Raw genomic sequence first — 71,150 nt, forward strand, 5'->3', positions numbered from 1 at the left:
CTGTGTGCAAAGCATTGGGAGATCCCTTAATTGTTTTAGTCTATTAACTTGGTAGGGCTCAGAATATCAGTGGTGCAGGAAGTGGCCCGTGGGAGCAGGGGACTATGGGAGCAAAGCCCCATGGGGCTGGGAGAGGTGCTAGTCAGCCTGGGCCCTCTAGACACTGATCTCAGGATCAATGGGCTTCAAGTTCGGTATATTAAAAGAGTTCCCAGTGCTTACTGACCTTGATTCTTAGGCCTGGCAACAGAGGGGTAATGGGGACTGAAGGGAATACTTTCCCACTCAACCTCTGAGTCACCCCATTCTCCCCCATCTCACCCTCACTGCCCCCTTACCTTGGAAAGCAACCTGATTTGTGGTGGGGAAAGGGACTGAGAGATTAAATACCTGTTCTCCCTCCCTGTTGGATTGTGAGGCGTGGGTGGGATGAAGACTCTATCCTACCAGACTATCTTGTGTCTATCTCATTGCTTAAAACAGTGTTTAGCATGAGGTAAATATCACCATAATCATTATTATTATCATTACCGGCAAGGACTCTGGTCCCCCACATGTCTTGTACTAACCTGCCTTCAAGCTTGGACCATAGCCAACTCCTCCATGCCCTTCACTAAGCATCATGGCTTAGTGGATAAAGCATGGCCGTGGGAGTCAGAAGGTCATAGGTTTTAATCCTGACTCCACCACATGTCTGATGTGTGACCTTGGGAAAGTCACTTCACTTCTCTGGACCTAAATTACCTCATCTGTAAAATGAGATTGAGGCTGTGAGCTCCAAGTGGGACAGGGACTGTGTCCATCCTGACTAACTTGAATCTACCCCAGTTCTTAGAACAGTGCTTGGCACATAGTAAGCACATAACAAGTACCAAAATTATTACAATTATTCCCTGAAACCCTCCTTTCCACCAAGTTCAGCCTTCACAGAGAGAACACACCAGGTTAATCGATCCATCAATCGTATTTATTTAAAACTGTGTGCAGAGTACTGTACTAAGCTTTTGGGAGAGTAAAATAGAACAGAGGTGGTAGACACATTCCCTCCCCACATTGAGCTTACAGTCTAGCAAGGAGAGACTAAAGGGAGAGGCCGAAATAGTAGATGGGCTAGGGCACAGGGTGAAGGGGTGAGATACTGAGCAACAGTATCTTGGGAGTAGGCAGGAGTAGGAAGTGGGCAGGAGTAGGGAGCCAAGAGGCATGGTTGGCTTGGTGATGGAGGGGGTCCAGGGAATGTTGATCCAGAAAGTAGCCTGCCCATTTGATGTCCTTCCCCTCTTCTACATGTTGGCTGGGATGCTGAAGGCAGAGGATCCTCCAGGCACTTCTATCACCACCAGAAGCCCCTCTGCCAGCCTCCACAGCCAAGGCACACTCTTCTTTCTCACCCAGCCTCATGAGGAGGAATACTCTGCCCTGTCTTCCCTCTCAGCCTTTCCCACTGAACCTTCCTCAACCTTCCCCATCTTCCCTCATGGGAAGCTATGTGCCCTTGACCTAAACAACTCCAGACCTTAGAACCTCTTCTCCAGTCTCTCTAGATGCTTACAGAGGAAGCAGCAGGCGTGAGGCAAGATAGAAGGAAGAGCACAGGCCTGGGAGTCAGAAGGCCTGAGTTCCAATTCCAGCTCTGCCATTTGTATGCTGTGTGACCTTGGGCAAGTCACTTAGCTTCACTACTCTTCGGTTTCCTTATCTGAGAAACTGCATGACTTAGTGAATACATCATGGGCCTGGGAGACAAAAGGTCATGGCTTCTAATCCCAACTCCAACCCTTGTCTTTTGTGTGACCTTGGGCAAGTTACTTCACTTCTCTGGGCCTCAGTTACCTCATCTGGAAAATGGGGATTAAGACTATGAGCCCCACATGGAACAGGTACTGTGTCCAACCTGATTTGCTTGTATCTACCCCAGTGCTTAGTATAGTTCCTGGCACATAGTAAGCACTTAACAAATATCACAATTATTATTAAAATAGGGATTTCAAAAACATACCCATTCTCCCTCTTTCATAGACTATGAGCTCCATGGTGGTCAAGGACTGTGTCAAATCTGATTAACTTGTATCTACCCCAGTACTTAGAACAATGCTTGACCTGTAGTAAGCACTTAACAAATACCATAATAAATGAGTTATTAAGCCATCCCATGCAGGAAGCCACCCTAGAGTTTGGAGCTGCAGGAAAGTCCATGGTATTTATTGAATGTCTACTGAATGCAAAGCAATCAATCATATTTGTTGAATTCTTGCTGTGTAAAAAGCACTATGCTAAACGCTTGGGAGAGTACAATATAACAGAATTAAGACATACGTTCCCTGCCCACAATAAGCTAACAGTCTAGAGGGGGATACAGACATTAATATAAATAATCATAGATATGTACATAAGTGCTATGGGGCTTAGGGAGGGGTGAATAAAGGGTGTAGATTCAAGCACGAAGGTGACGCAGAAGGGAGTGGGAGAGAGGAAAATAAGCCTCAGTCAGGGAAGCCCCCTGGGAGGACTTGTGCCTTCAGTAACGCTTTGAAGGTGGAGAGAGTGACTGTAAAATATGAAGGAGTAGGGTGTTCCAGGCCAGAGGCAGAACGAGGGAAGAGGAGGACCCCCCTATCAAGATACAGTGAGGAGGTTGACGTTAGAGGAGCAAAGTGTCCGGGCTGGGTTAGAATAGGAAATCAGCAAGGTAAGATAGGAGAAGGCTGGTGACTGAATGTTTTAAAGCCTTCGGTAAGGAGTTTCTGTCTGAAGCAAAGGTGTACTAAATGCTTGAGAAAGGACACCAGAAATAAAGTATGCAAGCTTATGGCCCAAGGATTAAAAACGGCAGCAAGTAGATTAATCTGACCCTGTTGGAGGGAAGAGGGGAGGTCAAAGGCCACAGGGTATTGGTTCTCTCAGCACAAATATGGAAGGATTTTATTCAGACTCTTAGAGCAATTTTTCTTTTGACTTAGAATCATAGCATACAGGAGAGAGACAAAATGTGTGGCTCAGTGGAAAGAGCATGGGTTTGGGAGTCAGAGATCACAGGTTCTAATCCCGGCTCTGCCACTAGTCAGCTGTGTGACCTTGGCAAAGTCACTTAACTTCTCTGTGCCTCAGTTACCTCATCTGTCAAATGGGGATTCAAAATGTGAGCCCCACGTGGGACAAACTGATCACCTTGTATCCCCCAGCGCTTAGAACAGTGCTTTGCACATAGTAAGCGCTTAACAAATACCACAATTTATTTATTTATTTATAAAATGGGGCCCGGGACTCAATTTCCATCCTGAGGCAGCAATAAGAGAAATGGAGATGATTCTGTCCCTCCCCTGGGGGGCCTGATAGCTCATTCCCAGAGGAGAGGTTGGGGAGAGGTTGAGAGGGGGCTAGAGTCCCTGGAAGTAGCCCTGGAGAGACAGAAATCGCACCATTTCCTCTTTCCCTGCAACTGGCAAGACTTGTAAGCCCATTGTAAGCAGGGAATGTGTCTATGAACTCTGCTATTTTATATTCTCCCAAGCTCTTAGGAGAGTGCTGTGAACACAGTAAGTGCTCAATAAATACGATTGATATTGATTGATTGATGCTGAAATTGAAGCGCAGGCGTTCCTTTGCTCGCACCACTCTATAGTACCAGGCTTGGGGCTGGCATTCTGGGCATGGCCACAGCTGGGGTGAGACAGAGGTGCCAGGCTACATCATCGATGGCTGGCCAGGTTGCAACAATAGGAAAAAAAATACAACCTTTTGGTCACTCAGTGAAGGTAGGGAGGGTAGATATTTGCTCAATTATGTTGCCTGGGGATGCTGATCTTAGAAATGACCCTACAAACTTCCAGAAACAACATTGTTTCTAAACCCTAAATCATAAAGCCCCTGGCTTTAAAGGATGCAGAAGTTGTCAAGGTTTAAGGACAGAGTCAGAAAGAAAGAGAGACAGAGAGCTACCTTTCATACTTGAAAAGAATCTACCAAGGTAAAATTCAGTGTGTGTGTGTGTGTGTGTGTGTGTGTGAGACTCTGAAAAGGCTAATGTGGAATCTAACTGCATTGTGTACACACAAATACTCTCTCTTATGCTGAAATATATGTTGCTTGCAGTTCTCAGCGTTTAACTTTAGCCTCCTTGTCTCACAAACTTCACGAACTTTTAGCTTCCAAAGAGCCACTCCTTTCTCAGTTTCAGTGAACCATGCTGATCTATGACAAGTGATTCCCAGTTTCCAGCTGGGATAAATTATTGTATGAGGCTTTGTTTTATTGTATCCTTAAAATGTTCTTCTATCTTCCTTTCAGTTTCCCAACTTCAGCTTTCCGCACCGCAGCTGTTTGGGTATTCTGCTGTGATCCAGTCTCCTCACAGAGCCCACCCAGTGCCTTGAGTTGCAGTGAGCAGAGCTTCAGACCTAGGAGACTGACTCTGTCTGAAGATTTTGTCGTTGGAGTCAAAGTTGTTTGCTAGGGAAGTTTTCTAACAAACACACACTGGTAATTCTGGTTTCTGCCTCATTTGGGAAGAATGAGGAAAACCATTGATTTTGCAACATGATATAGAAACTTGATACATCCATGGGGCACAACGGTGTTCCTCTATTGATCCAAATTCTGGATAGGCAGGAAGGGAAAGGGATGTGGAAGCCACTGTCGGTATCTCTCTCTACACAGCTAGCCATAATAATGGTAATGGTATTTGTTAAGTGCTTGTTATGTGTCAAGCACTGTTCTAAGCACTGGGGTAGGTATGAGCTAATCAGGCTGGACAGGTCCCTGTCCCACATGGGGCCCATGGTCTTAATCCCCATTTTACAGATTAGGAAATTGAGGCACAGAGAAGTGAAGTGACTTTTCCAAGATCACACAGCCAGCTAATTGACAGAGCTGGGATTAGAACCCAAGGCCTTCTGACTCCCAGGCCCACTAATAATGTTGGTATTTGTTAAGCACTTACTATGTGCAGAGCACTGTTCTAAGCGCTGGGGTAAACACAGGGGAATCAGGTTGTCCCACGTGGGGCTTACAGTCTTAATCCCCATTTTACAGATGAGGGAACTGAGGCACAGAGAAGTTAAGTGACTTGCCCACAGTCACACAGCTGACAAGTGGCAGAGCCGGGATTCGAACTCATGAGCCCTGACTCCAAAGCCCGTGCTCTTTCCACTGCGCCATGCTGCTTCCCATGCTTCTTTCTGGCCATGAAGGGCTAGAGAGTTGAGGTAAGGTTTGCCTAGAGCTTGGGCCAGGGGAGTTGATCCATGTTAGATATCCTTTCCTGCTCTCCGCTGCTCTACCTCCGGCTCTCAGTATGGGCTGAGGATGAGGATGAAGGAGAGAGCAAACTTATACCATTTCCCTGGTCCATAGGTCAATGTCTTGGCCTTGCCTCTCCCTCCCTTTAACCCCACTCCTCCTCTCCCCTTCTCCTGCTCTACTGTCCCTCATGAGCCGAATCTGTGCACTGGGGAACTCTATAGAGAATAATGGTTGTGGTACTTGTTAAGCACTTACTCTGTGCTAAGCACTGTGCTAAACAGTGGAATAGATACAAGATAAGCGGTTAGGACAGCCCCATCTCAGATGGGGATCACAGCCTGAGTAAGAGAGAGAATAAGTATTTAGTTCCCCTTTTACAGATGAGGAAACAGTCACAGAGAAGTAACATGACTTACCTAAAGGCCACACAGCAGGCTCATGGCAGGGCTGGAATGAGAAGCCAGGCCCTCTGATTTCCAGGCCCATACTCTTTCCACCAGCCCATGGTGCTTCGGTGATCTGTCAGTGATCAATTCAGAAGGATCTGGGTTCTAATCCTGGCTCTGCCACTTGTCTGCTGTGTGGCCTTGGACAATTTACTTAACTTCTCTGGGCCTCAGTTACCTCACCCATAAAATGGGGATTAAGAATGTGAGCCCTATGTGGGACAGGGACTGTGTCGAACATGATTAACTTGTATCTACCCCAGCTCTTAGAACAGTGCTTGGTACATAGTAAAGACTTGGGTACCATAATTATTATTATTACTATTATTATGCAATTAATCATTTACTGTGATAGTTCCATACTGATATGAGCATTAATGTTTTAAAATGTTCTTGAGATTATTAAGGGCAGAGAGTAGAGGAGAGAGACAGAGGCCAGAGAAAGAACAGCACTGCATACAGTAAACAGTCAATAAATAAGAGAGAAAAAAAGAAGAGGGAAGCAGCAGTGGCTGTTGGAAGGCTACCAGACCAGCTGCGATGTGCGCTGTGAACTGGAGGTGGAGATAAAGCCGGTTACCCAGGAAAGATAAGATGCAAGATGACAACCCTTCTTTGGGGTGAAGAGTGGGAGTGGAATTGGGATCTTTAAGGAGTTTTCATCCACAGATTATTTCATCCTGAATTCCCAAAGCTTTGTCGGAGAACAAACGCTTTCCCTTCAGCCCCTGGGCTGCCTTAGCTCACGCTGAAAATAACACAGGGAATTGCTGCCTCTCGATCTATGTCCAGTGGAATTTAGGAAATGTAAAATTGTTACATAATTAGAACAAACACAAATAGGGAGAGGTCAAGTTGCGGATGTTTGCTAAGTAAAATTAAGATAAACAGTTTAAATTGAATTTATATTTTAAAACTTGAATAATTGATCCCATGTCATTCTCTGCAAAGGAATGTTCTGGACTTAACTGATTTGTCCTGGAAATGCAGAGGAGGAGATATGGTCCCATTTAGCAAAAGTATCATTATCGTGATATTCTTTTGCCCCCACAGAAACCATGTTTTTCCCTGGGAACGCAGCCGGGGGAAGAACACAGGAACCCGTAACTAAAAGGCGGTGATGGTGACGATGATGATGACAAGAATGACTACTATGTAGTCTCCCATCAAGGTCAACAGACCAGCCTTGGTCTTGGAACTTTCTGAGAACCTACACAAGGGAATTAATTACAGTGCAAGTGGTGTGCACAGCACAAGTCATCAAACTCTCATTTAAGAAGAATGACTTTTACATTTGTTAAGCACTTACTAGGTGCTCAGCACTAAGCTAAGCTTGGGGTAGATACAAGTTAATCACGTTGGACTCAGACCCTGGCCCGCATGGAGCTCATAGTCTAAGCAGGAGGGAGAACAACTATCTAATCCCCATTTTACAGATGAGGAAACCAAGTTACCGAGAAGCTGTGACTTGCCCAAGGTCACACAGCAGGCAAGTGGCAGGGCCAGGATTAGAACCTAGTGGAAAGAGCATGGGTCTGTGAGTCAGAAGTCCCGGGTTCCAATTCTCGCTCCCTCATTTGTGTGATCTGTGACCTTGGGCAAGTCACTTCACTTCCCTTTGCTTCAGTTACCTCATCTGTAAAATGGGAATTAAGACTGTGAGCTTCATGTGGTACATGGACTATGTCCAATCTGATTATCTTGTAGCTACCCTAGCACTTACTTCTGTGCCTGATACGTAGTAAGTGCTTAACAAATAACATTTAAAAAATTATTTGCAAGAAATCATTTTAGTTCCTAGTTGGTCTCAATGAAGAATGGGATTAAATGGGCTCTGCACACTCAGGTCTCTAGACTGTTAACTTGTTATGGATAGGGAACATGTCTGCTAATTTGGTTGTACTGTACTCTCCCAAGAAAACACTCGATACAAACCATTCAGGGGTTGGATTTTATCTGTGACCTCAGAGTGTGGACAGGAGTGATTTACAGGACTTGGAGGCAGGAGATGCAGGTCTAACCCCAGCTTTGAGACTTCCCAGCTCTGTGACTTGGAGCAGGGTCCTGAAGCTCTCTGAGTCTCATTTCCCTCATCTGATAAATGAGATAGTCATTCATTCAATCATATTTATTGAGCATTTACTGGTGCAAAGCACTGTACTAAACACTTAAGAGAGTTCAATATAACAATAAACAGATACATTTCCTGTCCAGAGTGAACTTACTGAAACCTGCTCTCCCGCTTTCTTGATTGTGAACCCCATGTAGGAAAGGGACTGTATCTGGTCTGATTATCTATATCTACCCCACCTCTTAGCACAGTGCTTTGAAAGTACCACTTAATAAATGCTACTAAATTCTCTGGTGGTCTCCTGTACCCCATTGAAAGGACATAAGGGCCAGGCATGTCCAGGTCATTTCAGAGCTGGGCAGGGGCGGTATCTGGAAAGGCTAGGACGGAGCTGATTTACCTTACTGACTCTTTGTGTCACTAGATTCGCCTCACTTCCTGATCCTTCCACTCCACAAATCACCCTTTCCTCCTTCCTCCTGGAATGTGGAGACCTATTTCCCACCCTGGGCCTCTTCCTTGCTGGAAGCCCAGGTGATGACACAGTTGTAGCGGGAATGTTCACCTCAGGTCTCCTTGGCTGCCTCAGCATCACAGGAGGCAGCAGGATGGGGAAGGAGTGGGGAGGGGCCAGATGACAAGGCCCCCCTGGGCCTTTGGCCCTCAAGTATCCAGAGCATGGGACCTGAGAGGGGAAGCATTAGATCGGTCTTTCTCAACTGGTAATGATGTTGGATGGGAAGAGGGACAAATGGATCAAATAATTTCCCATAGTCCATTGCTTCATAAGCTTCTCATTCCCTATGCCCAGGCCTGACCAGAGCGGCAGGCCTTTCTGGGGAGCCCCCTAGAGTCCTGGCAGATACGCCAAGTCCACTCTCCTTGACATCAGGGCTAGGCACAGAGCAACTCCAGCCCATGTTGCTAAGAGACCCCGCCCACTAATCCATTCAACTTACCTTCTCCACTTGTTGTCTCCTTGCTTAACTGCTCTCCTCAGAAATCCAGATCTTGTTTCTCTCCTCCAATCTCAGTCTCCCCATACATTCACCCAAGAGAGCTCCAGGAGTCATGGAGGGCCATGATCTATTTTGAAGGAGCAAGACAGAGGCCAGGACCTCCTCACAGGGCTGTGGCAGTCTTACCTTGGGGCCCCTGGGGATATTGGCTCAGGCAGAACTCTTGAGACTTTGGTGGTTGGATCATCTGAACACCCTCTGGAAGTCTCTTTCTTCATTCCTTCATCCACCCCTCTGCCTCCATTATCCTGGATGGAAACTCCAGCCCTTTTGTCACTGATCTTGGCTTGTCATGGCTGACTTGATTCTTTCGCTCCCTCCAAACTGTCCGCCATCAACGCCTACAGTAGCTGGCTCCTCGCATTGCCAATGCCACAGCAGCTCCCCTGGCGAGGACCTGCTGGTCTAGGCTGTGGTTCCTTGTGCTGTAAACGTGTCTTCCCTAGATGATCCTTGAGTGCACATCACCAGGGCGTAAGGCACAACACGACCGGCAGGGAGAGTGAGTGTGTGTGGTGTTGCATGACCTGCTTTCATGATAATTCACCCCACCATGCAGATTCTCCATCCCAAAGTCTTTGTGAGCTGACCTAGGCTCTGGTCCGTCACTGGCCAACAGAGACACCACCTTAACCAAAAGCAACACCAACAAAAGCAAAGGCACTGGACTCTGAGAGGAATGTGAGATTTCCCAAGAACAAAGAATTAGTCCAGGGCCTCTCTCTAGAACCCAGGCCACCCTACTTCCCAGGACTGGCTTACCACCCGCAGCCGCACCGGACTGGCATCTCCCTCGGTAACACGAAGAAATGAGAGGAAGGCCTCCCATCTCTGACCCCTTTCCTATGGATCGTAACAGAACGCCAGCCTTGTCCACCTGGGTTCTCATGGAAGGACTACCCTCCCCCCAGATCCAAGCAACTTCCGTCCCCCGAGGAGGAGCCAGGGGAAACGGCGAGAACATAGTGTCCTCTAGCACCATAACCAAAATAGTCATTCATTTTCCTGGCAGGCTGGCTTTAAGCAACTCCAGTGTGAGTAAACATGGGAGCAGAGGTGGCAGGCAGCCTGGATTGCTCTCCACATGAGCCCAGGTGCTGGTTCGTCCACCCAAAGCTGATGTGATCAGTCAGGGAGAGGTTCTGAGGGCTGGGGGTGGAGGAGTAAGAATTCCCGGGATTGATGGGGAAGGAAAGGCTCAGCAAGGGACCACTGCAGACTGATCATCAGGATGTATGGGCGCCCATCATTCATTCGATATTTATTGAGCATTTACTGTGTGCAGAGCACTGTACTAAGTGATTGGGACAGGACAGTACAGTACAACAATAAACAGACACGTTCCCTGCCCACAATGAGCTTACAGTCTGGAGGAGGAGACAGACATTAATATAAATGAATAAATTACAGATATGTATATTAGTGCTGTGGGGCCGGACGGTGGGGGATAAGTATAGAGAGGAACTCAGGGTGATGCAGAAGGAAGTGGAAGAAAAGGGAAAGAGGGCTTAGTTAGGGAAGGCCTCTTGGAAAAGATGTACCTTCAGTAAGGCTTTGAAGAGGGGAGAGGTATGACGAGGGAGGGTGACCCAAGCCAGAGGCAGGACGTGGGTGAGGTCTGCGGTCAGATAGATGAGACTGAGGCACAGTGAGAAGGTTAGCATTAGAGGAGCGAAGTGTGCGGTCTGGGCTGTAGTAAGAAAGTAGTGAGGTAAGGTAGGAAGGGGCAAGGTGATTAAGAGTTTTAAAGCCAATTGTAAGGAGTTTCGGTTTTATGCAGAGGTAGATGGACCACCACTGGAGGTTTTTGAGGAGTGGGGAAACACGGACTGAAGGTTTTTTGTAGAAAAAATAATCCAGGCAGAAGAGTGAAGTATGGACTGGAGTGCAGAGAAACAGCAGGCAGGGAGGTTTTACAGTAAACAAGGCTGGATAGGATAAGTGCTTGGATTAACATGATAGCAGTTTAAATGGAGAGGAAAGGAAGGACTTTAGCAATGTTGTGAAGGCTGAACTGACAGAATTTAGTGATAGATTGAATATATGGGTTGAATGAAAGAGAAGAGTCAGGAATAAAGCCAAAGCTTATGAGTCAGGAATGATCGTGGTGTTGTCTACAGTGATGGGAAAGTCAGGAAAAGGGCAGAGTTTAGGTGGGAAGATACGGCATTCTGTTTTGGACATGTTAAGTTTGAGGTAATGGCAGGACACCCAAGTAGAAATGTTTGAAAGGGAAGAGGATGTGTGAAACTGCAGAGAGGAGGAGAGATCAGGGCTGGAGATGTGGGTTTAGGAATCATCTGTATAGAGGTGGAAGTTGAAGCCAACTGAGAGAACAAATTCTCCAAGGGAGTGGATGCAGATAGAGAATAGACGGGGACTCAGAACTGAATCTTGTGGAAGCCCCATAGTTAGGGGGTGGGAGGCAGAGGAGCCCCCGAAAGAGTCTGAGAATGAACAGCCAGAGAGATAGGAGGAAAACCAAGATAGGACATTGTCAGTCAAGGCAAGGTTGGATAATGTTTCCAGGAGAAGGAGATACTCGAGTGCCAAAGGCAGACTCAGAAGTTGAGAGGTCAAGGAGGATTAGGATGGAGTAAAGACCATTGGATTTGGCAAGAAGGAGATCATTAGTGACTTTGATAGGGCTGTTTCTGTGTAGTGAAAGGGTTGGAAGCCAGACTAGAGGAGAAGAACTTGAGGCAGCAGGTGTAGAAAACTCACTCATGGAGTTTGGAGAGGAATGGTAACAGGGAGTTGGGGCTATAGCTGGAGGGAGGCATGGGGTCAAGGAAAGGGATTTTTTTACGATAGGGAAAAGATGGGCATGTTTGAAAGCAGTGGAAAAAAGCCATTGGAGAGCAAACAGTAGAAGATGGATGTCAGGGAGGGAAGAAGAATGGGGGCAAAGGTTTTGATAAGGTGCAAAGGAATGAGGTCGGTTGCACGGGTGGAAGGAGTGGATTTTGAGAGGTCAGGAGATCTCTTGAGATACTGCTGGGAAAGATGGGAGAGTTGAAGAAGGGGCAGGAGGAGGGAGTGACTGGGGAGAAGAGGAGTAGATTTTAGGAAGATCACACCTGACAGTTTCAATTTTCTCAGTAAAGTAAGTGGCCAGGTCACTAGGGGCAAGAAATGGAGAAGATGAGCGGACGGGGGGTTTGAGAAGGGAGTTAAACATCTGGAACAACCGGCAAGGGCAATGGCTTGGGTGCCAATAAGGATGGAGAAATAATTTTGCTGGGCAGAGAGGAGGGCAGAGTTCAATCACACAAGGATAAACTTGAAGTGGATGAGGTTGGCCTGATATCTATCTATTTTAGCAGCCCCAAGACTGTGAGAGCTGCTGGGATGGGCCCAGAGATCAGTTGGAAAGCTATCATTCGCCCAGGGCAGTCTCCTCTGCCACCAAATCCCCATTCCACAGACTTTTCCGGTCCTCGGGTAGAGAGGATCGGGGCTGGGGAGAGGGAAAGGCCGACAAGGAAGGCTATAGGCCAGCCAGTCATCTGACATTGTACTGGACAGTCTGTTTTTCATCTGGCTTGAAGGGGTAAAGGGTGGATCACGAGACGGTACAGAGGGGAGGCAGAGAAAGTACTAGATCCAGGGAAAGATATTTTGAAACAGATTGGGTTTTATTATCAAGAGACCACTGAACATTGTTGAGATTCCAGATCTTGGGATATACCTGCAGTAGCAACTGAGGGAGGAGCTCCCAGAGCTGGGAAGACGCCTGGGGAGCCGTGGGAGCAGGAGGGAGTGATCAATAAACACAGAAGCTGTTGCTGTTCATATAACTTGTACATATCTGTAATTTATTTTCATTGTCTGTCTCTCCCTCTAAACTGTAAGCTCACTGTGGGCAGGGAATGTGCCTGTTTACTGTAATTTTGTTCTCTCCCAAACACTTCATACAGTGCTCTGCACATAGTAAGCACAGAATAAATACAATTGACTGAATGAACGAATACTTTGGTTGAGACTTCTGACACTGAATTCTACAGCTCAGACGTGACCCCAGGCCTTACTCGGTCTGGGTGGAGGAAAGGCAGGGGGTCTGAAAGAATTGGAAGCAGCATGGGCTCATGGCTAGAGGTGGGGCTGGGAGGTAGAAAGACCTGGGTTCTAATCCCAGCTCTGCCACTTGTCTATGTGACCTTAGACAACAAGTCACTTAATTTCTCTGGGCCCAGTTACCTGATCTGTAAAATGGGAATTAAGACAGTTCACCCCAGGTGGGACACGGACTGAGTCCAACCTGAATCCTACCTCAACGCCTAGTACAGTGCCTGGCACATAGTAAGTGATTAACAAATACTATAAGAAAAATAACTGGGAGGGGTCGGGAACCCCAAAGAAGTGATCCAGGTTCAGAGTAGTTTGGGCCAAATCAAGCAGATTACCAAGATGTCAGCAGTCATGTCACCTCATCGCATCCTGCTGAGTGCTGGTGTAGTATGTGAGTGATGTCATCTGGTCTCAGGGTCCGGTTTCCTGGAGTGCCATCACTGGCTACCCAAGGAAGCTGGGAAGGGAGGAGCAAGAACAAAACCACCAGGGCACACTGAAGGTGTGGCCAATGGGAGGTCAGTGTGGGGCAGTGGATCTGCCAGGCACCAGCACACCTTGAGTTGCATTCAGTCAAAAAATCAAGGTTTAGTGGCTTAGTGGAAGAAGCACAGAAGTAGGAGCCAGAAGCCTAGTTCTGGTCTCAGCTCTGCCTCTGGCCTGCTGGGTGACATTGGCTAGCTAAATCACTTGAGCTCTCTGGGCCGCAATGTCCACCTCTGAAAAATCGGGGTAAGATAGATTGTGAACCCCATGTGCAGCAGGGCCTCTGGTGGATATGGTGATCTTGTAACTACCTCGGGACTTAGTAAGTACCTAATAAATGGAATTATTTGAATGCATACTGTGTACTGGGTATTGGACTAAGCACTTGGGTAAATACAATAGAGATAGAGTACATGTTCCCTGCCCACAATGGGCTTCCAGTTTAATGGGGGAGAAAGACACAACATAGTTGATAGATAGAAGGAAGGAGTGCTTAATTAGCACTCTAATACTCACCCAACTCCCATCCCCACAACTAAATGTCTTTCTCCCCTACTAAATTGTTAACTCCTTGAGGGCAGGGAACTTGTCTACCACTTCTTTTCTACTCTCCCCAATGCTTAGTACAGTGCTCTGCACAAAGTAAGCACTCAATAAACACTACTGATTGATTATTTCATAGTAGAATGGGTAAATCGAGAGGTTCTAGAGTGCTAGGGAAGGTTGTGAATGCTTAAATGCCAAAGTGTGTAAAAGTGCTGAGATGATAGATTAGAGGATGTGATCTGTTGGAGAGAAAAATCAGTCAAGCAAAGTCTCCTGGAAGAGGTGGGATTTCAGGATAAGCATTATCCTGTACCCTAAGCACTTGATATTCACCCTACTCTCAGCCCTACATCACTTATGTACGTAGCTGCAAATGATGTATTTATTTTAATGGCACTCTCCCCCTTTAGACTGTAAACTCATTGTGGGCAGAGAAGGTCTGCTAACTCTGTTTTATTGTACCCACTCAACTGCTTGGAACAAGCTCTGCATACAGTAAGTGCTCAATAAATACCATTGAATGAATGATAGATTGACTGTAGTCTTCAGAAATTGTGACATCCCACTGTCCTCTCTCAGTCCAGGTCCTGCAGGAAGAAGCTCTTCTTAATGATGTACAGATTTCTGACTGGTGTGTAAGTACCAGGATTATTTTTTCTCCCTTCCTTAAGAAGCTGGGCTTTTTTCCAGTCTTCTGTACTCTGTGTGTTCTTAGGAATGATAGCTTGGTGGATCTGTGATACCTCTGACCAGTGACTGAAGCACTCCAAGGTTCAGAACATCAGGGCTTGGAGATTCTAGTTTGTTTAAGTAATTCATCACAAATTAATTCCTGGGCCAGGTTGGCTCTCTGCCCTCCCAACTCATGGCTTGTCTGGTCTATTTTTCAGATCACAGCTGACCTTTTGTTGTGCAGACGGCTTAAAGGAAGCCAGCCCTGATGCTCACTTGGAAGCAAGTTGAGAAGCTCTTGACTAGATGGAACCTATGGGCCCAGCTCTGTCTTTTATTTATGTCTGGGAAGAGCCATCTTTTTGTTTCCTTCAGTGAGGTCTTCAAGAATACAGAAATTAACCTAAATTTCCTGGAAAGTCATGTTTTCCTAACAATTTTATTGTTATTGCTATATCCCTCCTGGAATAATTCTCTGTTGAGGAATGCCATGGCCAGCGGCAGCGGAAGCTTGCCATTTTGCAGGGGGACTGATGTTTCACAGTGATACACAAGACTGCTCCTTGGGGCAGGAAAAGCAACATTAGCCCAGAAGAGAATCCATTGTTCTCTGATAGCGAGACGGACACCAGAACTTCCTAAATATTTTCTCCTCAGATCACTGGACCCCTTTCAATGTTAGTTCTAAAGGAAGGGAAGTGTTCCATGGCAGGAGAGTGGAGGGATTCTGGGCCAGATTAATGTAAGGGTTCATGAGATTGGAATCTAGGGGCCCCAGGCTAATGGGGCCCTAAAACTCCAGTTCATTCATTCATTCAATAGTATTTATTGAGCGCTTACTATGTGCAGAGCACTGTACTAAGCGCTTGAAATGAACAAGTTGGCAACAGATAGAGGCAGTCCCTGCCGTTTGACGGGCTTACAGTCTAATCGGGGGAGACAGACAGACAAGAACAATGGCAATAAATAGAGTCAATGGATAGAACATCTCGTAAAAACAATGGCAACTAAATAGAATCAAGGCAATGTACATTTCATTAACAAAATTAACAAAATAAATAGGGTAATGAAAATATATACAGTTGAGCAGACAAGTACAGTGCTGAGGGGATGGGAAGGGAGAGGGGGAGGAGCAGAGGGAAATGGGGGGAAAAGAGGGTTAAGCTGTGGAGAGGTGAAGGGGGGGGTGATAGAGGGAGTAGAGGGAGAAAGGGAGCTCAGTCTGGGAAGGCCTTTTGGAGGAGGTGAGTTTTAAGTAGGGTTTTGAAGAGGGGAAGAGAATTAGTTTGGCGGAGGTGAGGAGGGAGGGCGTTCCAGGACCGCGGGAGGATGTGGCCCAGGGTGTGTGTTGTTCCTAGCCCCACTGAAGACCACCCTCAATTGTGCAAATAATAATGATGGTATTTGTTAAGTGCTTCCTATGTGCCGGGCACTGTACTAAGCACCAGGGTGGATACAAGCAATTCAAGTTGGATACAGTCCCTATCCCATGTGGAGCTCACAGACTCAATCCCCATTTTTCAGATGAGGTAACTGAGGCCCAGAGGAATGAAGTGACTTGCCCAAGATCACACAGACAAGAGGCAGAGCCAGGATTAGAACCCGGGTTTTCTGACTCACAGGCCCGTGCTCTATCCATGCTACACCACGCTTTTCCTTCTTTAGTGGAATTCCGTCCCTCCCCGTCCCTGCAGCCTGGGAGCTGCAGCCCTGGCCACCCCTTGCTCAGGGAAACAGAGGCTCAGTTTTAGTCATTAAGGTAAGGGAAAGAAGTCCCAATCCCACAGGGAGAGGAGTGGGGACTGAGAATCAACCCTTCGCCTCTCCTCCCCCGACTTCACAAAAGTCCTTGACTAGGAGAGAACCAACCATGCTAACGGTCCCATTAGCACTTGCTAATTAATAGGCCCAGGAGAACCTACAATTATTGATGGGAGTTACCCCAGAAGTATACTCGGAGACTCTTGTAGTGGTGAGTCCCAGGAGGGGCTGGGAGAGTGACATGGGGAGCCAGCGTAGGGATGGGACAGGCTCATCAGTTGGTAAATAGCTCAGAGCTCCATGCTCCAGATAATCCCTGTGCATAAGCGTGTACACACAGATACACCTCACTTCTCTCCATCTACACCACAGCCTGCACACTTCAATCCTCTAATGCTAACATTCTCAATGTGCCTCTATCTCGCCCGTTTCAGCGTTGACCCCCTAGCCCACATCCTGCCTCTGGCCTGGAATGCCCTCCCTCCTCAAATCTGACAATGATTCTCCACCCTTATTGAAGGCACACCTCCTCCAAGAGGCCTTCCCAGACTAAGCCCCACTTTTCCTCATCTCCCATTCCCTTCTGCGTCTTACTGACTTGCTCCCTTTGCTCTTCCCCACCTCAGCCCCACAGCATTTATGTACATATCTGCAATTTTATTTATTTATATTGATGTCTGTCTCTCCCACTCTAGACTGTAAGCTAGTTGTGGGCAGGGAATGTCATTGTTTATCATTATTTTGTACTTTACCAAGTGCTTAGCGTAGTGCTCTGTAAGTGCTCAATAAATATAATTGAAAGAATGATCACACACACATTCACTTCTGGGCCTGTCAACAAACAGCCTCCAGTTCTTAAATGAAGGTGTGCAAGTGTGTGTTTGTGAGTGAGTGTGAGATTTCCCCAGGTTGGAGGGTGGAGAGCTCAGTTATAAGCTACATTTCCCAGAAGAAACTTCCTGCACTCCCTTCCACACCTCCCAAAGCCCCCCAAGTTTCCACAGATCAAAAGAAAATCTGTGGAACATGGAGAAGACTGCAACTCATGCCCTCATAATAATAATATAATTATTATGGTATTTGTTAACCACTTACTATGTGCCAAGCACTGTTCTAAGTGTTGGGGTAGATACAAGGTAATCAGGTTGTCCCTCATGGGACTCAATCTTAATCGCCATTTTACAGATGAGGTGACGGAGGCACAGAGAAGTGAAGTGACTGGCCCAAAATCACATAGCTGACAAGTGGCGGAGCCAGGATTAGAACTCATGACCTCTGTCTCCCAAGCCTGTGCTCTTTCCACTAAGCCACACTGCTTCTCATGCAAATCCAACTTCCAACTCTACCCCACTCTCCACTCACCCACCTCCACCCCTTGCTCATGCTGATCCCCCAGCCTGGAATTCCCTTGTCCTCCAAATCCACCAGACTTCAGCTCTCATCTTCAAAGCTCTCCTAAAATTCCACCTCCTCCTCCAGAAAGCCTAACCAGATGAACTCCCACTTTTCAGTTTTGGTGTTTAAGTGCTTCCTACGTGACCAAGCCCTGGAAAAAATATGAGAATCAAATGAGACATAGTTCCTCTCCTACATCTCTCTCATCCCACTTTACAGATGAAGAAACTAAGGCACGGAAAAGTTAAATGACTGTACCAAGGCCTCAAGGGAGGAAAGTGGCAGAACCGGAATTAGAACCCTGGTCTTCTGAGTCCTCTGCTCATTCCAGTTGTCCATGCTGCTTTTCTGAGTTGTAGCACACAGCACCCTGTTGTATCGAACCAACAGCAACCTTAAGCACTTATGTGAGACTTGAGCACTTAGAGAAGCAGCGTAGCTCAGTGGAAAGAGCACAGGCTTGGGAGTCAGAGGTCATGGGTTCTAATCCCGGCTCCGCCACTTGTCACTTGTGTGACTTTGGCAAGTCACTTATCTTCTCTGTGCCTCACTTACCTCATCTGTAAAATGGGGATTAAAACTGTGAGCCTCATGTAGGACATGTAGGACAACCTGATTACCTCGTATCCCCCCAGTGCTTAGAACGGTGCTTGGCACATAGTAAGCACTTAACAAATACCATCATTATTATTATGTATTTATACCCATCCTCGGCATTTATATGCATATTTATATTCAATTGTATATCATTTATTCTGTTCTTATCCTTGTATACTTGCACTACTGTCCTATTTATGATTTATTCTTCCCACTGTTCCTTCCTTGTATCCCATTAGAACCTAAGTTCCATGTGGACAGGGAATGTGTCTTATTTCTGCTGTGTGTTGTAGTCAATAGTAACAGTGTGTCACTACTGTAAGCTCTTAGTGGACAAGGAATGTGTCTATTAGCTCTGTTGTATGTTCCTTTAGTACAGACCTCTGCACATAAGTACTCAATAAATGCCACTTATTGGTTGGTTAATTGATACTTTCATTTTTACAACTACTATTATGACTATCACAAAACCACCTCCTCTATCACCACACAAGTTCACTCAATCCAGGGCCTCAGAGTAAGAAAATCCATTTAATTCTAGACCAGGGCAAGAGTTTTCCAAAACCCCTGCCTCCCAGACTATCCTACCCAAAGGAACACGGCTCTATGTGTCACCCAAGAGGATGAAAGGGGGTGAGGGTGAATGCTGTAGATTCCCTCTGGTATTTTGGAACCACAGAAATAGCAGATGTTTTTGGACCAAAATGGAATAATAATAATTGTGGGATTTTTTTATTAAGCACTTACTAAGACATAGGTAGACACAGGATAATCAGGTCCCACAGAATAAGCAGGAGGGAGAACAGGTATTGAATCATTTCAACCCACATATTCAAACTGTCACTAAATCCTGTCACAAAAAAATAACTAAAATTTGCCCTCTCCTCTCCATCCAAACTATCATGTTATTCCAAGCACTTATCCTACTTATCCTGCCTTGAGTACTGTGTCAGCCTCCTTGCTGACCTCCCTGCCTCCTGTCTCTTCCCACTCCAACCCATACTTCACTCTGCTGCCCAGATCATTTTTTGGTCAAAACATTCGGTCCGTATTTCCCCACTCCTCAAGAACCCCCAGTGATTGCCCATCCCACTCCCCATCAAACACAAACTCCTCCCCACTGGCTTTAGAACAGTTAATCCTTCCTACCTCACCTCATTGCTCTCCATCTACAATACAGCCCATACACTCGGCTCCTCTAATGCCAATAACAGCAACTGATTTACTGTACCTTGATCTCATCTATCTCACCGATGACCTCTCACCCAAGTCCTGCCTCTGCCCTGGAACTTCTTCCCATTTCATATCCAACAGACAATTATTCTCCCCACTTTCAAAGCCTTACTAAGGCATATATCCTCCTTCTCGATTAAGTCCTTATTTCCTCTTCTCCCACTCCCTTCTGTGCCACCCTTGCACTTGAGTTTGCTCACTTTTGTGTCACAAGCTCCCAGCCCCAATACCAACCAGGACCAGAGGAGCTTCCTTGACATGTAATAGAAGTCAAACCAAACCTCTGAGCACCAGGGAACTGTGATATGTTTTTTACTTAGTTTTACCAACATGAAAGCAAGTGACACATACACCCACATACTCCACTAAGGGTCCCATACCAGTCTGGAGTCAAAGGAGCCCATTCGGCAAATGTTCCTTTCTGCTTCCAAGTGCTGATCTCAGCACCCTTCCTCCTTGCTTGTCTGCATACTTCTGCTGCTTTCTCTGTTCATGCCTCCAGCTGCCCCTCATTATTCAAAACCACTGACTGCCTTTCATCTGTCTTAGGCATCCCAACTGGGGCTCTAGATGATAGTCATTGATTGGCCCAGGCCTGTTACTGGGTAGAACAGGGAGAGAAAGCCCTGCCTCCCTCCATGATCCTCCCCGACAGGCCCACAATCACCTGTCTCCAATAAAGCCCATCAGTGCCTTTGCCAGTCTCTTCCTTGTTGTTGATTGTGGGATAGCAAACAGTCATCAATAGGCAGCTTATTGTGGACTCACTATATTATTCACCCTTCCCTCACCCCCACTGGACTTATGCATGTGTCAATAATTTGCTTATTTATATTATTGTCTGTCTCCCCCTCTAGACTTTAAGCTCACTGTGGGCAAGGATCATGTATTCCACTCTATTATACTGTTATATAGTCCTCTCCCAAGCACCTAGTACTGTGCTCTGCACATAGTAAGCACTCAATAAATATGATTGATTGACTCCCCATTTTAAAGATGAGGGAACAAAGGAACGGAGAAGTTAAGTGGCTCACTCAAGATCACCCAGCAAATAAGTGACAGAGTTGGGATGAGAACCCAGGTCCTCTAACACTAAGGCCCATGTTCTTTCCACTAGACCATGCTGCTTCCCGCTGGTAGAATTAGAAGAAAGTGATGGGTCAACAAAGGAATTTGAAAGCTTAGAGTATCTTCTTCCCTTCCCTTTTGTAGTTGTGGATGAGGGAAATGGAGGCAGAGGGATTAAAGCAAATCCCCCAAGGACTATTCTAGGGGAAAAGTTAGAGGTAATAGATGGTCCCTCCATAACCAAGAGGATGGTTATTCCAGAAGGCAACCATCAGTCATATGGTTCTTTCAAGGGTTCAGTTGTCACTTCTCTGCAAACAGTAAGTGCTCAATAAATACCAGTGATTGATTGATTCACTGACTGCTGGGGACAGACCTGGACTGGATGGGCGATGGATCTGACTCACTCTGGCTCTGGACAAGGTTGGATAATATGCCAACTTTATTTGTTGCTGAATTATAATTCCCAAGCATTTAGTACAGTGCTCTGCACACAGTAAGTGTTCAATAAATACGATTGAATGAATCCTTGTTTCTGTTGGTTCTAATTTTGCTGAGATTTGAATCAACCACATATTTCATTAAAATCCACCCCTCCGGGTGCTGCTTGAAGATTGGGAACATCTAGGGGGTGCAGGTAGCCAGAGCCAAACCCCAGAACCCCCAACATCTTCATAAGCAGCACTAATAAAAATAATGATAATAATAGTAATAATTGTGGTATTTGTTAAGTGCTCACTATGTGCCAGGCACTATATTAAGCACTGGGATCGATACAAGATAAACAGGTTGGACACAGTTCCTAGCCCACAAAGGGCTTACAGTCTTAACCTGCATTTTAGAAAACTGAGGCACAGAGAAGGTAAGTGACTTTCCCAAGGTCACAAAGCAGACGAGCGACAGAGTAGAATTAGAAGCCAGGTCCTCTGATTCTCACCTTTGTGCTCTTTCCACTAGGCCATGCAGACCTACACCAACTCCTGTTCTAGTCTTGCCAAAATATCTTCCCTTCATTGCATGGGTGGATGGTGGTGAAATCTTTGGAGCTTGAACATTAGAACCAAGAGCTTGCCAGAGAACAGGCCCAGCCCTGAAGAATGAACTTTCATTGCCAACCCAGCGTGTAAATCTTTGTCTCCCAGAGATCCTGGGCCTTCTCTGTGATCTCCATCCCTTTAGGTAATCCCCACCCAGAAGACGTCATGAATTAAAGCCCAAGATCCTGTTATGAGGACCGTATGTGGCTGAAACATATGGAGTCATAATATCTCGTAACCCAGTGATCCTGTCCCTGGAGCTAGTATGAGTTTGTTAACATGTGTTTCTGCTATCCATGTCTTGAAATATGGTCATAAAAATATATTATGCACAATGTATGGTTAATTGAAAGATACAGGGGGTATATTAAAAAATAAGCCTGTTTATATGACCTAGGCTGAAATGCATTTGAAATAGAGTGGTCCAAAGCAGTGGTTTTCGCAGCGTGCCATTTTTCTGTCTTTTTTCTCTCCACTCTCCATCTTTTTTCCTGTGTCACCTGCTGCATGCGGTTTGGATGGGGAAGGGGGAAATTTCCCTCCAAGTCATTGTCAAATCAGATAATCTTGAGAGGTCATAGAGGCTAGTCTCCAGCCTCCAGTCAGAACTATACCCTTGCACGTAGGTTAATAATAATGATAATTGTGGTATTTAAAGTCCTTACTATTTGCCAAGTACTACATTAAACCCTGAGGTAGACTCAAAACAATCAGACAGTCCCTGTTCCCCAAGGGGTTAACTGTCTAAGGGGAAAGGGGAAGAGGCATTTAAGCCTCTTATGGAAATTGAGCCTCGTGGAAATTGAGGCATCGAGAAGTTCAGTGCCTTGCTCGAGCGACAGACCTGGGATCAGAACCCAGGTCCCCAGTGTACCCGAAGAACCAGCATGCCCCAGTGGAAAGAGCACAAGCTTGGAAGTCAGAAGTCGTGGGTTCTAATCCCAGCTCTGCCACATTTCTGCTGTGTGACCTTGGGCGAGTCACTTCACTTCTCTGTGCCTCAGTGTCCTCATCTGTAAAATGGATGTCAAGATTGTGAGCCCCATGAGGGACATGGACTGTGTCCAACTTGATTACCTCATATCTACCCCAGTGCTTAGAATAGTGCTTGGCACATAGTAAGTGCTTAACAAATACCACAGTTATTATTATTATTATTATCCCTGGCTCCCAATTCTGTGCTTTTTCCACTAGGCCATGCTGCTTCTCATCAGTGTTATAAACAATAATTATATCTGATCTACCATCAGGTGTGGGATGATGCCTGCTTAAATGGGGAGTCTAATCCCTGCTCCTTTCTGTGTTCTTGGGATAGCGAGGGCTCCAAGCTTGACTGCCATGTCCAAATTGATTAGCACGTTTTGATAATATATTATGTTATATGTATAATATTTATATATTATATAATATATTGTATATTACATATTAAAATAATATATGATCTCCCCACTTGTAGACTATCTCCCCCCATCTAGACTGTACTTTCCAAGTGCTTAGTAAAGTGCTCTGCACACAGTAAGCACTCAATAAATACAACTGACTGAATGAATAATAATAATAATTGTGGTATTTAAGTACTTACTATGTGCTAGGCACTGTACTAAGCGTTGGGGTGGATGCGAGCAAATTGGGTTGTACACAGTCCCTGTCCCACATGGGGCTCACAGTCTCAATCTCCATTCTCCAGATGAGGTAGCTGAGTCCCAGGGAAGTGAAGTGACTTGCCCAAAGCCACACAGCAGATAAGTGGTGGAGACAGGATTAGAACCCCTGACCTTCTGATTCCCAGGCCCATGCTCTATCCACTGTGCCATGCTGCTTCTACCCCAGCTTTTAGTTCACTGTTTGGCACATAGTAAGTGTTTAACAAACATCACAGTGAATGAGGGGCAGGAGCAGAGGGACAGGGTGACAGTGGCTGCACTAAAGTCCAGAAATGGTGGGTTGGGATGACAATGACAGTCCAGGCTCCAGCACACAGGGGAAGGGGACACCCTTACGTCATGTCATTTGGAGCCTGATTTCTCCAACTGTCCTGTTCCCTTTCCCATTTCAAAAATGAGAACCAGCTTAGCCTAGTGAATAGAGCCTGGGCCTGGGAGTCAGAAAAATCTGGGTTCTAATTCTGGCCTTGCCACTTGTCTGCTGTGTGACCTTGGACAAGACACTTCACTTCTCTGTGCCTCAGTTCCCTTATCTGTAAAATGGGGATTGAGACTCTGAGCCTCATGTGGGACAGGGACTGCGTCCAACCTGCTTAGCTTGTATCTACACCAGCGCTTAGTATGGTGCCTGGCACATAGAAAGCACTTAACACATACCATTAAAAAAAACAGTGCTACATCACAGCAGCAGCAGCAGGGAGCTAAACCACTGGATCCCCTCCATCTATCATAGATGCCCGAGGGAAGGTGACTTGACCAGATACCCCCACCAGGACCCAGAAGTTCTTGTGGCCTTTTTGGATGAGCTTGGGCAAGTCACTTAATTTCTCTGTGCCTCAGTTTCCTCATCAGTATAATGGGACTAAAGTACCTGTTTGCCCTCCCTCTTAGTCTGTGAGCTCCATATGGGATAGGGACTGTGTCTGACTCAATTACCTTGTATCTGTGCTTAATTCAGTTCATGGCCTATTGAGTAAGCATTTTTTAAAATCCCATTATTATAGAGACCATTGGATTTTGTGAGGAGGCTGTCTTCGGTGACCTTGGAGGCAGCAGTCTCAGTGGAGTGAAGAGATTGGAAATGGGGCAAGGAGGGAATGGGAGGAGAGGAAGTGGAGGCAGCAGGTGTACAAAAAACGATTTGATGAGTTTGGACAAGAAGGGAAGGAGAGAGATGGGTCAATAGCTAGAAAGGGATGTGGGGCCCAGAGAAGATTGTTTTAGGACCAGGAAGATGAGCATATGTTTGAAGGCAGAAGGAAAAGAGCTATCGGAGGGTATTGGTTGAAGATGGCAGTCAGGGAGGGAAGAGGAGTGGGTACAAGTGTTCTGAGAAGATGACTTCTCAGTTGGGGCCTGAGCCCTGGTAGAAGGAGAAGATTTTAAAAGCAGGCAAGAGATCACACTTGGAGAAATGGCTGAGAGAATGAGGTAGTGGTAGGTGGGGTCAAAAGATTTTGAGGAGTTCATGTCTGATGGTTTTGATGTTTGCCAACAAAGTAGTTTCCCAGATTATCAGGGGTTAAGAGAGAGGGGGAAGTAACGGTGAAGGGGGCTTCAGGACGGAGTTTAAGTTCTGGACTAATTGGTAGGGGTGAAGGGCATGGAGATCAGTGGAGGAGAAGCTGCCAAGCGGAAGAGACCAGCATTGAAACAAGCAAGGATGATTTTGAAGAGGCCCAAGACTGTTCATGGGCTCCTACCAACAGTGCTCCTTGGCATAGGTACTGGAGCAGAGCCCATGTTCTGTGGAAGTAATCCTGGGCAAGGGCTTGGCAGTGCGTGACTGGCAGAGGGACGGGAGGCAAGGGAGTCAAGGTCAGCAGAGAGGGTGGGGAGGTCTGGTAGGGAGTCCAAGTGGAGCTCGATATTCTGGGACAAGTGGAGGAGGATCTAGAGAGCAGAATGTCTGTGGAAGCAGAGAATAATGGACGGTGGGAGAGAAGGGAGGTGAGGAGGGTGTGGGATTTCAGCATTGGTGAAGTTAGAGACTGTACGACGATGAGTGATCCTAAGCAGTGTGGCTTTATGAATAGAACACGGGCCTGGGAGTCAGAAAGACCTGGGTTCTAATCCTGGCTCTGCCGCATGTCTGCTGTCAAGTCACTTCACTTCTCTGGGCCTCAGTTCTCTCATGTGAAAAAGGGGAATTAAAAGTGTGAGCCTATTGTGGGACAGGGGGACTGCTCCAACCTGATTAACTCTATCTACCTGGAAGCTTAAAAAGAGTGCTTGGCACAAAAGAAGTGCTTAAGAAGTAGCATCATTTTATTTACTTTTTAATCTTAGAAAAGCAAAAAGGCCAAGGGTTATCAACAACATCTCTTGGTTCCATTGCCTGGGGGAAGAGTCTGGGATTTCTACTGATTTGGTTTAATCTTTAACCCACAGCCTCCTTGGATGTCTATGGTGCTTTCATTCCCTGACCATCTTCGCAAAAGATTGGACCATTGGTGGTCAGCCAGGTTCTGGTCAAGGCCAAGGTCTGCTCCCTTGGAGAAGGGGAAGGGACAGTGTACCTTGGAGCCAGAGTTTTGGCATGGCCCCTCTCCCCCCTCCATCCAGTGTCCCAGCCCACATCCCTCCCCCCGTAAGGAATGGGAATGCGGAGAAACAGAGCATGCCCCTTGGAAAGACCCTGTGATCGCTGTGCATGTTCCAAGCCTGGAAGTCTAAACAATAACCACTCACTGTGGTACTCAAGTGCATACTGTGTGCTAAGCACTGGGGTAATAATAGTAATAATGTTGGTATTTGTTAAGCACTTACTATGTGCAGAGCACTGTCCTAAGCGCTGGGGGAGATACAGGGTGATCAGGTTGTCCCACGTGAGGTTCACAGTCTTAATCCCCATTTTACAGATGAGGTCACTGAGGCACAGTGCTGACAAGTGGCAGAGCCGGGATTCAAACCCATGACCTCTGGCTCCCAAGGCCAGGCTCTTTCCACTGAGCCACGCTGCTTCATGCAAGATAATCAGGGTCCTCTTGGGACTTACAGTCTAGGAGGGAGAACAGGTATTCATTCATTCATTCATTCACTAATGCATTTTATTGTATTTATTGAGCACTTACTGTGTGCAGAACACTGTAGTAAGCGCTTGGGAGAGTACAATACAACAAACAGTCACATTCACTGCCTACAGCGAGCTTACCTTCTATAAGTATTGAATCCTCATTTTACAGTTGAGGAACCTGAGGCACTGAGCAGTTAAGTGACTTTTCCAAAGTCACACAGCAGTTATCAATCGTGATTATAGAGCTCTTTGTCTTTCCAATAGCATCTCTCCTCACCTTGCCACCCTGTCCTCTCTTCCCACTCTAGACGATCAGGTCTCCGCTCTCAACTCCACCCTCTCTACTCATCTCGACTCTCTCGTCCCCCTTTCCCTCCGCCGCTCTCGCTCCACTAACCCACAGCCCTGGATCACCTCCTCCGTCCGCCTCCTACGCTCCTATGCTCGAGCTGCTGAGCGCTGCTGGCGAAGGTCCAAGCACCGAGCCGACCTCACACACTTCAAATTTATCCTTTCCTGCCTTAACTCTGCCCTCTCCTCCGCCAGGCAAAGCTTCTTCTCCTCCCTCATCGACACCCATGCCCGTCACCCCCGCCGATTGTTCCGGACCTTTAACTCTCTCCTTAGGCCCCCTGTTCCTCCCCCTCCCCCATCTTTCACCCCCAATGATCTGGCCACCTATTTCCTCACGAAAATCAACACAATCAGGTCTGAGCTCCCCAAAGTCACCCCTCCGCCTCTCCCCTCCCCCGCACCAACCCCCTCCCCTACTTTCCCATACTTCCCTGCAGTATCCTCAGAGGAGATCTCCTCCCTCCTCGCAAGTGCCACCCCCTCCACCTGCGCCTCGCACCCCATTCCCTCTCACCTTCTTAAAACCATCTCCCCTGCCCTCCTACCTTCCTTAACTTCTATTTTTAACCACTCAATCTCCAAGGGCTCCTTCCCCTCTGCCTTCAAACATGCCCACGTCTCCCCCATCCTAAAAAAAGCTGCTCTTGACCCCACTTCCCCCTCCAGTTATCGTCCTATCTCCCTACTACCCTTCCTTTCCAAAATCCTGGAACGAGTCGTCTACAATCAATGCTTAGAATTCCTTAACTCCCATTCTCTCCTAGACCCCCTCCAATCTGGCTTCCATCCCCTCCACTCTACCGAGACTGCTCTCTCTAAGGTAACCCGTGACCTCCTTCTTGCCAAATCCAATGGCTCCTACTCCATTCTAATCCTTCTTGACCTCTCTGCTGCCTTTGACACTGTCGACCATCCCCTCCTCCTCCATACCTTATCTCACCTTGGCTTCACGGACTCTGTCCTCTCCTGGTTCTCCTCTTACCTCTCTGGCCGGTCATTCTCGGTCTCCTTCGCTGGAGCCTCCTCCCCCTCCCATCCTTTAACTGTTGGAGTTCCTCAAGGGTCAGTCCTTGGCCCTCTTCTGTTCTCCATTTACACTCACTCCCTCGGTGGACTCATTCGCTCTCACGGCTATGACTACCATCTCTACGCAGATGACACGCAGATCTACATCTCCGCCCCTGTCCTCTCCCCCTCCCTTCAGGCTCGCATCTCCTCCTGCCTCCGGGACGTCTCCACCTGGATGTCGGCCCGCCACCTAAAACTCAACGTGAGCAAGACTGAGCTCCTCATCTTCCCTCCCAAACCCGGTCCTCTCCCAGACTTCTCTATCACCGTGGATGGCACGACCATCCTTCCCGTCTCTCAGGCCCGCAATCTCGGTGTCATCCTTGACTCGTCTCTCTCGTTCACCCCACACATCCTATCCGTTACCGAGACCTGCCGGTTTCACCTCTACAATATCGCCAAGATCCGCCCTTTCCTCTCCACCCAAACGGCTACCTTACTGTTACGGGCTCTCGTTATATCCCAGCTAGACTACTGTGTCAGCCTTCTCTCTGACCTCCCTTCCTCCTCTCTTGCCCTGCTCCGGTCTATTCTTCACTCCGCTGCCCGGCTCATCTTCCTGCAGAAACGATCTGGGCATGTCACTCCCCTTCTTAAACAACTCCAGTGGTTGCCTATCGACCTCCGCTCCAAACAAAAACTCCTCACTCTAGGCTTCGAGGCTCTCCATCACCTTGCCCCTTCCTACCTCTCCTCCCTTCTCTCTTTCTACCGCCCACCCCGCACGCTCCACTCCTCTGCCGCCCACCTCCTCACCGTCCCTCAGTCTCGCTTATCCCGCCGTCGACCCCTGGGCCACGTCCTCCCGCGGTCCCGGAACGCCCTCCCTCCTCACCTCTGCCAAACTGATTCTCTTTCCCTCTTCAAAACCCTACTTAAAACTCACCTCCTCCAAGAGGCGTTCCCAGACTGAGCTCCTCTTCTCCCTCTACTCCCTCTGCCATCCCCCCTTTACCTCTCCGCAGCTTAACCCTCTTTTTCCCCTTTTCCCTCTGCTCCTCCACCTCTCCCTTCCCATCCCCACAGCACTGTACTCGTCCGCTCAACTGTATATATTTTCGTTACCCTATTTATTTTGTTAATGAATTGTACATCGCCTTGATTCTATTTAGTTGCCATTGTTTTTACGAGATGTTCTTCCCCTTGACTCTGTTTATTGCCATTGTTCTTGTCTGTCCGTATCCCCCGATTAGACTGTAAGCCCATCAAACGGCAGGGACTGTCTCTATCTGTTGCCAACTTGTTCATCCCAAGCGCTTAGTACAGTGCTCTGCACATAGTAAGCACTCAATAAATACTATTGAATGAGCTCTTACTATGCGTAGAGCACTGTACTAAGCACTGGGAGAGATCAGCAATATTACAGACACATTCCCTGACCACAACGGGCTGAAAGTCTAGAGGATGAACTTATGTGGTGGAGCCAGGATTTGAACCCGGGTCCTCCGATATCCAGGCCAATGCCTTTTTCCTTTAGTCTACACTGCTTCCCTTCTAAATGCGACTGGGGCCATTAGGATCTGTGTTTGGTGATCTTTTTGAAGCATAAACTGCCAGAAGCCAGCCATCAGTGAAAGTCATTTCCCCCAGCCCACTGGGGGCTCTCCCCCATTGCAGTTCTGGGCAGACCATGGAGCACCAGCGCCTAGTATGGCTTGTTTATTATTAACTGTGGTATTTATTAGGGGCTTATTCAAGCATTGTACTAAAGAATGGGGTCTTGCCTTATGCTGTCGAGTTGTCTCCGACTCACAGACTCCATGGACACATCTCTCCTGGAACCCCCCACCTCCATCTGCAATCATTGTGGTAATATATCCATAGAGTTTTCTTGATAAAATAATGGAAGTGGTTTACCACTGCCTTCTTCTGCATAGTAAACCTGAGTCTCTGCCCTCAATTCTCTCCCATGTTGCTGCTGCCCAGCATAGGTGAGTTTTGACTTGAAGCAGATGGCCTGCCTTCCACTCTCTAGCCACTGACCAAGCTAGGACTGGAATGGGTAGGCCTCTGCTTGACTCTCCCTCCTGAAGCTGAGACTGATAAAGTACTGGAAACTCTTCAGGACCGATCCTGAGAGAGTGAGGACTGAGGTAGATACAAGTGAATAAGGTCAAAGACAATCCCTGTCCAGATGGGGTCTCCAGTCCAAATAGGAGGGATAGCAGGCATCGAATCCCCATTTTAGTGATGAGGAAACTGAGGCATGGGGAAGTGAAGTCAAAGTGACTTGCTCAAAGTCACACAGCAGGCAGGAAAAGCAAGGATTAGAACGCAGGTCCTCTGACTCCAGGGCCCATGCTTTTTTACTTCTGGAGAGAAATCAGTCAATCACTAGTATTTATTGAGGGCTTACAGCAGAACAATGTAGTAGTAACAATAGTGGCATTTTTTAGGCACTCACTATACTACAACTATTATTATTATTGTTATGTGTCAAACACCATTCTAAGCACAGGGGAAGATACCAAATAATCACTTCCTGTCCCACTTGGGGCTCACAATCAAAATAGGAAGGAGAACAAGTATTGAATCCCCGTTTTACAGATGAGGTAACCAAGGCACAGAGAAGTTAAATGATTTGCCCAAAGTCACACAGCAGGCACATGGCAGAGTCGAGATTAGCACTCAGGTCTTCTGACGCTCAGAGCCATGCTTTTTCCACTAGGCCATGCTTTTCCTCAAGCTGTACTAAGCTTTTGATAGCACACAATAGAACTAACAGACATGATCCCTGCCCTCAAAATGCTCACAGTCTAATGGGGGTGATGGATGCTAAAATAAATAACAGGTAGAAGGAAGCAACAGTTTTAACATATATAAATGAGAACAACTGTGGGAAAGGGGAAAAATACCCAAGTGCTTCAGTGACACAGAAGGGCTGAAGTGGCACACGGCGGGTGGGGGGAGAGAGGGAATAGGATAGGGAGATGAGGGATTAGTCAGGGAAGGCCTCCTGAAGGAGATGTGGTCTGAGGAAGGCCTTGAAGTTTGGGAGAGTGGGGATCTGCAGGATATGGAAGGAGAGGAAGTTCCGGGAAGAACCAATCAATCAATGGTAATTACTGAGCGCATACTATGTGCAAAACACTGTACTAAGTGCTTGTCATCTCATGCTGTTGAGTTGTCTTCGATCCATAGCGACCCCCTAGACCCATCTTGCGGAACACCCCAACTCCATCTTGCAGTCGTTCTGGTAGTGTATTCATAGAGTGTTCTTGGTAAAAATACAGAGGTGGTTTACCATTGCCGCCTTCTACGCAGTAAACTAGAGTCCCCGCCCTCGACTCTCTCATGCTGCTCCTGCCAAGGCACAGGTGAGTTTTGATTTGTAGCAGATTGCCTTCCAATCGCTAGCCACTGCCCAAGCTAGGAGTGGAATGGGTAGGCCTCTGCTTGACTCTCCCTCCCGTAGCTGAGAGTAGTTGAGTACAGGAAACTCTCCAGATGCAATCCTGAGAGGGAACTAAGTGCTTAGGAGAGTACAGTACAAAAGAAGGGAAGCAAGAGTTTGCCAGTGGGAGACCAGAACAAGGCCAAGTGTTAGGTGGGTTTAAAAGGAGCAAAGCAGGAGATCTGGGTTGTAGGGAGAGAGGAGGGAAGGAGGATAAGAAGTGGAGAGACAGCTGATTGAGTTCCTTAAAACCAGTGGCCCAGAGTTTGCACTTCATGTTGAAAGAGGTTCCCAAGGAGCAGAGAGATATGTGTAAAGCAATGTTCTGGCATAATGATCCAGGCAGCAGAGTGAAGTATGCACTGAAGAGGGGAGAGGTCTGAAGGCAGGGGAGGTCAGCGAGGAGGCTTGATGAGTTAGTTGAGATGAGATTCAACAAGTGCTTGGCCAGTAGCGGTGTCAGTTTGGATGGAGAGGAGAGGGCGGACGCTGGAGATGTTGTGAAGGAAGAACCAATAAGATTCGACCACTAACTGATTAGACAGATTGAAAGAGAGAGGGGTCAGGAGTCAACTTTTTTCTTTTCTCCTCCAAGCGACTAACTGCTTCAGTGCCCACTTTGTAGAACAGGCACAGGATGGCCAGTCCGGTCCCTCCTGACTGAATTCTGGACAATCATCAAGGCTCTTCCCGGATCCCATTTCCATCAAAGAACACTTTCCCACCGCCCCCTCTCGTCTCCACCCAAAGTGGAAAAATAACTTAGGACTGTTTTCTCCCTGGAATGTGTCTAGCCCGCCAGAGACTCTTATCTCGCTCGTCAACAACATTCTAGTCTACGTTAGGAATGTGGTTTACAAACTGGACTCGCAGAACCCGACGTCCCGTGGGCAGAAATGGCCAGAGTTCAGGAGAAAACAAGAGGGAGAGAAGCCATGAGCCTGTCTGTCACAGATGGGGTAAGGGGAAAAGACAGGATGGGGAGGCAACTGGACAATCACAAACAGATCTCCAAAACCATGCACCCATCTGTCCTACCCAACTGTGCCAGGAGCGGACTGAAGTTTTGGCCACAGCCAGGGGTCGATGGGATCTGCTGCGCAGTCTAACAGAGGGATGCTTGAGTGGTTTGATTTGTGTCCACCTGGAGGCTGGACCAGATATCAGAGAAGCAGCAGGGCTCAGTGGAAAGATTCCGGGCTTGGGAGTCAGAGGTCATGGGTTTGAATCCCCGTTCTGCCACTTGTCAGCTGTGTGACAGTGGGCAAGTCACTTCATTTCTCTGGGCTTCAGTTACCTCATCTGTAAAATGGGGATGAAGACTGTGAGCCTCACGTGGGACAACCTGATTACCCTGTATCTACCCCAGCGCTTAGAACAGTGCTCTGCACATAGTAAGTGCTTAACAAATACCAACATTATCATCATCATCATTATTATTATTATAACCTCTCGGGTTCTTTTCCAGCTTTGTCCTCTGTGATGGATAGACATGCCTGAGATTGCCTTCAGTTGGCCCACATATCTCCATATTCAGGCCAATTCTCTCCCCCGATAGGGGGTGATGGAAACATCTTTGTCCCAGAATGCACTGATTCTCTGCTACGCCATGCCCCAGGTCCCGAACGGACCAGTGGCCACACCTCTGCAGAAGACCAGGACCCCCACATCCTTAAAGTGCTCTACCGCAAAAGCCCGGTCTTCTCCCTTCAGTAGCCCCAGAAGCAGAGCTGACAGCCATAGAGCAGAGGGCAACACTTTCTCTTTGTCCGTGGCCAGCTCCGGCCCAGGCTCGAAAAGCTGAAGGGAGCTCTCTGCTTCCACCTGCCAAAGCTGGTGACTGGGCCATCAGTTCGAGGGCAGGAGGCCTGGGTCTCCCATCTCTGACTCACTCCTTGGGGTTACTTTTCACACTTCTCCAACCCCAGGCCAACCTCCCAGAGAACGATGAAAGCGAGGAGACAGAGCGAGGGCTTTAAATACAACTTTATTAGGGGCTGGCTGCCAACACATCGACAGCTGACACCCATGTATACACAGTATACGCATACAGTCGGTACACAGTCCTCCTGCAGTACACAGGGTGCAGGACACCGCAGAAACAAAATAAAATAAATCCACGGGTGACAACAACAATTCCCAGTGGCTCTGGGAATCTGGGACCAGGAGGGAGATCAGCCAGGCCCCAAGGCCTAAGCTCCGTCGGTTCAAGTTGGGTGTGGGGAGGGAGATGTTCCTGGGCCCAAATGTCACCATCAGTGCAGTCACAGGACAGGGGGATCAGAGGTCAAGACCCTTTCCCTCCCTGTCCACACCCCACATGAGAGCATGCTGAATTTTCACAGCCCCCGAGGGCTCCTTTTCCTGTTTGGTTTTCCCTAGGACACGCTGGGGACCTCTCCATTCCACCCTATCCACGGAGGAGCGCAGTAGAGTGAACACAGGGTCGGTGGGCCCACACTTATCCTGTCGGGAATTCTGGGTGCCGTATTTTTGAATAGAAAATGAAAGATTCACTCAGGACAATAGACATGGAAGTCAGGGTCCTGCTAGAAATTGCTTGCTGGAAAAGTGTCTTCTCTGAGAGGTTGTGGCCAGGTCAGATGCCCAAGCCCTACCGTCACTTTCTCCCCCTGCCCGGTCTGCCCATCCCATGCTTCTGCTGCTCCTCCTGGCAGGGCAGGGTCCCCAAGAAGGGGTTTGCTCAGAGCGGCCCTTGCATTCCGGAGGCTCTTCCAACTGGATGTCTGGCCGGCAGGAGGAGAAGAAGACACGGGGGGGCGGGGAAGACAGCTTGTTTCTCAGCTGGGCCAGGGCTGGAAGAAGTCCAAGCTCCTTCACCCTTCTCTGCCCCCCCGGTTTACTGCGCCAGGTGGTTTCAGACCTCCCTGAGGGAAGAAGGGTTTACGGGTTCAGACCTTGGCAATTGGGGTCAGATGGCTCAGTGAAGGTTCAGGTGACTGGCAGAAACAATCCCCAGTTCCTCTGGGGAAACCAACCTAGGCTCCTCCCATGCAGAGCCTTGTGGAGGCATTCTGCCACCTGGTCTCTGCTCATCCCAGCCCAGGCTCTGCCCAGCTCCCTTAGCACCTTACCACCAAAGGAGTGCCTAGCACCAAAGAAGCCTTCTGAGAAAGGTCACTTCAGACATCCCTACTGCACTCAGGCAGTTGCCCCTGACCTGGTGGGAGCCGTAGTCCCATCGGTCCAGGGTAATGCCACCTGAGTGATCCTCCCTGCTGGGACCCACAGTATCCAAACTGAAACCTTGCAAAGAGGCCAGGAAAGATGAGCTCACAGGGATGACTCTGACCTCAACCAGATTCATCTTGGTGCCAGCATGACCCAGCCCTGCAAGGCCAACCACAATCGCACCACTCGTGCTACAACTTGGGAGTAGCCAATCTCCTGTGGTCTGCAGGCTGACCAGCCAACTCACAGGACAGGTGCCAACTTGCTGAGGCCCTAGCTTCCAGGCCTGATGCCCTGTGACTATTTCTCTCTCACCCAAAGGCAATGAGAGACGGAGGCTGGGACCCTTCCCGCTTCACATTACCACTTTGGTGCCAGGATGTCAGTGAGGGCACCAGGACCCCCACCTCCTTCTCCGCCATCCCTTCTCTACCCCCACTTCCCTCCCACTCCAACGTATCAGTAGAAGGGAAACAGAACCCAGCTGGCTAGTAGAGGGTGGGGATGGCGAGGCGAGGGTACTCACACCCAGGCATCTACTCATTCTGTATGTGGAGGCCTAGGTGTTGGCTTTTCATGTGAGTGCAGGGGCCAATTGGAGACCTTAGGTTGGTGGGAGCAGGATGGGGGGGATGCCTCCGAAAGACTAGCCCAAGAACTGACTGACCATTTGGGGTCTTTTCAGGCCTGATCAAACCCTCTTCCTGGAATAAGCAACCTGATAGCCTAAAACAGACGACTGGAGGCCCGCGGCCACCTCTGTGAAATAGGCAAGGAGGGGTGAGAACACAACACCAACCCCCTTATTCATGATGTGGATTACCCATACTCTTCTCCTCTCTTCTTGGCTCCAGCTTTTCCAGGGGCCATTTCCTAGGCAGACAGGAGGAAATGCAAGAGGAGGGGAGGTGGGATCTCCCTCCTGTCAACGTTAACTCATTAGAAGGTCCCGGCGGCAGCAGACCGGGATGGGGAGGGGGACCAATGCCACACAACAACCGGATGAAACCAGATTGCTCGTTTCATCTCAGCTTCCGCGATCCAAGCTCCCCCTGCTCCTCCGGTCAAGACGGATAACAGAGCCCCCTGCATTTCCTCCGTGGCCCCCGTTGCTGGTCAGCCGGGTTGGAGGGGCAGGAATGGGGCCAGGCAGGCCACGAGGGGTAAGGCAGGGAGCTCCATCCCTCCCGGCACCAGGATAGAAGGGAGGGAAGTCCCAGAGGTAGGGGAGGGAGGCCCAGTTCGGGTCAGCACCCAGTTCTGGTTGGCATAATCTCACCCCCACCAACTCCCTCGCTTGTCTATCCTGTTCTTGGGCTCAGTCCCCGGAGGTTTTAGCCAGATGTGGGCCTTGGGGCCTGAGAATGAGTGACAGGGACAAGTGACATGGGACAGGGCCCATCCCTGGGGCCAGCACCGAACAACCGCATAGCACCGGGGCAGAAATCACAACCTGAGGTAGCTCTGATGGCCCCGCTTCCCAGGTGGGGAAAACTGAGGCACAGGGAGGCAAAGTGATTCGTCCAAGTCTCCCAGCGTGGTGCCAGCCAAATACAGGGAGGACCCGGGTGCCAAGATGCCCAGCGGCCCACCCACTCTAGGTTTATGCAGGGGCTCACGGTGGTACTCCTCCAACACGTGACTCCATCTGAGGCCTGGCTAGCAGGACAGACCGGGAGGAGGGCTAGGGCAGAGCTGGCATGGGGGCAAGAAGGCAGGGCTCGGGCCCTTGGGCCCCACTCCCACCCAAGGTGCCACAGGTAAATGAGCCCCTCACATTGCTCCTCTCCAGCCCCTCTGGGGAACGGCCTGGTGCCCAGAGCCCTTCCCCTTCTGCCACCCCTCCCTGCCTGAGGGAGCCCGGGGGAACAGAGAGGTGGACAGCACCGACAGAGAAGTCGACAGCACCAACAAACCCTGCCACAGACAGATGCGGCCCACAAGTGAAGGCCACCGGCAGGACTGCCCCTTCCAAGCCCAGAGCCCACCACAGAGGGAGGCCCCTCCTGCCAGCGTCCATGAAGGCGAGGACAGGTGGCAAAGACAGGTGGCCAGGTCTCCTGCTCCCCTAGACCCCTGCTCGGCGCCTCCTGGGCCCAGACTGAGTGAGCGGGCAGCAGTGCGAGGTAGACGCGGAGTGTGCTGGGCCCCTGCCCTGAAGGAAGACCTGGGGCGAGGAGGTTCTGACTCCCGTTCCAAAGTCCTTAGTCTCTGCTAGCCCTCAGCCGACCCATGGCCTATCCCTTCGGCTGGCGGCCGGTGGGAGAGCATACAGGGGCGCTCCCGGGGCGGAGGGAGGAGCCCCTTCAGCACAGCCTCTGGGTGCAGAAGTCCAGCTCCTGAGGCTTCTGCCTCGGATTACAGCGGTCCCGGGGCAGCAGGCGGGCCCCCTGACCCAGGCAGCGTAGCGGCCGCCGCTTGAAGCCGCGGCCGCAGGTCTTGGAGCAGGGAGACCAGGCGCCCACCTCCCAGGAGGGGCAAGGCTCCCCGCAGGGCCGCGCCTCAGCCGGGCGCTGCTCCAGAGCACAGGCGGCTGGGCCGGGGAGCCCTGAGGCAGGGTGGCAGCTCACGGGTCGCTTCTGCTGCCCTTTCCCGCAGCTGACCGAGCAGGGGCCCCAGCCGCCCGCCACCCAGCGGGCCGGGGGCCGCGCCCCGAAGTCCGGCTGCTCCACGCGGTTGGAGAGGCCCGGGGCTGGGGGGCCGTGGACGTCCGGGTGTCGTGCGGGCTTGGTCTCGCGGTTCTCCTTGGGCAGGTAGAAGGAGTAGCGGAGCCGCGGGGGCGTCATGTTGCCCACCGACAGCACCTCCACCGTCAGGGGCTCCTGGATGGGCTGGAAGGCCTGCAGGCTCTCCACGGCCGTGCCCGTCCCGCTGTAGCGTACCAGACTGCCCTTGACGGGCAGGTCCCGCTCCACGGCCGACACCACGAAGTGGCCGTTGAGCAGGTATTGGCCCTGCCCGTTACGCAGGGCCAGGTAGTTGTCGTCGCCGATCAGCCCTCGGTAGCCGCGCTGCCGGATGTCGATGCTGGAGGCCCCGGCTGGGATGGCCACCACAAAGTTATAGCCGTGCCTGGGGAAATGAGGAGAGAGGAGGTGTCGAGAAGGGCAGGGAAGGCAGACGGGGGGGCCCCGACCAGAGCGGGGCGGCCTCCTCGGCCGCCGCCCTCCGCTTAGGGGAGGGTAGTAGAGGCACAGATGCAGATGACAGCACTCTGTTCCCACCCCTGCAGGGGGGTGATCCCGCAGGAGCTACCAACACCTGGACCTCAGTTTAGGAGGCACCCAACTCCCACGGTGAGCAGGCTGAGCTCCGACTTGGGCTAATGAGGAAGGGAGTGGGGGGACCCCAGCACCTTTAAGACATAGACAAGGATGGACAGTCTACCATGGCAGCTCTGAAATCAAGAGAGGAGTAATGGGAGCAGGATGGAGAAAGAACATGGCAGCAGAAAACACCTTCATGGGTTCAGGAAGCTCCAGTCCTGCTCTGCCAGGGAGCACCTCCTACCTCCACCCCGATGTCATCAGTCAGCCCTTCCAGAAACACAGGCCTATATACTTTTTTATGGTATTTGTTAAGCACTCACTATGTGCCAGGCACTGTAGTGAGTGCAAGGATAGATTCAAGATAATCGGTTCGGACACAGTCCCTGTCCCACACAGGGCTTATAGTCTTAATCCCCATTTCATCTCATCTGTAAAATCTGTAACTGAGGTGCAGTGAAGTTGAGTGACTTGCCCAAGGTCACTCAACAGACAAGTGGCAAGCCACGATTGGAACCCAGTCCTCCGACTCCTAGGCCTTGGAACTTTTCACTAGGCTGCGCTGCTTCTCCCTGCGTCCTGAGAAGGCCTAGCACTAAGTTCTCGAAACAACGACCCCGGCTGGCTCCCTGGGCTCCCTGCCCTCGGTCCAGGACCAGAGAGGGGACCTGGGGTGGGTATGTGCAGGCCAGCCGACAACCTCAGGCACACATTCAGGCAAATCCACCCGCCGTCTTTGATCTTCGTATATCCCGGAGGGAACACAGCTGCAGAATCCAGCCCAAGGCAGGGGCCCTTCAAGTCGAACCCTCTACTGCCCCATTTAGGCCCTGGGGCAGAGACTTGGGCATGTCCCAGGGGCTAAAGATTCAGGTAAGGGGTGGAGGAGCTGCCTGACCCCCACCGTCGCAACAGCCCTCTCAGCCCCAGGTCGGTGGCCAGCTGGAGGGTCCCATCGTCCTGAGCCCAGCACTCACATAGGCTTGGTGAAGAGGCCTGTGACCCGTTTGCAGGTCTTGTTGTCTCCTCCACACACACCGCACTTATCAAACTTCTTCTTAGAGCCCAGCTTCCCGTCACAGCCTGCCTTGATGCATTTGCCCTGGACGCAGATGGAAGTGGAGTCGGGAGAGCACGGGGTACCGTCCACCACCTCGGGAGAGAGAGAGGGGCCACCGGCCCCGGTCATTTGCACCTTCCGCCCTGCGGGAAGCTTGCAAGGGTACACACCCCCTGCAACCTCCCCACCAAATCAGTTACTCATATTTACTATGTGCTTGCTTTGTGCAGGGCCCTGGACTAAGCGCTCGAGTATAACAGTTAGTAAATATGATCCCCGCCCTCAGGGAGCTTACAAGCTTAGCAGGGAAGCAGATATTAAAATAAGAGCAGAGGCCAGGGGAAGCAACAGAGTTTAAAGAGGAAACGACAGCTGGGCCAGACTCCCCAGCTGGGATCCGAGATCCCAAAGCCTCTCTCTCCAGGCGCCCCTAGACCAACACGGCCCAGAGATCACTCTATGTCCTCCTTGACCCCGGTCTTTTGGGCAACACCTACCCCACTGGATTTTCTTCAGCTCCAGATCTGACATACTAAAGCCTCTGGCTTTTGCCCCATCTCAACCTCCAACCTCTCATTCTTGGGAGGCCAGAAAATGCTGGGTTGGCTGATCCCATTTCATAGATGGGAAAAATGAGGCGGAGCTGGGAGAAGAACCAGTTCTCTCTGAACTTTCAGCCAACACCGCCACCTCCAGCCCACCTTCCCTTTCCCTCCCCCAAGGCCTTCCCCCGGGGGGCCTCCTTCCTGGGTGAAGTCAAGAGGTAGGGTCCAGGGCTTTGGGCCAGAGGATTCAGAATCACCCCAGTGTTCTCAGCGGACAGTCCACTGAGCACAGAGCACTGAACTAAGCACTAAGTAGAGTACCACAGAGGTAAGAGGCACATTCCCTACCCTCAGGGAGCTTACAGTCTCCCCTACTGTAAGCATCCCCGCCCATTGCCAGCACTCAATCACCCGCTAGGTATTGGGCTGGCTCTGTCTAACTCTATCCAGCTCCCTCTGCCCTCCCCGGAGTCTGGCCCACCTTGGGTGCCAACACGTAGAAGTAGCCCGTGCCATTGGCACGGCAGATGAGCTTGCACTTGTCCCGGGGCGAGACGCCGGAGTACTTGGGCACCCAGGCCACGGCGAGCGTCAGCCGGTTGGTGCTGTGGTTGTAGCCGTTGAAAGCCTCACACTGCTCCTCACGGAAGCTCTTGCCCAGCACTGTGGGGGAAGGGGAGACGGGCCCCAGTGAGCCGTTGCCACTGGGGCTGCCTCAGCGGATGGGATGGGAGGGTGGGGACGGTGGGGGCAACCATCCCGGAAGAGGCCACACCAGAGGACATCACGATTCGGATTCCGAGGGCCTTCCCCCTGCCCCCTGGGGTCCCACTCTGAGCCAGCAGTTAGGAGGGAAGGAAGCCCATGCCAGGGTGAGGGTGGGAGAATTTGTCACCCCTGCAGGTAAGGCACTGTCCCCCTGGAGGCAAGAGGAGAACAAGATGACCTCTGGGGTTTTACTGTGAGCGGAAGACTGTATGTCCTACTCTGAGGCAGTGACCAGCAGGGAGGTTTGGTCGCCGCTCCCTTGGGTGCAAAGGGTGACTGGCTCCACCCCCACGGGGACCTCCCGCCCCACTCCTCCTGGTCCCCGTCTCTGACCCTCCTCACCTGCATTGGGACAGGGGTCCAGGCTGCAGGAACGATACTTGACCCGGATGCCCTCGCAGTATTTGCCCCCATTGGCGGGGACCGGGTGGTCGCACTCCCTCTTTGCCAGCTGCACGCCACCGCCACAGGTCCGGGAGCATGGCCCATAGGGCTCCCACTTCCCCCAGGAGCCATCCACCTGCAGCGGGGAGAGGAGGAGGAGGGCACAGGTGCAGAGTCAAGCGTCCCAAAGGTCTTCTTCACCCCAGGACCCAGGCCACCCCTGCCCAACCAGGAGGACGGCCTGCTCATCTCCCCAGGCAAGCACCCTACTGCCTCTCCCTCTGGGATCACCTAGCTTGGCCTTAAAATCCAGATAGCAAATGGGGATAGAGGGTGGGGAGGGTGCTGTGAGGATGAAGCTTCCGGTCCCAGGGATCAGACTAGGAGAACCCAGGAGGCCTGAAACCCTGCCTTCTGTGGAGAACACAAGTGTTCTTCCACTCCATCCTTGCCCCTTCCTTGGAAGCATGGCAGGAACAAAGGATTCTCTTCCCTCATTTCTCAGATGAGGAAATGGAGGGCTAGAGAGGGACGGGGACCTGCCTGAGACCGCCCAGCCCACCGCTGGCAGGCCCAGAGACGAGCACCCGCTTTCCCTGGTTCCCGGCCAAGTCCCCCTGCCTGCCGCCTCTCTGCACCCCGGTCCCCCCGGAACCTCCCTGGGTGGGCAGCAAGCAGTACTCACCCTGTACTTACTGATGCTATGCCTCTCCACGCAGGCGCCCTTCAGGCAGAACCTGCCTTCGCCGCAGCCAGTGCCGTCCGCCCAGGGAAAGTGGCGCGTCTGGCACACGATCTGGCCCTTGGCCTTGCCCGTACACCACAGCTTGGTGCAGTATTGCATGTAGGGGCAGGGCTTAGAGCCCAGGCCAAAGGCCAGCTCGCACTGCTGGCTCAGGCTGTAGCTGCTGCCGGGCAGGTCGGCCTCAGGAAGCGAGATGGGCTTGCTGGGCTGGTCCAGGAGGCAGTCGCCTGCAGGGGACATGAGGGGTACAGCGGTGAGAACTGCTCTCGGCATCCCTCCAGGGAGGAGGAGTCCATCCCCTCTCCCCGTGAGCAGGCCAGGCTGGAGTTACTTACAGACTCTCTGCCTCACCGTTGTACCTCTCCCCTTTTCCCTTCCCATTGGTAGCCTGCGCTTAGTTTAGCGTCTCTCTTCCCCGATAGACTGGAAAGTCCTGCAGGGCAGGGATGTGTGGTTGTTCGACTACTCTCCCAAGAGTACGGTGTGGTGCTCTGCACACAGTGGATGCGCAGTAAATACTACTGACTGGAGGGTGGGGGCTGACTCCATTCCACCCCAAACAGGCAATGGGGGTAGCGAGGGGAAAGGGCACCATAAGGAGCAAGCCTCCAACTCCAAGGTCTGAGGAGGGACTAAGGGAGGACCCAGGAGCCCTGGAACCCTGCCCATCCCACCCCAGGCAGGTGGGTCTTCCCCTGGACCTTTAAGGAAGAAGGAGTTTCCACTGCTGCCCAGGAGGACGTTCTGGCTGGGGGTGTTGAGGAGGGGAGAAATCTAATCCCATCCCAAGACCATCCCAGGAAAGGCCAGGCCCAAGTCCAGTCTCAAACACTCACGGGCAGTCAGGCGGACAGGCCGAAGGGACACAGGCTGGTACTCACCGTGCCCACTGTCCAGGAAGTCCGTGATGATGGCGGCACTGCAGGCTGACCAAGGGTTGGTACGATCAATCTGGATGAGGGTGGGGGACATCATGTGATTGGCCCGCAGCTTCCCAAACACCTCTTCACATACCTTCACGTTGTCGTGGGGCATGTTGAACACGTGGCCTGTGAGGGGATAGGGAAGGGGAGGAGGGGTGAGAGAGGGAGGCCCCTCCTGGAGCCGTGGGCACCCCACCTGGATCCAGCCGGGCCGGATCTACCAGTCCGTCCCAAAGACAGAATCCACCCCAGGCCTAGGACTCAATTCAGTTCCAGCTTAAGGAGCAGATCTCAAGACCGTTTCCCTTTTTTTTTCTAAATAGCATTTGTTTAAGTGCTTACTATGTGTCAAATGTTGTTCTAAGATCTGGAATACAAGTTAATTAGGTTGGACACAGTCCCTGTCCCGCATGGGGCTCACAGTCTAAGTCGGTGGGAGAAGTGGTGGGGCCTGAGAAGCAGCATGGCATAGTGGATAGGACACAGGCTTGGAAGTTACAAGGCCATGGATTCTAATCCCAGCTCTGCCATTTGTCTGCTGTGTGACCTTGGGCAAGTCACTTAACTTCTCTGGGCCTCAGTTACCTCATCTGTAAAATGGAGATTGAAGCTTTGAGCCCCACATGGCAATGGAACTGTGTCCAACCCAACTTACTTGTATCCAGCCCAGTGCCTCGCACATAGGTAAGTGTTTAATAAATACCATTAGCAAACACCACCACCACCACAAAAAAGTAAAAAGTAGAATGAACTGTTATAATGGTGTAAAAGAGAGCTTATGGAACAGAGGGAAAAGCAGCGTGGTCTAGTGGAAAGAGCATGGGCTTTGGAGTCAGAGGACCTGGGTTCTACTTCTGCTCTGCCACTTGTCTGGATTACCTTGGGCAAGTCACTTGTACCTCATCTGTGAAAATGGGGATTAAGACTGCAAACTCTATGTGGGACAGGGACTGTATCCAACCTGATTATCTTGTACCTACCCCAGGACTTTGGACATTATCTGGCATATGTCCTTAACAAATTCCATTAGAAAAAAAAAGGCGAGAGGGGGGTGGGAGAGAAACTCAGTGATTATCTTGACATCAGTTTAGGTTTGACAAGAGGCCAGAAATGGCAGACCTGGAAATGACAGAGGGAGATCGGGGATGATATCCCCACTTTACAGCTGAGGAAACTGAGGCACAGAAGGGTTAGGTGACTTGTCCAAGGCCAGAGAGCAGACCAGTGGCACAGTCAGACAAGTCTGGCCTCCAGAATCCCAGATCCCTGCTTTTCCCTTTAGGCAATTCTGCGTCTTTGGGCCCAGTTAAACAGAAACCATTTCCAGACCAATCATTTCTGATTTAAGCAAATGCCACAGCCTGGTGCACTTTTTGAATGGGGTCACATTTCGGGCCCGACTCACAACAGGCCTAACCAGTAGCTTGTGCAGATCAGATGCCCTTGTCTCCAGGCCCGGATAAAGAGAGATGGCTCAGATAAAGAGAGATGGTTCATGAAGAGAGAGGGAGGAAATTGATGGAGAGTGGCTGATAAGGGGTTTCCTGTGTTGTTAAGTTTCCTTTGCTATGGAAACCAAGTCTCTTTCCTGCTGGGCTGTAAGCTCCTTGAGGGCAAGAATTGTGGCTATCAACTCTGTGGCACTCTCCTGGCTGCCCAAAATTCACTCCTCCAGTCCAAGCCTCCCAGTGGTGACCTCTTTCCCCAGGTAGGAGGCTGAGGGGCAGCGGCAGCACCGTGAGGCCACCTCAACCTTTAGAATGTGAAGAAGGCAGGGGTGGCAGCCATTACTGTCGGACTCTGAGCCGTGAGGAGCCCAAAACTCCCCTCATCTTGTCACAGTCATCATTGTTCTCGTCTTTCAATCCTTCCTTGGGAGGATGTCACTCTTCTCCCTTTGCACCCCCTTATTCTTAGGCTGGGAGCCTTTTGGAAACTGGGGACTGTGTCTTATTTTCACTTTTTTTTTTTTTGCTGTGGTTAGTAGACCCCTACCCTGGGTAAGCATTTAATATATACCAAAGACCACTGCCTTGTCCACATCCACAGGGATGAAGACTCCGGCCCTTAGAGAAGCAGCATGGCCTAATGGATAGAGCAGGGGCCTGGGACTCAGAAGGACCTGAGTTCTAATCCCTCCCCAGCTGCTTGTCTGCCATGTGACCTTGGGCAAGTCATTTTACTTCTCTGTGCCTCCGTTCCCTCATATGTAAAATGGGGGGTTGAAGACTGTGAGCCCCATGTGGGACAGGTGCTGCATTCAAACCGATTTGCTTGTATCTACCCCAGTGTTTAGAACAGTAACTGGCACATAATAAGCACTTAACAAATATCACTATTACTATTATCATTATTGCTATTATTATTATTTCAAGCCCAGTGGCTTTGGCTGGCTGGGCCCCTTTCCCTCTCTTTAGACTGGGCAGAAGCTATTTTTACATCAGACTCCAGCTTCTGAGAGTTAACGGAGGACCAGTGTTTCCCAGACATTTCCATCCCACGACTCCTTGGATCCCTAGCCCTGTGCCACTAAAAATAACACATACCCCCTTTCTGCCTGCCTCCTGGCATCACAGAAGATTTGGAAGACTGGGAAGGAAGGGCAGGAGGGAGGTAGAGGCAGGCGGCTCATCTAGCTTGGAAAAGCCAGATACACCCTGTCCACCAGCTAGTATGAACTCTGTGGCTCAGATTCTCCAACTGAGGCTGAGAGACACTCAGCCCAATGAAGTACCCAATGAAGTACCTGGGGCAGGGATGGTCATGGGCTTCCTTAGGGCCAGGGAGCTGAGAACCCAGAGATCATGGCTTCCGTAGGCCAGGATACACCTAGCAGTATCGGTGGGGTGAAAACCACCTCTCGAAGAGTGTGTGTGAGAGAGGGAGGGGTGGGAGAGCTCTCCTACCTTCCTCCTCTTCCTCCTCTCCTCTGAGACTGTAAGCTCCTTGAGGGGAGGAAATGGGTGCCCTGCTTTTGCTGTTCTTTCCCAAGCTCTTAGAAGGGTGCTTTGCCCTAAGTAGGTTCTCAACAAGTGCCATTGTTCAAGAGGTCAGGAGAGGCCAGGGTTGGCACAGAAGGCAGAGAACAGGTCAAGGAAGCAGCGTGCTGGAAGCAGTAGGCAGAGGTTGTACCGGGTGCGGCTAGCTGAGAGCAGAAGACGCTGGATGGATGGTTGGAGGGCAGAAGGTCAGGATGGGATTGCTGGCAGAGGGAGTGGGCATGGCAGCCAGTGCTCCAAGACAGGAGCAGAATAGTAGTAATAATAAAGAACTTATTAAGCACTTACTATGTGCCAAGTACTCTTTTAAGCACTAGAGCAGATACAAGTTGATCAGGTTGGATACAGTCCCTATCCCACATGGGGCTCACAGTCTTAATCCCCATTTTACATATAAGGTAACTGAGGCACAGAGAAGTGACTTACCCAATATCACAGCAGACATATGGCAGAGTCAGGATTAGAATATGGGTCCTTCTGACTCCTTGGCCCATTCTCTATCCACTAAACCATGCCATACCCACTCCCCTCCCCAAGCTCAGCCCCAAGGCAAACTGAGAAAACCCCCAAAGCCTCTGCCCTTACCCAGCTCATGAGCAGTGGTGAAGGCAGATGGCAGCCCGTCGTCCTCAATTACCGAACAGCTCCTCTTGGGGTCGCACATGGTGCCCACATCAGCCATGCCCAGGGTGTCGCAGGTGGTGGCGCCACACAGATCCTGGGTGTGGGGAAGAAGCAGGCAAAGTTCCCAGCATTAGAAGAGGCAGAAGGAGGCAGTCCTGTTTAGGCCCGAACCTGGGGGGGGGGGGGTCTCCTCCACTGTCTCCCAAGTTTTCCCAGCCTCCCGTCTGCCAAACCCAGGGGACGAGGGGGGAACCCTGGCCCGTGGAAAACCAGAAGCCTTGGCCCAAATCCTGCCTGGAGCAATCAAGGGGAAGAAATTGGGGTCCCCAAAACAACTCAGCAGGGCCTCGGCCCTTTATACCTCCTGCCCAGGGAGTGAACCCCAGGAGCTGGGAGAAAGCATGGCCGATCCTGGGAGAGGCGGAGGCAGCTGCTGCTTTTGGCCTGGCAGGTGGGAGGGAGGCAGAGGACCCCTCCCATCATCGCTTAGCCCAGATGGCCACAGGCTGGACAGATCTCCGGCCAACAGACTCCCATGTGGGCCAAGAGAGTTTTGAGTTTGGGCCAGGTCATGGGCCTCGTCTGGCCACAGGAGCTCACCCTGGCTGGCCCTCAGAGCTCTGATCCAACCCTGGGCCAGATCCCACAGTATAGAAGGTGGGGGAAGCACCCCAGGTGGGCTGTGTCCCTGGATGGGCTCCAGGTGCCCCAGGGACCCGGGTGAAAGGGAGCCACTGTGCAGCCTGGGAAGCGGGAGGGAAGACAGAGTGTCTGGCACAAGGTCCCAACCAGTCCCGCACTCTGCCCTCTGGAAAAGGGGGTACCAGCAGCACAGTGCCAAGGAGTGGGCACCCTTCAGGGAGTCCCTGCATTGTCAGCACAACAACTGTGAGGTGATCAGATGGTTTAGAGAACCACAGGTACTCACAATCCACAGACACACACAATCGCTCTCCCTTCCCACCCACACCTCTGGGTTCACTCCCACTAGCCCAGTGGACTCCCCTCGCCTAGAAGTCAATATCAGTGTTACTCCAAGTCATTTGAAAGTGAGTTTCAACATGCTTTCCCATCTCCCATCCAGTGGTTTGATACACTCTGGTGGTAATCCTCAACTGCACTCACTGATGGCAAAATCTCTCTGGCTAAACAGAGAGCAGGACTAACTCAAGAAACTTGGGAGGACCAGAATGGAGTTACCAGCAGTATGTAGGAGACCCAGCTCTGGCCTGCTTCCCCCTGCCCCTCCCCAGCAGTCCCCCAGAACTCCTGCCTCCCACAGGCTGAAGCTCACACCAGGGAGGTATAACAGGTGACTGTGACCAAGGCCACCGCAGAGAGATGGAGGGAAGCGCTGAGAGGGAAAGGGGACGTGAGGTTTCTGCAGAGTCCAACCCGGTCCAGTCGAGAGGTGGATGGGAGGAGCTGGGCACAGACCTACATCGAGTCATCCCTAAAGCTAGTTCTTACAAAAGGTACCTTTCTTGTGACCTGCACTGCTGGGCACCCCCAGGGCCCCTGTCCAGCAGATTACCTGAAGGTGAAAGGAGGGGGAAATGCAAGGAGCTGCCAGTGCGGGGAGGGGGTGTCCGATCCCCAGGACAGTGAGGTCTGCTCAGCTCTTTTAAGCACTTGTTCACCATATCCTTAAGTCTGGTCCCGGGTGGCGGGGCCAGAGATTGGTTTGTTTGCTCTGCTGGCAGAGAAAGGATCCACTCCTTGCCTCGCTCCCGGCTCCAGGGGAAGTACCCGCCAGAGTGGCTGGGGATATTCCTTCCTGCAACCCAATACTGTCCACCTGCCACTTTGGGCGCTGCCCTCACTCCCCTCCAACCCCCAGAGTAATTCTCTCCTAACAAGAACACTGGCTACCTCAGGGCCCAATCCATAAGATTCAGAGCCAGCCCATCCCCAACATCTGCCCTGCCTGGCAGAAGTGAGCAGCGGCAGCAAAGCAAACCAGGAGTCACCTAGCTCTCGGCTCCCACAGCTGGTTGTCTTTTTGCAGGCTGTTTGACGCCCCAGCCTATGCCACTCTGCCCCTAAAAACACAAGGAGCAAAGTTTCCCCTCTGTCCCACCTGCAGATCCAACCCTTCCAAGCACCTTTGCAGACATCCCAGCAGGGCGGCCATACCAGCTGGACACATGGCCCCGTACCAAAAAGCAGTGAGCGTGAGAGCCAGGAGGCTGTGGCAATCTTCCCTTGCAGCGTGTAGCTGGGCAGGCTGGAGCTGGAAACCCTGGTCTTGAACAACATCCTCATCATGTGGAACTGCAGCTGCTTGGGGTGAGGAGTTCTAGCCTTCCCCCACAAGTCCGGCCCTCCCCAGGCATTGGGGACTGGACTGGTGAAGTCCGTAACCTTATGTGCTCTGGCTGCCTATGGGGGCCATACCGGGCCAAGGAGCATCTGGAGCTAGTTCTCCTCCAAAGAGGGGGCTGCCCCCGCCCAGCTGGAATGAACCCCCATGACCCCCAGGACTTCATTAACCCCAATCACTCTGCTGTCCCAAAGAGGGACAGATTCATGGGTCTGTGTTTTGGGTCTGCTTGTTGCCTCCTCCCCTTCTCCTGCTCAGAACGGGGGTGGGGGAACGACGGACAAGACAGGTTTTCCCAGCTCAGCTGGAGACACCACCACTCCACTCTGGTCCAAGCAAATGATCCCCTTCTTCTAAGGTGCTCCTTGGGCGGGGGTGAAGATGGTCCCCCCACAGGTTGGAGAATGGTTGTCAGGTGTCACTTGTTTGCAAGATGACTACCCTGAGGGCCAAGGAGGGGAAAAGATAGAGAAGGAAATAAAAAGTCTGTATAGGCTTTTCTCTTTTGTTCCAATAACATGGCCTCCTTCCCACAAATCACTCATCTTCCCCAGGATTCCCACAGGAGCCAATGGCATTGACAGGGGAGGCAGGAGGATTTTCCCCTTTAATGGACAATTCCAATTCAGGGTGTGAGCCCTTCTGCTACAACCTGGCCCTCGACTCAGCATCTCTCGGAAGCGACAATATTTCTGCTCAGTGAGGCCGAGGACCCCGGGGAGAGTCAGATGCCAAGAGGGTCCATCAAATGTAGCCACGGATCTGAGCAAGGCAGGCACCTTCCATGCCAAATCAAGCCATCCACCCCACATTTCTGATTGGCATCTTCTCTTGTCCCCATGCGAGTCAAGCAGCCGAGTCTCCTTCATTTTTATAATCTCCAGTAGGCAGAACTCTGCTCCCACTGGAAAAGATGGATCTGGGAGCTCAGGGCATGGGAGAGGTACCGATCACAGTGTGGGGGAAAGGGAGAAAAGGAGAAAGTGGTCCCTGCTAGAGCTCGGCTGACCCACTCCGGGCTTACACAAATCAAGTCCCTGATGATGTTCAAACTAGGGCTTCGGCCGGGGCGGGGGCGGGGTGGCGAAACAGACAGCCCTCCCACGGTTCCAAACTGAGATTCCATCTGAACTTGGGGTCTCAGATTGCCAGCTACACTAGGGCAAGGTAGTCCCGTGCCCCTTGTCTCCCAGAGATGGGTAGGAATCCATGGAGATGCTGATGGAGGAAGTGCAATATTTTTCCTGGGTCTGGGTGGAAGATTGGAGGGGGCAGGGGGACACCAGGCCCAGCCCTTCCGCATTTACAGGGTGCTGAACAGAGAGTTTTCAGCTCCCAGCGGGTCTTAAGGAAGGTGCAGCCCGGACTTAAGTGTCTTCCCCTTTGATTTGTAACAGCAACCGTTTCCTTGCCAGCTGAGCAAATCCTGGGCTCCAGGCCCAACACCTGCACTGACACACTGACCTGGTTCCTGCCCTGAGCTTTGTCTGCTGACTTAGGGAGATGAATTAGCAAGATGCCCTTCTTCACCCTTCTCTTTGCCCTAGAGCAGACCACCATGGCACCATACCAGGAGTCCAGGAGGAAACCAGGAGACTCTAAGCCTCCAAGCCCAATGGGCTGAATCAGAACCCCAGAAAGGTGGGTGATAAGGCACACAATTCTTCTTGGGGAGGGATGAGGAAGGGGGGAAGTGCACGAGAAATATCTCCTCCAAGAGGCCTTCCTCAATTAAACCCTCTTCTCCCGGGCTCCCTTTCCCTTCTCTGTCATCTAGGCATGTGGACCTGTGACCTTTGGGCATCTGATTTTCTCCCCATCCCCCACCCCACAGCATTTATGTACATATCTTTATATTATATATCACACATCTATATAAATGTCCATCTTCCCATCTTGACTATAAACTCATTGTGGGCAGGGAACTAATCTGCCAACTCTGTCGTATTACACTCTTCCAAGCACTTAACATAGTGCCCTACATGCGGTAAGTGTTCAAATACTATTGATGATGAAACCAGAGGGGCCGCACAGCTCCAGAGAACGAGAAAGACATCCCTCCCTCCGAGATACTAAAGGGGGAGGAAGTACTCGTTTGCCTGGAGGGGAAAGGAACGGGGGGAGCGTGTGGGAGGGAGAATGAGAAAAGGAACAGCAAAGAAGAGAAGTGGGGAGAATGGGCAGAGGAAAGGTAATCAAAAGGAAAGAAAAGAAAGAGGAGACAGAAAGGCTAGAAAGGGGGGGGGAGATAAAATGAATGAACAATGTGGAGGGGAAGGATGACAGAACCAGGTGGGAGGAGGAAGAAGAGGAAGAAGAGGGAGCCAGAGGACACCACGTATTTCCTCGTCAGAGTCAATCCCTGGATCCAGTTGTCCCGAATGGCAGACAACCTGGCCGGGCTGAAGATCAAATCAGAGCAGCTCTCCCCCTTCTTGGGGCTTCCCTCGGCAACACTCATGATCGCCAGAGGTTCCTGGCACCACTGGCTGGCAAGGGCCTGATGCTTATGAGACATGGCATCAGTCATACGGTTTGGCAGGTGGAGGGAGATGCGGGTGAGGGAAGGGCTGTGGGCTGAGCAAGCATTCTGAACCGTGGGAAGGCCGGGGCTGCTGGACTCATCACTGTAGCAGGCCAGTCCAGAGACCGGAAGCAGCTCCATCAACAGCACCTCACATTAGCTCTCACTGTTGCCAGCATCTTCCTAGGCTTATTTGTTTTTCACTCTTTCCTTGTGAACCTCTCACTTCCCCCACTCCATGTCAGTAGACTGTCAACACCTGTGAAGGCCCAGCCTGGTGACTAATTTATCATTCGCTCCACTCTTCTCTACCACTCTTGCATATAGCAGGCACTCAATTAACACTAACGAGTAGATGATACTGGAGAAGCAATGTGATAGACTGCTATTATTATACTGTACTCTCCCCAGTGCCTAGTACATTGCTCTACACAAAGTAAGCATTTAGTATTCATTCAATTGTATTTATTAAGCACTTACTACATGCAGAGCACTATACTAAGTGCCTAGGATTGACTGACTGATGAATTCCAAGCTCCCTTTTGGAAGTCTCCATCTAGAATTGTTCCAACTCCGCTCCACACCTAGTTTCAAAGTAGGCCCGAGCCCCTTTCGGGCTACCCGGAGCAGGACTTACCTTAGCTGGAAATGCCCAATAGTTGAGGCAGATCCCGAAGGGGAGAAGACCAGTGGAAAAACCAATTCTTCTTTAGGATTCGTCCCCAGGCGTGGAAAGATCAGGGACCGGGGCAACTCTCAGGCTCAGTCATTGAAGCTACAACGGATGGATCCAGCATCCCTCCTCCCTCCCCGCTTCCTAATGTTAGCGTGTCGGCCATTTTCTAAGGCCAGTCACCAGAGGTTGCCCTCTAGACCCTAAATCGGCCTGCTTGGGCAACCTCTACCCGCCTACTGTCTTCCGTCAGCCAGGGAGAGTTATACGCTACCCAGCCTACGAAACGCCCAGCAGAGCATCCTGGTCAGTCACGGGGCGGGGACTGTCGTCGTCGATATGGAAATGATCCCTAGTCTGCTTAGAGCAGGCACCTGGAGCATGTCAGAGAAATGGAACAAATCAAAGAAATAAGCAAATCCCAGTCCAGAGGGAAAAGAAGAAATGGATGAGACCACGCCTAAACATACAAAGGGTCGTACGGGAGCCAAGATCTCGGACGTCCATCCAATTCAACCGGTGCCTCAGTGAATGGGGCTGCAGGCGAAGCTCCGGGCTCTAACCTGACTGGGTGGACCAGCCCTCCACTTGGAACATGAGGAATACGGCGATCCATTCCAAGGGAGGGGGAGGAGAGTTACTTTTCCGTTTGAGAGCTTTGGCAAGGTGATCCATCCTTTGGTATCTGGAGACCACAGATGGAGGAGTCCAGAAAGAGCAGCTGTGTGTTGATGCTTTTCTCTCATACTGTACAGACCCCAGGGATGCAAGGATAAGGGTCTGGTAATGCTGCAAAAATGCAGTGCATCCTTCAGTTTGCGCTCTGTGGTCTTCTCTTACAGGAGGCACAGACCTTGATGAGGATGCAGCCAATTCAGCCTCTCCACTCTCCGACGCCAAGTCCTCGACCGATCAGCCCGCCAGCCGGCCTTCTAGGGTACCGTGGCTGCGGAGAGCTCCGTCTCGATAGGTCAGCCTGCCACACCAGGCGGGTCGAATAGAGTCAGAGCGGTCATGCATCTTGTATCCATTTGGGAAGGTCAACTAGGAGGTCAGGGGTCACGTCCCGAGGGTGGCACACATCGCTGGCAAAAGTAAACCCCCAACTCCACTTGATTTCTTTCCCTTCTGAGGCCACGATCCCACCTCCGTCACTCGGACCTGGTTCCCCTTTACGTTCTGCTCCCACAGAGGCTGCGTCAAATGACTTTCTGACCTCCACTGGGATGTCATTCTGAGATCAGAGAGCAGTGGGCTACCCAATCCCATTAAGGTATCATGTTCCTGGCTTTTGTTGTTGTCTTCCTCACCCGGTGGACTCCCGAGATTCTCGGCACCTACGGGGAAGGTACCCCGTCCTGGGTGCTTCCACTTCGGGGAATGATTTATTCAAGGCAGCTAGAGCACAGCACAAACAGCAGCGGAGCCCTTGGGAGAAATCCTAAGGGAAACAACCCCACAATTGCCCGAGAAGTCAGGTGGGAAGGGAAGGCTGGAAGACAGAAGGAGGAGCTTCAACTTGGGATCAGACATATTGGCCATCGGCAAGAATGGGAAAGGGGTTGGAGGGGGGTGCTTGAGGGAAGAAAGGGAGAAAGAGAGAGAGCCAAAGAGGACAAGAGCGGCTTGGCTCGTCATTTCTGGTTTCTACAGAGCTGCCCGGCCTTGAGAGGGAACACTGTTTGCAGAGCAAAAGTTAGATCTGACCCTCAAGTCCTTTTTAAAAGCTCTGCTGCATGCCACGGGGAAACTGAATTTAAGGGGAAAAAAAATTGACTCACAAAAGACCAATGTCAGGGAAACCCAGGACTGATTCCTGGATCCCGACCTCAGACTTGCGTGTCCTAACCACTAGGAACCTGCAAAGAAGGCCAGGTCTTGGTAACACCTTAGACATCAGAGAGGAAGTCAAGCAAGGGTTCCATCCTGGCTGCCGTTCCAGAGGATGGAGGGCTCCTCCCCCAGTTTATAGCTGTAAGTCAGGTGGCTTGGAAGGCAGGGCTCCTCTCCTGTTAAAGTCAGAGAACTGGCCCGCCAGCCGGCCCCACCAACGTGCACTCCCCAAGCCAGAGGAACCGAGGCCCAGCCTTCACGGTTCCAGTCCGGAAGCGGCGCTGGGGGAAAGCTTCCTGAAAATTGAAAGCGGCAGGCGACAGTGCCCTAAAGTTACCCAACCCATTAAACAATGGGACGAATGGAAATCGGGGACAGGGAGAACATCCACCTAGACGGAGGAAACAGGGCAAAAGCACAAGGACAGAAGACAACCGCCCCACGGAAGTCGGCGACGGACCGGCGGCGTCCATCCGTCCTAGCCTCCGGGCCGAGCCCCAACCGGCGATGAACCGATGGATTCCGTTCGCCCTGCCTAGCCGCCGGCCCGAGGCCCAGGCGGGCTCCCGTCTCCGGACAGGCTGCCCATCGGTAAGCGGCTGGAGAAGAGAGTAAGGTAGGGCAGAGGGGTCGTAGGAAAAAAGAAAAAAATGGCTCGCGCCTTGGGGTTGCAGTCAGTTAGGCATCGGATCCCCTCCGTTCTCCCGTCCTCCGGAGCCAAGGAGGTCGGACGCCTCTGGCCGGCGGTCCCTCCGTCCGGACCGACGGCAGGCGGGACGGTGCCACCCGGCTCACGCCGGTCAGGTCTCCGGGGCCAAGTGACGCAGCCGGCGGCGCCCCCGCCCTCACCCAGCGTGCCCAGAGCATTCGTCCATCCATTCATTCACGCAATCCATTCCAGTACGGACGGAGCGCTTCCAGCGTGCAAAGCGGCGCACCCACGTGCTCTCCGAGCGCCCCCTACGGCGCCCGTCCAGGGTCGGCGACTTCCCGCCTCCGCGCTCCCGGGGACGACGGAGACGCCGATTGGCGCTCCCCGGGGCGGGCGGGAGGCCGATTGGTCGCGGCGGGCGACGCCTCCCCAGAGCGCCCAACGCCCCGCCCGCGGCGCCCCCGGCACGTGCGCCGGGGCGGGAGAGGGACGGGCGGGAAACCGGCCGGGCGCGAAGCGACGCCGTCGGGGAGCCCCGGAGGCCCGGGCCGGAGGAGCGGAGAGGGCGAGGGTTGCCGGACTCACCTGCCTGGTGAAGAGGATGGCCGTGTCCCAGTATTCGGGGTGCTTGTCGCTCCCCCTGTTGAGCTTCTTCTGCCAGGCGCAGAAGTTGCGCAGCGTCAGCGCCGCGTTGCCCGTGACCTTGGGCCCCTTGTCGCGCTCCCCGAGGAGCAGCATCTTGACGACGACGATGCTGACGGGGTTGCGGATGCTGGGGTGGCGATAGAGCCTGGCGGCCGTGGCCAGCAGCGTCAGCAGGTAGTGCTCCAGGTCGGCCCCGTGGAACTTGACCATCGACTCGTCGGCCACCACCAGCGTCTCCACGAAGCGCGGGACGGAGGCGAAGCGCTTGGCCCTCCGGGCGGCCCGCGGGGGCCGGTAGGGGTCCAGGGCCCTTAGGATGGAGGGGTTCCAGGCGGAGGCCACCCCGCAGCGGGGGGCGGGGTCCCCCGGGGGCCGGCCCGGGGCGGCGCGGCGCCGCAGGAGGTGCGGGCCCTGGCCGGGGCGCCGCGGGCCGGCCGCGCTGGCGTTCCCCAGGGGGCTGATGAGGTAGCGGGCCCCGCCGTAGCCGAAGGCCCCGCGCAGCCCCCCGCACAGGCTCAGGGCGGCGAACGAGTCCCGCTCGGCGTTCACGTCCCCGGAGTAGAAGCAGCGGGCCGGGGCCGGGGCCGGGGCCGGGGCCGGGGTCGGGGCCGGCTCGGCCCCCGGCCCCGCGCCCAGGTACCGGCTGGAGAAGGCGGGCGCCAGGAACCGGGCGTCCGGGGCCAGGTGCAGGTAGAAGTCCTCCTGGAAGGCGGAGATCTGGAAGGTGAGGCCCCGCTCGCCGGCCTCGTCCGGGGCCCGCCGATAGTACTGGCGGCCGTTGATGTCCGGGTCCAGCCGGATGGGAACCACCACCACCTCCTGCTCCGGCCCCGACGCCCGGCTGGCCGGCCCCAGGAGGGCCAGGGCCACCACCCCCAGCGCCAGCAGATGCATGGGGAGGGGGGCGAGGGGGGCGGGGAGGCCGGGAGGGAGGCAGGGAGGGCTGGAGGGAGACCTGGAGGGACACCTGGAGGGACACCTGGAGGGAGGCAGGGAGGCCGGGAGGGAGAAAGGCAGAGAGGGAGGCAGGGAGATCTGGAGGGAGGGAGACCTGGAGGGAGGCTGGGAGACCTGGAGGGAGGCAGGCAAAGAGGCTGGGAGGTCTGGAGGGAGAGAGGCAGGCAGGGAGGCCGGGAGAGCTGCAGGGAGATATGGATGGAGGAAGACCTGGAGGGAGGCAGGGAGGCCGGGAGGGAGGGAGAGAGGCAGGGAGGGAGGCTGGGAGGCAGGGAGGCCGGGACGGGGCTTGGAAAGGGACACGAAGCGCGGCTGTGCCCAGCCGCCAGAGCCGGGGACGCCCCGCTCCGTCCCTCCGTCCGTCCGTCCGTCCGTGCAGCCCCCGCCCCGGGCCCTGAGCAGCCCCACGACCCTCCCGCCGAAGGTGTCGGGGTCCTGGGGTCCAGCCGGCCGCCCCGGGCCCGCAGCGAAGCCAGGCGAGCGGAGGAAAAGACGGCCCGACTCCTACCTGCTGGACTGCGGCTGCCGCCCGCTCCCGGACCCTTTTATATAAGCGCTGTCAAGTGCAAAGCGGAAGATTTGTGGCTGGGACTGGGGGCGGGCTGGGCCGGGGGCTGGGGCCGGGGCCGGGGCCGGGCGGGCGGGGAGGCGCGGGGCCGCTGATTGGAAAGGCCGCGGCCGCTCCGGCAGCCGCAGGACCAGCCCAGATGCTCTTAAAGGGCCCGCGCCGCTAGGAGCAGCCCGAAGTCTGACCCACCCCCTCCCCACCCCTCCCCATCCCATCCCATCCCTCCCCATCCCACCCCATCCCACCCCATCCCGCCCCAACCCCTCCCCATCTCTCCCCATCCCACCCCAAACCCTCCCCATCTCTCCCCATCCCACCCCATCCCACCCCAAACCCTCCCCATCCCACCCCATCCATCCCCACCCCACCCTCTTTCTTCTTCTAATAAGAATAATTACAGTATTTGTCAAACCCTTACTAGGTACCAGGTACTGTACTAAGCGCTGGGATGGATCCAAGGAAATCAGGTTGGACACAGTCCTGTACCCCAGGTGGGCTCACCGTCTCGATCCCCATTTTACAGATGAGGGAACTGAGGCCCAGAGACGTGAAGTGTCTTGCCCAAGGTCACACAGCAGACAAGTGGCAGAGCCGGGATTAGAACCCCGACCCTCTGACTCCCAGGCCCGTGGTCTATCCGCTACACCATCCTGTCCCTCTCCCCGAGCTCCAGCCTGCAGAACCCCGGCCTCTAGCGCGGCTGCAGTTCTCAGGTAATAATATTAATTACGGTATTTGTTAAGCGTTTACTACATGCCAGGGATTATACTAAGCACTGAGGAGGATACAAGCAAATCAGGTTGGATGCAAACGAATCAGTTTGGATGCCATCCCTGCCCCACATAGGACTCACTCTTAGTCCCCATTTTACAGATGAGGGAACTGAGGCCCAGAGAAGTGAAGTGGCTTGCCCAAGGCCACACAGCAGACAAGTGGCAGAGACGGGATTAGAACCCATGACCTTCTGACTCCCAGGCCCGTGCTCTGTCCACTACACCATACTGCCTCCCGAGCTTAGAGCCACATGGGGGGAGGGAGAGGGGGGCAAGAGTCAGGCAGTCATTCAATCACATATATTGAGTATTTACTATGTGTAGAGCACTGTACTAAGCTCTTGGGAGAGTACAATACAAGACTGTGAGCTCGTTGTGGGCAGGGATTATCACTATTACTGTATTGTACCTTCCCAAGCACTTAGTACAGTGCTCTGCATACAGTAAGCGCTCAATAAATGATTGCATGAACAGACACATTCCCTGCCCAGAACGACCTTATATTCAAGAGCTGTCTCGGAGGCAAAGGGCAGGAGCCTGCAATCAGGGGGGTGGGGGGTGGAGGCAGTTGCATCTTAAAGACTCATCCCTTGTTTCCCCCAACCTCATCACACCTTAGGAAAAGTTCCAAGATGCAGGATCCTGGGCTGCGGAGACCCCGGCCACCCACCGCAACACCGGGTCCTGCATCTTCCCCCTTGCCGCCCACAGTAGTAGCTGATGGTGGTCTCGGGTGTGCACACGCCCCCAGAGGGGGCTGGGGGTCTCCAGCTGCCACAAGTCCTTGGACCCCCTTGTGATTTTCGAGAAGAGATGGGGACGCCCCAGACCCTCCTAGTCTTTTGCAAGGGTCTTGTTGAGTTTTGAAGTGAGTTAGGAATAGAAGAGAATTGATGTGGTTTTCTCTGCCAAGAGAGCCCCCTGCTGCCCTCCTCAGGAGGGGTAGAGGTGGATTCCTTGGGTCCAGGGACCCTCTGCAGGAAGCAGACCCCTCTGTTCCCCCCAGTGGATCAATCAAATGATAAATCAATCAACGGTATTTACTAAGTTCTTACTCTGTGCAGAGCATAGTACTAAGCCCTTGGGAGAGCACAATACAACAGAATTTTCAGACACATTCCCAGCTCAGGAGGAGATTACAGTCTAGAGAATCCTTATGGGCTGGGAAAGTGTCTACTAATTCTGTTCATTTTACTCTTTTAAGCGCTTGGTATAGTGAGCTGCACATAGCTCAATAATTACCACTGATTGATTTTTGATTGACTGGAAGAGATCAGAGCAGGAGGGGAGACTTGAGGGCATAGTTCACCCAGAACCTTGTTAGTGTGAGGGTGAGATACCGTTCATTCTAAGTGGGAGGGAGTGGGTATCTGTGGGCAGATGGTCAGTGCCAGAGTGAGGGCGAGTATATCCAGGGTCTGTAATTAAAAATAGGACTGCCTTCAGTTGTTATGAGGTTGCTAAAGACACTAGCTCTGCTTTCCCTGGGTAGAAAAGGTTTTGACCGCAGAGGAGCTGGTTTGCCAGGCCTCTGGGTGTCGAAAAGACCACCAGATAGGGCAACCCAGGAGGAGGGTGAACCTGACCAGCTGACATCCAACTTCCCCATCACCTGGCCACAAAGACTCCCAAGCCTGAGTGTCCAGAAACTCGCCGAGTCAGTTAGGAAGCACTTACTATGTGTCAAAAGCCCTGGAGATGGACTGGAAAAGAGGGCACCCCATTGAATCCAAGGAGCCCACTCAATCATCTGTTGGAGAAGCAGCATGGCATAGCGGATAGAGCACAGGCCTGGGAGTCAGAAGGTCGTAGGTTCTAATCCTGGCTTCACCATTTGATTGCTGTGTGACCTCGGGCAAGTCATTTTACTTCTCTGTCTCTCAGTTACCTCATCTGTAAAGTGGGGGTTCAGACTGTGAGCCCCACATGGAACAGGGACTGTGTCCAATCTGATTTACCTGTACCCACCCCAGCGCTTAGTACAGTGCTTGGTAAACAATAAGTGCTTGACAAATACCGCTAAATTGTAAACTCCTTAGAGGGCAGGGATTTCGTCTATTGTCTTGTACTCTCCTAAGCACCTAGTTCAGGGCTCTGCACACAGTAAGTGCTCCCTTTGTGAGCAGGGATTATCTCTATTGCTGTATTGCACTTTCCAAGTGCTTAGTACAGTGCTCTGCACACCGTAAGCGCTCAATAAATACAATTGAATGAATGAATAAATATCATCGATTGATTGGAGGGATAGGATAACTTAAATAATTCCTTGGATTGTTTATTCTTCCAAAGCACTTTCACAGCAATTGCCTCATTTTATCCAGAAAACATCCCTTTGAGGTAGGGAGAAGCAGGAACTATTATCCCCATTTTCCTGATGAGGAAACTGAGGGCAAGTGACTTGCCCTCCTTCCTCACGGCTTTCAGGAGAGCTGCTCACAGAGGTGCCAAAAGGACTGGTTTGAGTTTCAATCTGTCTTATTTCTTCTGCTCACCCTCCACAAGAAGGGTGAGAAGTTGGCAGGAGGGGGGAAGTTAGCGAGAGGGGAAGCAAAGGGCCTGGATAAGCCAACAAAGGGATTATCAGCAGCTTCATCATTATCATCATTTAACGAAAGCCACCACCTTGGCCATGCACCCTGTAAGGGTTGAAGCAAGGTCCCTGTTGCCATTCTCATCAAGAATTGATCATGGTCCTCTGGGTGTCTTGAGCTGAGTTCACAGATTTAAACTTTATCCTTTATTCATCCCTCCCTCAGCCCTACAGAATGCATGCACATATCCCTCATTTATTTATTTAACTGCACTTTTGCCAACTGCACTAATGGGGGGGGGGGATGCTTCACTCAGTTAATCAATGTATTTATTGAGTGCTTACTGTATGCAAAGCATTCTACTAATTACTTGGCAGAGGACAATATAACCTAATGTAATATGTGCAATATAAGTACATTTAGGCCTTCCTTCCCACCTCAACCTCTCCCTCCCCATTTCCTTTCCCCCTCCTGGCCCCACTTCATTCAACCAATCCCATTCATTGAGCTACCTATGCAGAACCACTCTACTTAGTGCTTGGGAGAATACAAAGGAGTTGAAAGATGCAATTCCTGTCCTCAAGGAATTTACGTCTAGCAGGGGAAGACAGACACTTAGATAAATTACAGTTAGCTTAGATAAATTACAGTTAGGGGAAGTAATAGACAATAAATCCCTCAATCAGCTCTCTCCTTACCTCACTGATTTCCTACTACAACCCAGCCTGCATACTTCGCTCCTTTAAAGGAACCCTCAACCTTGTCAACCTCTTAGCCAGTCCTCCCTCTGGGTCTGGAATTACCTCTCCCATCCCCTCCAGATATGACAGACCACCACTCTTTCCACCATCAAAATCTTAGGAAAATCACATCTTCTCTAAGAGGCCTTCCCTCCTTGCCTAAGCCCTCATTTCCCATACTCCCTCTCCCTTCTGGGCTGCCTATCTATGCACTTGGATCTGTACCCTTTAAGCACTTGATATTCACCCCACCTTCAGTCCCACAACACCTCTGCACACATACCTTATGTATTTTAATGACGGTCTCTCCTGCCAAAGTTGAGAGCTCCTTGTGGGAAGGGAAGAAGTCTACCATTTCTGTTATAGTGTACCCTCCAAAGTGCTTAATACAGTGCTCTGCACACAGTAAGTGCTCAATAAATACCATTCACTGATTGTTGTAAACTAACCTTGGAGTTGCCAGATCAAGTGCTTAGGTGGAGGTATAAAGTAGGGAGATAAGAGAGTGCTTCCCAAAAAACCTTCTGAGAGAGATGAAATCTCAGAAGAGCTTTGAGGATGGGGAAAGCTGTAATCTCTCAAATGTAAAGAGATAGAGGGGTTTTGAGAAAGGGAGAAGGTGTGACCAAGAGGTCAGAGGTGGGAGAGAAGAGAACAAGGGTTCAGTGAATAGGTATTTGTGAGAGGAACAAATATTGAGACCTGGGGTGGAGTGGGGGAGAAGAGTGGGTAAAGAAGGAGGGAGAGAACTGATTGAGTACTATAGCACTCCCAGGTCACTTAAGCACTTTTTTAAAAAATAGAATTTGGTAAGTGTTTACTATGTGCCAGGCACTGTACTAAGCACTGGGGTAGATATTAGCTGATCAGGTTAGACACAGTCCCTGTCCCACATGGGGCTCACAGTCTTAATCCCCATTTTACAGATGAGGTCACTGAGACACAGAAAAGTCAAGTGACTTGTCCAAGGTCACACAGCAGACAAGTGGCGGAGCCGGGGTTAGAACCTAGGTCTTTCTGACTCCCAGGCCCATGCTCTATCCACTAGGCCACGAACAACCCCCTCACTACCTTACCACTTATGTACATACCTTTAAATTCTGTATTTCAACCACTAGTAGCTTATTTTAGTGTTTGCCTTCCCTTTAAACTTACAGGGGAAGGGATCCTGACTAAGCACATGCTTAGTTCTGTTCTCTCTCCTTCTAAAACTGTGAACCCCAAGTGGGACAGCCTACCCCAGTGCTTAGTACAGTATTTGTTTTAAAGACCACTATTATATTACCCCACACAGAGCAAGCACTCATTATTGGGTACTGATTAAAACCACTTATCAGGAGTTTCTGCTTGATGTGAAGAGGTAATCACTGGAGGATTTTGAGGAGTGGGGAGATGAGTGCAGTATGAGATTTTAGAAAAATCAGGATAGCCACATGAAGGAAGGGATGAAGAGAGGAGAGACTGGAAGTAGGGAGGTCAGCGAGGAGGCTAGTACAGTAGTCCAGGCAAGAAACCACAAGTGCCTAGTTCAGCTTGATGGCCATATGGATGAAGGAGAATAAGAAGAGGCTGAGTCTGGAAATGTTATGAAGGAAAAACCAATAAAATGTGGCAACGGACTAGATGTTGGGGTTCAAAGGAAGGAAGGAGTCAAGGAAAAGGCCATGGTTGTGGGCTTGAGAGACAGGAAGGATCACGGTGGTATCAACAGTGAAGGCAAAATGAGGTAGACAAAAGGATTTGGGGAGAAAGATGAGGAGATAGGTTTTGAACCTATTGAGTTTGAGGTACTGACTGGCCAGCCATAGACAGACATCCTGGAGGCAGGAGGAAATGTGAGAGTGCAGAGAAGAGAGGTCAGGCTGGTGAGATAGACTGGAGAGTCAACCACATAGAGCTAATGTTTGAAGCCGTGGAAGCAGATGAGCTCTCTGCAGGAGTTAGAGTAAACCGAGAAGAGAAAAGGGCCAAGAATAGAACCTTGAGGCACCCCCACAGATAGGGAATGGGAGGAAAAACCTATGGGAGGAGATTGAGAGTACAACGTATTTGTAGACACGGACCCTGCCATCAAGGAGCTTAAAAGGCCAGAAAGGTAAGAAGAGAACCCGTTCAGAAACCTCCCCCATCCCCTGCTCTCCCCTCCTTCCCCCTTCCAAAACTAGAGGGAGTGTTGGAAGAGAAAGAAGGGAAAGGAGAAATAAACAGCAACCAGAAACCTTCAGGGCCACAACCTGAGAGCAATTGATTTGGTTCCCAGAGACCTTTGGGCAGGAGATTGCCCTGCTGCCCAGTTGCCCAGCGGCACCCACACCTAGATCCAGGGGCTGGGTGTGTCTCTGCCCCTTCTTCCTTTCCCGTGAACCACCTCCTCCCCCAGCGGGCTGGAAATCCTGCTGTGGGCCCACCCCTGCCAGTCTGGGCCGGGGACCATTAGCTCACAGTCAGAAGGGATTTCGAACACTGTTCTTTTTTTATCTCAGACACCCGCTCTGTTTATTCTCTGGGGCCAAATGTTTAAAGAAAAGCCACTCCTGTCCCTCTCCCTGCTAGTGAGCTGCACAAGGGGCTCCTGGTCTCAGAGGACAGCAGGAGTGTGGGCTTGGAAGGAGGGGAGAAGAGAGAAGGGTAGGGGGCGGGCAACCACTGGCGGCTTCCTCTGGCCGAGCCGCGCCCCACCTCGAGGGCTCAGGGCCAATCTAGGAGTGTGCCCTCAGTGCAGCCACGAGGGGCAGGGACCTTCTAGCCACTGCCCCCGGCAGAGTGGGTAGTTTTGGGACTATGATCAGCCAGAGCTTCTCCCCTGGTGGGCTCCTTCTGAGCCCTTTCTGTCTCCTGGAGCCCTCTCCCACCCCCTCAGCAGCAGCCCGGACCCAGTTGGTCTGTTTCACCAACTCTACCTGCTCGGCCTCCACCTGGAGTAGCACAGTCCTTTCAGGCTGGAGGGGTCTCTACCCCCAGAACAGGTCATGGGATAGGGGGAGCTCAGCCTGGAGGTGGGAGAGGGTCCTGAGGTTGTTTCGGGGCCTTGGAACCAGGGGACATTCATGCCAGGAGTTGACCTGCCACTCTGGCAGGTGGGGTGCTGGGTTTCCTGGGGTACCATCCACTCTGCCCCCTCAGCTGTGTCTCCTCCAGAGGTCGGAGCACCAGACCTCGCCAGGCTCCCCGGTCACAGGTGACAAGGTCCAGGTCTTGAAAGTGGGGGCATGATGCCCGAATCGGGGTCATTAATCAAGGTCACTTTCCTTCCCTGAGGGTTTCCTGTGAAGGTCACTCAGTCCATCTGGGTGAAGCAGTGTGGCTTAGTGGGGTAGGGCATGGGCCTGGGAATCTGAAGGACCTGTGTTCTCATCCTATCTCCACCACTTGTCTGCTATCTGACCTTGGGCAAGTCACTTAACTTCTCTGAGCCTCAGTTCCTTCATCTGTAAAATGGGGATTAAGACCATGTGGGACAGGAACTGTGTCCAACCTGATTTTCTTGAATCTAGCCCAGTGCTTAAAACAGTGCTTGACACATAGTAAGTGCTTAACAAGTTCCATATTATAATTATCATTATTATTATTATGCCCCTGTCTCCAGGCAGGCTGCCCCTTAAACCAAACCAGAAGGTGGGGAGAGTCTAGTTTCTAAGAAATACAAGATATCATTACTCCTAAGGACTGAGCCCTAAAATAATCATTATGGTTATGGTATCTAACACACTGAGCCAAGTTCTGGGGCAGATTTAAGGTACTCTGATGAGACACAGTCCCTAGAGAAGCAGCGTGGCTCAGTGGAAAGAGCCCGGGCTTGGGAGTCCGAGGTCATGTGTTCGAATCCCAGCTCTGTGCCTTGTAAACTGTGTGTGACTGTGGGCCAGTCACTTAACTTCTCTGTGCCTCAGTTACCTCATCTGGAAAATGGGGATTAAGTGTGAGCCTCACGTGGGACAACCTAATTACCCTGTATCTACCCCAGCACTTAGAACAGTGCTCTGCATATAGTAAGCGCTTAACAAATACCAACATTATTATTCCATACAGAATTCACAGTCTAAAAGGTAGGTAAGGCAGGTATCTTATCCTCCTTCTACAGATGAGGAAACTGATGCTCGGAGAGGTTAAGCAACTTGCCCTGGGTCACACAGTGTGCCTGTAGCAAAACTGGGAACAGCTTCTGAGTCCAGGTTCCCAATCCTAGGCTCTTTCCATGAAGTTCCAAACCTTTCCTGAAGGCAGATCCCACCTAGTAGAGTCCCAGAGAAGATGCAGTCCCAAGCGCCTGTCCTGTTAGGGGCTGGGAGGCCAGGGCCTGGTGTTCCCACAGACGACCGGGGCCACTCTCCAACCAGGCTGGCCAGAGCTCAGCAGCTCTTGGGCTCCTGTCCTGTCTGAAAGAGACAGAGGTGTAAGCCTGCTCATCGGGGACACTACAGAAAGGCCAGATTGGGGGGACCAAGAGGAAGGGAGAATGATAGAAAAAAATCATTCATTCATTCATTCATTCATTCATTCATTCAATAGTATTTATTGAGTGCTTACTGTGTGCAGAGTATTGTACTAGGTGCTAGGAAAGTACAATACAGAAAAAAAGAGAGACAATCCCTGCCCATAGCAGGCTTACAGTCTGGGGGGGGAGAAAGACATCAAAACAAGTAAACAGGCATCAACATAAATACATAGAAATATAGATATATATATATATATACATGAAAAAGTATATATAATGCATATATTTATATGTGTATATTTATATGTGTATATATATAAAATATATACATAAAACTAGTGGATAGAGAACGGGCCTGGGAGTCAGAAGGATCTGTGTTCTATTCCCGGTTCCATTCCTTGTCTGATGTGTGAACTTGGGCATGTCACTCACTTCGCTGTCCCTCAGTTCCCTCCTCTGTAAAATAAGGACTAAGACTGTGAGCCCCATGCGGAACAGGGACTGTGTCCAACCTGACAGTCTTGTATCTACCCCAGCACTTTAAGTACAGTGCCTGTTACTTGGTAAACACTTCACAATTGCACTTCAGTTAACTATTAAAAAAAAAATAGTTTAAAATTAGCCTTTGAGTGAGACTGGGATGAGCAGGCAGAAGGTGGAGCTGCATTGAGGTGGAGTTAATTAGTTATTATCCCCCTTGTTTCCATTCGGGTGGGTGCTGGGGCCCTGGGCGGCTGCCCAGCTATGGACACTCCAGTCAGCTCAGGAGGAAGACTTGAGCAGCATCCTCCCCAGCATGAGGCTCCAGAAGCATCTCTCCTCACCTTGCCGCCCTGTCCTCACTTCCCACTCTCGATGATCAGGTCTCTGCTCTCAACTCCACCCTCTCTACTCATCTCGACTCTCTCGCCCCCCTTTCCCTCCGCCGCTCTCGCTCCCCTAACCCACAGCCCTGGATCACCTCCTCTGTCCGTCTCCTACGCTCCTATGCTCGAGCTGCTGAGCGCTGCTGGCGAAAGTCCAAGCACCAAGCTGACCTCACACACTTTAAATTTATCCTTTCCTGCCTTAACTCTGCCCTCTCCTCCGCCAGGCAAAACTTCTTCTCCTCCCTCATCGACACCCATGCCCGTCACCCCCGCCGATTGTTCCGGACCTTTAACTCTCTCCTTAGGCCCCCTGTTCCTCCCCCTCCCCCATCTCTCACCCCCAATGATCTGGCCACCTATTTCCTCACGAAAATCAACACAATCAGGTCTGAGCTCCCCAAAGTCACCCCTCCGCCTCTCCCCTCCCCCCCACCAACCCTCTTCCCTACTTTCCCATCCTTCCCTGCAGTATCCTCAGAGGAGATCTCCTCCCTCCTCGCAAGTGCCACCCCCTCCACCTGCGCCTCGGACCCCATTCCCTCTCACCTTATTAAAACCATCACCCCTGCCCTCCTCCCTTCCTTAACTTCTATTTTTAACCACTCAATCTCCAATGGCTCCTTCCCCGCTGCCTTCAACATGCCCACGTCTCCCCCTTCCTAAAAAACCCGCTCTTGACCCCACTTCCCCCTCCAGTTATCGCCCTATCTCCCTACTACCCTTCCTTTCCAAAATCCTAGAACGAGTCGTCTACAATCGATGCTTAGAATTCCTTAACTCCCATTCTCTCCTAGACCCCCTCCAATCTGGCTTCCGTCCCCTCCACTCTACCGAGACTGCTCTCTCTAAGGTAACCCGTGACCTCCTTCTTGCCAAATCCAATGGCTCCTACTCCATTCTAATCCTCCTTGACCTCTCTGCTGCCTTTGACACTGTCGACCATCCCCTCCTCCTCCATACCTTATCTCACCTTGGCTTCACGGACTCTGTCCTCTCCCGCTTCTCCTCTTACCTCCCTGGCCGGTCATTCTCGGTCTCCTTCACTGGCGCCTCCTCCCCCTCCCATCCTTTAACTGTTGGAGTTCCTCAAGGGTCAGTTCTTGGCCCTCTTCTGTTCTCCATTTACACTCACTCCCTCGGTGAACTCATTCGCTCTCACGGCTTTGACTACCATCTCTACGCAGATGACACGTAGATCTACATCTCCGCCCCTGTCCTCTCCCCCTCCCTTCAGGCTCGCATCTCCTCCTGCCTCCAGGACATCTCCACCTGGATGTCGGCCCGACACCTAAAACTCAACATGAGCAAGACTGAGCTCCTCATCTTCCCTCCCAAACCTGGTCCTCTCCCAGACTTCTCTACCACCGTGGATGGCACGACCATCCTTCCCGTCTCTCAGGCCCGCAATCTCGGTGTCATCCTTGACTCGTCTCTCTCGTTCACCCCACGCATCCCATCTGTTACCGAGACCTGCCGGTTTCACCTTTACAATATCGCCAAGATCCGCCCTTTCCTCTCCACCCAAACGGCTACCTTACTGCTACAGGCTCTCGTTATATCCCGGCTAGACTACTGTGTCAGCCTTCTCTCTGACCTCCCTTCCTCCTCTCTCGCCCCGCTCCAGTCTATTCTTCACTCCGCTGCCCGGCTCATCTTCCTGCAGAAATGATCTGGGCATGTCACTCCCCTTCTTAAACAACTCCAGTGGTTGCCTATCGACCTCCGCTCCAAACAAAAACTCCTCACTCTAGGCTTCGAGGCTCTACATCACCTTGCCCCTTCCTACCTCTCCTCCCTTCTCTTTTTCTACCGCCCACCCTGCACGCTCCGCTCCTCCGCCGCCCACCTCCTCACCGTCCCTCGGTCTCGCCTATCCCGCCGTCGACCCCTGGGCCACGTCCTCCCGCGGTCCTGGAACGCACTCCCTCCTCACCTCCGCCAAACTGATTCTCTTCCCCTCTTCAAAACCTTACTTAAAACTCACCTCCTCCAAGAGGCCTTCCCAGACTGAGCTCCTCTTCTCCCTCTACTCCCTCTACCACTCCCCCTTCACCTCTCCGCAGCTAAACCCTCTTTTCCCCCTTTCCCTCTGCTCCTCCCCCTCTCCCTTCCCATCCCCTCAGCACTGTACTCGTCCGCTCAACTGTATATATTTCCATTACCCTATTTATTTTGTTAATGAATTGTACATTGCCTTGATTCTATTTAGTTGCCATTGTTTTTACGAGATGTTCTTCCCCTTGACTCTATTTATTGCCATTGTTCTTGTCTGTCCATCTCCCCCGATTAGACTGTAAGCCCGTCAAACGGCAGGGACTGCCTCTATCTGTTGCCGACTTGTTCATTCCAAGCGCTTAGTACAGTGCTCTGCACATAGTAAGCACTCAATAAATACTATTGAATGAATGAATGAATGAATGAATGAATGAATGAATGAAGTGTTCGTGTTTGGACTCCCAGCTGCCTGGGGAAAAGCCAAGGGAAGATGGGGTGGAGCTGGGAGCTGGTGGATACGGGAAGAGAGAATGGAACAGACTGTGTGGGGGTCAGAGTGATGGGGGTGAGGGCAACAACAGGTTTTTGTTGTCGGCAATCTAAGAGGCAGGAGAGTTTCCTGTTTCCTTATCCTGGTCCTCCCCACTTTGCCCATCTCATCACTAGCCTACCCAAGAAGACAGAGGCTTCTGAGCTGGGTTGCATTACAATCAGGGCTGCCTGCAGGAAGCACAGTTAGGTTGCTGTTTCAGCTTACTAGGCTCTACTTCTATGTCTTCCATCTTCTCCACATCCACACACACACACACACACACACACACACACATCAATACTCATATACATTCACACCTGTGAGCTCTTCAAGGGTAGGGTTCATGTCTACTAACTCTATAATATTGTATTCTCCCAAATGCTTAGTACAGGGCTCTGCACACAGTAAGCACTCAATAAACCGTTGGTTGATTGATCAAACACTCCACACTCACATGCACCCATCTAAACTGACACACAGACTGACATCCACACCCGTGTGGTCACATATACTGATATCCACATACGTCGAACACTCTAGAATCAATTACAGAGAACCATTTCTCCTAAAGCCAATCTACATTAGGACTTTCCACTCCACCCCCTCTCCCCACAGCTTCAACCAAATGCAGTCTATGGAAACCCTCTTCATCAACTCAAGACCACATCTGGGAGGCTATGCTGAAGCTAATAGATATCTACAGACCCAAAAACTAAGACAAGCACTGATTTCAACGGGCAAACATATCAGCATGCCAAATATACCCTCTGTACCCAGCTGCCTACTCAAACCTGCGAGTTCGCCAACAGCCTGTATACATACATCTGATCTCTGAAGCAGTTGGTTGGGGACCGAGCCTCCTTCACCCATCCTGGATGAGTCCTTTGACCAACTCAGAGTCCAGATTTCAGAGGAGGCAAATCCAGTTGGACACAGTTCCTGTCCTACATGGGGCTCATAGTCTTAATCCCCATTTTCAGATGAGGTAACTGAGGCTCAGAGAAGCTACGTGAGTTGTCCAAAGTCACACAGCAGACAAGTGGCGGAGATGGAATTAGAACCCAGATCCTTCTGAATCCTAGGCTGGTGCTCTCTCCACTAGGCTATGCTATTTATCAATTCTCCATCTACAACCACTCCCTTGGAGAACTCATTCACTCCCATGGCTTCAATTATCATTTTTATGTGGATGATTCCCAAATCTACATCTCCAGGCCTGATCATTCTCCTTTTCTGAAGTCTCTCATTTCCTTTTGCCTTCAGGGCATCCCATTGACTTCTCAAATTTAACATGTCTAGAACAGAATTCCTCATCTTCCCATCCCAACCCTGCCCTGCCCTGCCCTTGACTTTCCCATCACTGTAGACAGCACTACCATCCTCGCTATCTCACAAGCCCATAACCTTCACATTATTCTCAGCTCTTTCAACCCACATATTCAGTCCATCACCAAATCCTGTCAGTTCAACCTTACAACATCAGTAAAATCGCCCTTCCCTCTCCTGTCAAACTACCACATTGATGCAAGCACTTATCCTATTCCAACTTGACTACTGGAACTGCCTCCCCACTGAGCTCCCAGGCTCCTCTTTCTCCCCATCCCAGTTCACACTTCACACGGCCGCATGGATCATTTTTTAACAAAAACGTTTGGTCCATGTCTCCGCACTCTTCAAGAGCCTCCAGTGGTTGCCCATCCACCACCGCATCAAACAGAAAGTCTTTGCAATGGCTTTAAAGCACTCCATCTGCTCACCCCATCCTACCTCACCTCCCTGATCTCCTTTCTACAGCCCAGCCCACACACTCCACTCCTCTAGCACCAGCTTACTCACGTGCCCTGATCTCCTCTATATTACTCCTGACCCTTTTCCTATACCCTACCCCTAGTCTGGAACTCTCCCCACCCTCCGTATACCCCAGACAACCACTCTCCCCACCTTCAAAACATTATTAAGGTCACATCTCCTCTAAGAGGTCTTCCCTATTAAGCCCTCTTTTCCTCAGCTCACTCTCCCTTCCAGCTCATCTGTGCACTTGGATCTGTGACCTTTGGGCTTTTGATGTTTGCCCCACCACCCACCCCAATCCCACAGCACTTATGTACATATCTTTAAATAATATATTATAAATTACTTATATACTTCTATTAATGTCTGTCTCCCCACTCTAGACCGTAAGTTTGTTATGGGTAGGGAACGGGTCTGCTAATTTCTGTTATATTATACTCTCCCAAATGCTTAGTACAATGATCTGTACGTAGTAAGTGCTCAATAAATACTACTGTTTATTGACTGATCCCGTCTGCATCGCCGTTTGACTTGGACTTGCACCCTTTTTTTCACTTCACCCTCAGCCCCACTTATGTACCTGTCTTTAATGTAATCATTTATATTAATGTTTGTCTCACCCTCTAGACTGTAAGCTCCTAGTGGGCAGGGAACATATTCATCAACTCGGTTATGTTGTACTCTCCCAAACTCTTTGTACTCTGCTCTGCACACTGCACTCAATAAGTATTATGGCTTGATTGTTGGCAGAGCACTGTTCTAAGCACCTGAGAAAATACAACAGAGTGAGCAGGGATATTCTCTGCCCACAACGAACTTTCACTCGTTAATAGAAGGGGTTAATTATACTGCAGCGCCAATCCATACGTTATCTTTAGCTTGGGAAGGAGCCCCTTTTTTCCAGGTCCCCTCTGGCTTGGAGGGTGCGACACCTACTGAGTTCAGAATGGACTTTTGGAGAAAAGAAAGGAAAAAACACTGAGACAATTCTGACACCTGCTGGTTAGTACAACGTGTGGTGGCTTTGGCCATCTATCTAAAGTCATCATCATCGTCACTATTATCATCATTATCATTGGCATTTATTGAGCGCTTCATCCATCAATCAGTGGAATTTACTGAGCACATACTGTGTGCCGAGCACTGGATTAAAACTTGATAGAGGGCAAAACAACAAAGTTATAGACAATTTCCCTGCCCACAAAGAGCTTACAGTCTAGAGGGGGAAACAGGCATTAATAAAAATAAATAATTTATAATATATAATGTATAGATATTAATTCAAGTTGTGATTTGTCTAGTGACCTGAGGATTCTCTAAATAAATATCTGAATACCCAGTCAGTCGATGCATAGTATTTACTACTATTACTACTAATAATAATGTTGGTATTTGTTAAGCGCCTACTATGTCCAGAGCACTGTTCTAAGCCCTGGGGTAGATACAGGGTAATCAGATTGTCCCACGTGAGGCTCACAGTTAATGCTCATTTTACAGATGAGGTAACTGAGACACAGAGAAGTTAAGTGGCTTGAACACAGTCAAATAGCTGACAAGTGGCAGAGCTGGGATTCGAACCCATGACCTCTGACTCCCAAGCCCGGGCTCTTGCCACTAAGCCACACTGCTGAGCTCCTAGTGTATGCCGAGCGCTCTACTAGGAG

The 71,150-nt window shown here is 51.1% G+C and overlaps 1 protein-coding gene and 1 non-coding gene across 2 annotated transcripts; both read right to left on the reverse strand.

Annotated features, from left to right (window-relative positions):
* Window positions 1-31,072: 31,072 nt before the first annotated feature.
* On the reverse strand, window positions 31,073-31,210 carry LOC114815397. The gene has a single exon (XR_003763160.1). It is a non-coding gene; the product is annotated as a small nucleolar RNA SNORA7 (small nucleolar RNA).
* A 1,897-nt stretch (window positions 31,211-33,107) lies between these two features.
* Window positions 33,108-55,226, reverse strand: ADAMTS15 (ADAM metallopeptidase with thrombospondin type 1 motif 15). The gene is made up of 8 exons (XM_007665567.4): window positions 54,236-55,226; window positions 45,607-45,739; window positions 41,981-42,148; window positions 41,040-41,326; window positions 40,313-40,490; window positions 39,684-39,865; window positions 38,575-38,750; window positions 33,108-37,403 (listed from the first exon to the last, which is right to left on the reverse strand). Exons 1-8 carry the CDS (start codon window positions 55,187-55,189, stop codon window positions 36,638-36,640), a joined length of 2,844 nt encoding a protein of 947 aa, XP_007663757.3. The 5' UTR covers window positions 55,190-55,226; the 3' UTR covers window positions 33,108-36,637.
* Window positions 55,227-71,150: the final 15,924 nt, after the last annotated feature.

This window comes from Ornithorhynchus anatinus, chromosome 11 (assembly GCF_004115215.2).
Source record: "Ornithorhynchus anatinus isolate Pmale09 chromosome 11, mOrnAna1.pri.v4, whole genome shotgun sequence".
Taxonomy (NCBI): Eukaryota; Metazoa; Chordata; class Mammalia; order Monotremata; family Ornithorhynchidae; genus Ornithorhynchus; species Ornithorhynchus anatinus.

Excerpts from the sequence above, each read along its gene's own strand:
- ADAMTS15 (XM_007665567.4), bottom strand. The coding sequence starts at position 55,189 with ATGCATCTGCTGGCGCTGGGGGTGGTGGCCCTGGCCCTCCTGGGGCCG. Across the intron at positions 42,149-45,606 it reads CACCACTGCTCATGAGCTGG|GCCACGTGTTCAACATGCCC; the intron begins GTAAGGGCAGAG and ends ATCCCCTCACAG. Across the intron at positions 37,404-38,574 it reads GGCCTCTTCACCAAGCCTAT|GCACGGCTATAACTTTGTGG; the intron begins GTGAGTGCTGGG and ends TCATTTCCCCAG.